Source organism: Wolffia australiana, chromosome 7 (assembly GCF_029677425.1).
Source record: "Wolffia australiana isolate 7733 chromosome 7, ASM2967742v1".
Lineage (NCBI taxonomy): Eukaryota > Viridiplantae > Streptophyta > Magnoliopsida > Alismatales > Araceae > Wolffia > Wolffia australiana.
In genome coordinates, this window is record NC_135841.1 from 8656882 (window position 1) to 8728692 (window position 71811).

A 71811-nucleotide genomic window follows, 5' to 3' on the forward strand; every position below is an offset into this window, starting at 1 on the left:
TTAATTATCAGGAAACTCTGATTCTGACAATCTATGGAATGTATGGTTACCAAAATTTCCAACCAAATATAGTGGATATGTGTGGCAAATATTTAACAATCCAAAAATATTTCAAAATAATGTTCTCACTCTAATCATGCAGAAATTGATTTCTACAGGGATGAGTCTTTGAATTTTGATGGCATCAAAGGACCTCTGTCATTGGCATCTAGATTTCCTCTATGTGAGGCTCTGACTCTTGTTTGGTGATGAAGCAAAGACACAATACTAATCACAAAAATTACTGTTGAAATCAGCACCCAGGCCAGAAATGTTTCAAAAGTAGTGTTTGCATGTCCCGATACGGGTACCGGATGCCGGTATCAGGACGAATGTTGTATCAGTATCGGATATCGGTTGCTACAGTGCCAATATTCGATACCGATGTCTGTCTCAATGTCTGCATCCATCTCCGTCTCAGGGGGGAGGATGACGACATCGGATATTGGGTGTGGATAACGGTTTTTGATATCCACATCGAAAGTATACTTAAAAATATTATTAACTTATATGTGTTAGGCGATTAACGTGGGCAAGAGAGTAATTAGGTTTTTTAATTGTTTACACATCTCGTTTAATATATACAACCAAATATTTTTAATTTCTTCCATATGAGATAACATGATTCAGGTTTGGTGTTAAACTCCGAATCCCTTTATCCCATATGGAAGAAAATAGAACTTTTTACTTCTATTTATTGAGGACGACGTATTAAATAATAAACAAATATGATGTCCATTAAATATGGCAAGTTTAGATTAAAATAGAAATTTACCATTTAATGTATAGTCGGACTCATTTAATATATACAGAGAAAGGTTTCTAATTTCTCCCATATGGGATAACGGGATTCTGAGTTCACATTACACTTCAAATCCTCTTATCCCATATGGAAGAAAATAAAAAATTTACACTCTATATATTAACTGTGATTGAAAATATATTAAAACCATTTAATGCTAATCTACGTAAGTGTCACACGGTCAAATCTCGAGCTAGGTTTCTTGACGTAGGACGAATAAGGAAAAGGTGACTAAGGGGATGGACGGATGGATGATGACGGGTAAAGGGTAAAAGACGGGCTTGTAGGGAGGGATAAAACAGCCACAGAAATACACGCGGTCGGATTCGGACTTTAAAACTGATGAAAAACTGGTGGTGCAGCTCCGATCCTCGTCGAGGGCGGGAGTACTGTCTTCACCCACCGCCACGATGCCTAAGCACCGAAATCAATATCCGAATTCGCGTCACGAAGAAACACTCGAAAGAGAGAGAGAAAGTGGGAAACCCAAACCAAATCTAATTCTGACGGCGGTGGAAACTTCTCAAGAAAATACTGGACGGAGAACACTTTCGACACCAAAGAGTTCAGGCGTACTTCGACACCGTAGTGCGTGAAGAGGTTGCGGGGAATTCAGATCGTGATGAGGCTGGGCGAATTCGGGCGTTGAGTGGCCCACTGGACGTGGAAGATTCTGGGCGTTCCGGGCGTTGAACGGCCTTGGTAATGAGTAGATGTCGTTGTTGCAGAGTCAGGCGCTTTGGGCGGTGGCCTGGAACGTGGCCTGGGTGGCCTGGCTGGGGCGGCCTGGGCGGCCTTGGGTGGCCATGGCAGGGGCGGCCTTGGGCGGCCAAGGCAGGCGCGGCCCTGGGCGGGCCTGGGCAGCCTGGCTGGGGCGGCCTGGGCAGCCTTGGGCAGCCCTAGCAAGGGCGGCCTTGGGCGTGGCCTGGGCAGCCTTGGGCGGTCCTGGCTAGGGCGGCCTTAGGCGTGGCCTGGGTGGCCTGGCTAGGCCGGCCTGGGCGGCCTTGGGTGGTCCTGGCAGGGGCGGCCCTAGGCGGGCCTGGGCGGCTTGGTTGGGGCGGCTTGGGCAGCCTTGGGTGGCCCTGGCAAGGGGCGACCTTGGGCGTGGCCTGGGCGGCCTGACTAGGGCAGCCTGGGCAGCCTTGCGCGGCCCTGGCAAGGGGCGGCCTTGGGCGTGGCCTAGGCGGCCTGACTGGGGCGGCCGGGGCAGCCTTGGGCGGCCCTAGCAGGGGCAGCCTTGGGCGGAGCCTAGGCGGCTTGGTTGTGGCGGCCTGGGCAGCCTGGGGAGGCCTGAGGTGGCAGCCTTGGGCGGCCTTGGGCGGCAGCCCTAGGCGTCCTGGGAGGCTGCCTTGGGCGGCCTTGGAAGGGCGCCTGAGGCAGACGAGAGAGAGAAAGAGAGAGAGGGTGGGAGAAAGGTGGAAGAGAAGAAGATGGATGGGGAGAGGTGGTGGCCAGCGACACGACGGCGGCGGCGGCGGCGACGGCTAGGGTTTAAAGGTAGAGGGAGGCTGGGCAGTCCTCCAAGAAGAGTTTAACTGAGACTCAATTCTTGAAATTATGATTGCCTAATGTTTCTTGAAAACAATGGCCTATATATAGGCCTTGGAGGAAAGAGAAAATGACGAGTAATTAGAGACGAGAAAGTAAAGATGTGCGCCGTGTCACGCCAAAGGGCAGTTGTGGAGCAGCCTCTAGCGTCGTGTCATGACACGCGTAGGGATGTGCGCGGATGGAGACGTGCTTGTCGACGGCTGCGGCGTGTTGACTTTGGTGTTGACTTCGGTTGACCGTGGCGGGTTGACTTCGATTGACTTCGCTGTTGGGTCCATAGCAGACGTGTTGACTCCAGTTGATCGAGGTGACGCGTTCGACGGTGATGTATTGATGTCCTCGCTATCATTTCTTGCTTGAAAATGGCATGTGCCGGCCTCAATGCTTGGAGCAAAACACTAAGCAGCCTTGATCTCTTGCAATGGAAGCTTTGTAGATTGCTTAAGATCGCATAGAAGGGGTCAGAGTAGATGGTGGTGCTAGGCACCGTTAGGGAATAGGGTCACTGCATTCATATCATAAAGAGTACATCATCATTGGGGATGATTACATGGGGGAAGACGAGGGGTGATGCAACGAACGAGACGAGGCACTTTGCGCCGAGGTAATGTTGCCACATCGCCTCAGGGCCGTCGCTCCGTGCGCGTGCCCGCTCTGCCGCTACACAAGTGCGCCGGGCCGGGTGCCGCGCGCCCGCGGGCCAGGCGATCACACACGCCACCCCTACCTTGATGATCACACACGCCACCAGCACCTGTGTCAACACTCTAGCACGCAGTTTGAGCGACGCCGCCGCACTCGACGCCCCAAAGCTGGGCGGCATGCCGCACTTCCCGCAGGAGCGCTACGCGCCCGTTGTGCCATCTCGGTGCTTTCTGTGCGCCACATGCCTTAGTCTCTTGGCGGGATGTCTCTCAGCCCCGTGCCCCACGCCCCGCACACGCAATGCGCGCGCTACCCGCGCGGCCACTGCGTGGCACTCCGCACAACTCCCCGCTGCAACCGCAGCACGCCGCCCGGCCTGCGCGTCCCGCAGCTGAGCGCAACACTTCCCGCTTCCGCGCGCAACGCTCGGCGCTGGCGGGTAGCGTTGGCGCCCGCGCGTGGCGCTTGGCATTGGCGCTTGGCGCGCACGCACACACACCGTTCAGCCCACGCGCCCAGCACACGCGGACTGTACCTGATCCGTCCCGCCTTGGGCGTGGACGGGCACGTGCACAGTCTGTCGTGAATTAACAGCAACAGTGGCAATGGCTTGAAAGATCAAGTATTTGGGCGTCGCTACCCATAATGACTCAGTCCTTTAATGTCGTGAGCCAAATTACAATGGACACGCCCTCCCAATAAGCACGCAGGCATCTGGGCATGGAATGCCGCCTATTTAGGGGCCTAACAGTAAGTTATACATTGATATGAAAATCGTATTTTTACTGTCAATACCGGTTCCGATATTCGGATATCGAAAACCGATAACCGGCATATGGTATCTGTTGCGTCTCTCTACCTAAGGTATCCGGTACTAATATCCGTCTACCCCGTAGAGACGGATATTGTCCGATATCTGGTACCGTCCCATTTTTTCCCAGATATCGGATATCGATTGTCTGATACCGGATGACGGACGGATATTAATTGGGTGAACCCTATTCAGAAGTAGCATCTTTTCTATCAGCTATAGCTTTCAACGCAATGGTAGGCGCTTGAATCTAATTACCTATTAAGGTTATGATAAGAACCTCAGTCTAGGTTCGAATCGGAAGGAGGGTAGAGGGCGAGGCGAGGTAGACATTCCCGGGTAGGGGAGTCGAAACGGGAATGATAGGAGGGGTCGAACAAATGGGGTAAGGATCAACCAGGGACGAGCTGCCTGATGACGCGGTGAAGGGTTGACGATTGTGGGGACGGGGATCGTCGGAGACTAGAAGAGAACCGAACGGCAAGGGTAGGGATCAGATTGGAGGGAAGCCAGCTAAAGATCTGGTGAGACGATCACGGGGACATGGGATCGCTGGACGGTCAAGGGGACGGGACCAAGATAGGGAGGATCGAGATAGTGAGCCAAGAGGCCGATCTTACCTAAGTCTTGACTGCCCTCCTCAAAGGAGGACTACACATATTTATAAGAAAAGAAAGCAATCTACCCTGAGCATGATATGACTAAAATGCCCCTAATGGACTAAAATGCCTAAGATACCCTTGGGGTTACAGGATCGTATCAGGTTAGTTTCCCTGAGGATGGCAGAATGCATAGCCTAGTTGTCATGGACACGGTGGCAGACAAGCATCTGCACCTGCGACTGCTTTATCTCCCCCATGAAGTTGTAGCGCCTTTGGCAAGGAACTGAGATGGAGCTCATTTGCACCTTTGGCACGAAGAGTGGGAGCTCTGCCCTTATGGGAGAAACTAAGCATCGCTCTGAACGCTATAATTCAAAAGAGGCAAAATGGAAGAACTCACAGAAAAAATGATCTATTCACTGACACATGCCCATGTCCATTTCTGCACATAACTGGTCTCCTCTTATCCTCTGCAACTCCCACAGGGTAACCACCGTCTGCCGATCAAAGGCAGCCAAATCTTGTTCTCCACTTCAATTTCATTAAAGGGTTATAAGCATAGCGATCTGACCCGGATGAAAATTCTGCCAGCATTTATAAAGAGCTTTCTTCAGGAGGCCGAGCACCTGCCCATGAGGGACCCGGAGTTAGGTGCTCAAACCTTTTTTTGGGCAATCCGGCGCTGAAAATTGTATTCTGGGCTTAAATTATTGCGCCCAAAAGAGAGCCCAGAGCTCTTGCTCTACTTACATTGAGCTTCAAACTGGCCACGGCGATGAGGGTGTTTGTTTTCTTCAATATTCCTGCACTCTTTTCTCAAGTTCCAATGGATTTCGTTCTATTGGGCATCATCCCTTTCCTGAGGACCAGTCGGTACACCAACCTGAGATGTCAAATGACAATGCTGTCATAAAAAACAAAATAAATAACCGCATGTTTCATGAAATGGATCATGCACTCACAGCAGAAGATAACTGGTCCCTTATGCAGAACATGGATTTCAGCATTGTTTGCAGAGTTTCCTGCGTAAGTTGGATCTTTACTTCTGAGTCTTTAGATAGAGCCTGACCTCCAGCTTCAAGCTGCAAGATGAATAATTTGCTTTAAAATAGAACAAATTCGACACATTTTACTCATCTCTCTCTCTCTCTTTGCGTTTCAACTGATTGATTTGATATTGGATTGAATGAAACTTAAACAGGGATCACCTTCAGAGTTATTGCCGGAACAGAGCCCCCAGACTCTCCATTCTGATCCAACATGTTCCATGTCACAGCCTTCAATCGAGGAATTGAGACCTGAAGTAAAGAAAGACAGAAAGATTGAGGCCTGAGAAGAAGAAATCTGATCGCCACTTGCTCAAATTAAAGCAATGAACAAGCTTCTCCGAACCTTGTCTTTGCCGGCGTCCTCACGCCACTCGCTCTGAAATCTCTGCAAGAGCAGCGTAAGCAACCTCCGCAACTCCGGCGTTACCTCCTCCGGGAACAGCGTTTGGATCTCGTCTCTGCGTACATCGCCAATTGCGCACTTCCGAATAAGCATCCGGAGGCACAGAAGAAGCTGAGGAAGAAAACCCCAAATCAGTGGATGGCGACGAAGAAGAAGGAAAACCCTTGACGGAGAAATTGAAGGAGAAGCGGGTACGGGATCGAGGGCAGAATCGGACTGAAGCTGAAGCATTTCTCGGAAGATCGCGCGATCGGCGGAATCGAGGCCGGTTGAGCGAGTACGCCACAGAGATTGGAGAATGTACTCGACGGATTCTTTGGAGTCTGCGCGTACCAACAGTTGCAGGTGCCTCCACATAGAACGAGCTCCACCATCGCCGCTACCTTCGTCTCCGCCGCCATCCTTCTCTTGCCCAGGCGGCGGCGACCTCCCGTCCATGGCTGCCCGCCGCCGCCGAGAAACCCCCACCAAGGGTTTATACTTCAACCTCCACCGTCAACCGATAACCGTTATCTACATATCGTCATCGGTTCGTCATCCACCGACGTCCTGGTCAGTCTCATCTCATGTTTTAGCCGTTGACTAGTTAATGTCAAAGTCAGACTAGACAAGTCATGTTCATTGTCAACATACGATAGAGTAGTAAGAAACATGAAAGCATAAGCATGGATGACTTTTAAAGTTTTAATAAAAATATATTAAATAAATATTTAATCATTTATTTCTGGTTCCGGTCCAGTTTAACCCTCAGACCTAATTTACCGGCCTGTCTGTCCGGTCTGAGCTGTCCCTAGACCTAAATGTCCAACCATACCTAAGACGATGGCAGTAGTGGAGATGATGACATTCGGTCCTTTATATGAAGATAATGCCGTTAGCATCACATGTCGAGTTTATAGTGTGTAGTTTGTTTTAAAATGCCATGTTATATTCGCAAGATCATAGAAATTTGAGAAAAATATCTAGTGTCAGGCCGCAGCCGGGTGAATTGGCAGGTGACGAATACTTCGGCAAGGAGGAGAAACGTAGCGACGAGCAACACCAGCATCAAGCAGTGGGCGACCATTGCTCCAGCTAGTGGGGAGTGGGAACCTCTCCAGGCAGGACTGGGAATGGTGGATCAACATACTCGGGTCAGACTCCAAGAGGTGAAGGGCCATGAATTTTAGGAACTCCGCAGACAGACGACATGGAGCTAGACGCATGATGGCAATAGTTAGTCCCCTCAGTTAAAGGTAGTGTTTGCCCCTCCCAACATTGATATTGGGTGACAGTAGCGGGATGGATGCTGGACCAGATCTCGGAAATGGGCTTTCCGATATCTGTCTATACCGATATCCTGATGCCGGAATATGATATCAGATCTCGGTTGCTATAGTACTTCTCCAATACCCTTATCCGTCCCGATATCGGCATCCGACCTCGTTTGAAAGGTTCGATGACAATATCGGATATTGATGTCGGATATCAGTTTCTTTGATATCCAATTTATGAATTCAAAATATATTTTCAATAATTCTGTAATGAAGCTATCGTGAGTCATACATACTGTTTGTTTGAGTATTTTATGATTTTCTTTATGGTTCCAATTTATATTTCAAATTTAAAATCGTACTTATTCTGTCCCAGTACAAAATGGGCCAGTTTGCTCTCACCACATAGCGCATTATTAGCCAATTGGTTTGGCATTTGGTATATAGCACATGAATCTTCTAACAATCTATAGACCACATGTATTTATACTGATGTAAACCTTATACTTTTTCCAGACGGGACACTATTCCTCTATTTTCAAACTGATATCCGGATATCGGATTTGACATCTGGTACTGGCATCTGCCACATCCTGTGATATCCGACCCAATATCAGATGTCGGATGGATATTCAATATCTGTCCGATAACTGATATCAGAAACCGCCTTGATAACCGATATCAGTTGTCCAATATAGGATATCACAGGTAGACATGGTTCTTCGGTTCCTTTTGTGCGAATTTGTGCGAATTGAGTTCGGTTTTCTGAACAGAACAATATCAAATTCGAACAGATAATCGCACAGACCCGTGTGCGGTTCTATTGTGTGCTTTGTGCGAATTTTGTTCTAGTTTTGTTTGAATGTGAGAATTTTGTTCGTTTTTGCAAAAAAAAAGAACAGAACAAAGAACAAGGCCCTGTGCGGTACTTTTGTGCGAATTTTTTGTTCGTTTCAAACGAACAGAACAGAACAACCATGTCTACTGGCATCTGCCACATCCTGTGATATTCAACCCAATATCAGATGTCGGATGGTACTCTGTAAGTGACTAATTGGACGGATGATGATAGGATTTGGGCTTAAGCGGATCGTCAACGTCATCGTTCTTAAACGCTACGAATCGTCATCCGTGACGGCGAATGCTTGAGCCAGCTATAAACAGAGTCTAGGAGAGTAAAGTTTTAATTTTTTTGAAACTGGAGAGTGCGTTCTTCTCCAGAGCAGAGATCGGGGATTGGTGATCGATGCGGGAGGGAGATCGGAGACGAAGAATTCGACGATCTCTGGGAGATGGCGCCGCACGATATTCGAAGGCCATTCAAGCGAGCGGCCGTGTCGGATCAGCAGCGGCGGCGCGAGCAGGCGCTGCTCCGCCAAGCGCAGCACCGCGCCGACGCGCATAACCGCGCGCGGTTTCTCGCGAGCTCTGTGATTGCCCTCCAAGACGAGCCCCGATCGCCGCCGGAAGAGACGGCGGAACCGGCGCTCGACGTGATACAAGCGTCGAAATTAAAGGGCTCCGAGTCAAGGCGGTGGTTTTCCCGCCAACTTATGCTCCCCGAATGGATGATCGACGTCCCTCCTCTCTTAGAAGAAGATTGGTTCGTCACAAATCCTCTTGTTCTTCTCTCAAAATCAGATGGAGAGTTGGCTGATTTGAAAAAGGAGTTTCCAGATTAATTTTAGTCAGCTGTTGCAGAATTTTTTACTTGCCGATTGATATTTTTACTTGCTGAGTGCATGCTGAATCCCTGAATTATATGTATGATTTTACTTTTTTTCAGGTACGTTTTTCCACGGCCGGAAGGGAAACGCTGCTTTGTGGTTTCCTCTAATGGAACAACCATAAGCCGATGCAGAAATGGGTCTATTCTTCATCGATTTCCGTCTAATCTACCCGGCGGTGCGAGGACGAAGGACGGGTCCGGGCCCAGTCAGTCCTACTGCATCCTAGATTGCATTTTTCACGAGGTGACTCGATTTTCGCCTGTTATTTTGGGATTTTAAATCAATATTTTTGTGTTTTACATATTTTTTGTGTTCGTCTTTAACAGGGGGATCAGACTTATTATGCAATTGATGTGTTATGTTGGAGAGGCTACTCGTTGTACGATTGCAGTGCCGAGTTCAGATTTTTCTGGTTGAATTCCAAGCTTTTGGAATCTGGAGCGTGTGAATCTCCGTCTGCCTATCACAAGTATAGGTTTTCCACCTGTCCTGTTTATGATTGTACTCAGAGCGGACTTAGAACCGCTTATTTTGGTCATGTGCCCTATGTTAGAGATGGATTGTTGTTCTACAATAAGTGAGTAATTATCCCTTTTTTGAATTCCATTTATATCGAACTTTATTGCTAAAATCATTTATTTGAGACTAATTTTCGGTTGTTCCGTATAATTCTCAATCATATTTGCGTGGCAGGCATGCTCATTATCAAACAGGTTATACGCCGCTGGCATTGGTATGGAAAGATGCGCATTCTAGTCGATATTTCCTTGATACAGATAGTCAAGGACAAGTTCCTGAGAGACAACTGGTCAGTTCCTACCGAGAGATGAGGTTTTATGTGGTTTCTGTAGAAATAATAGCTTGATTAGAATCCATTTTCTTCGTTTGAAGGTCAAATTGAGGCTTCATGAAAGACGGCATTTAAACGACTAGTTGTGCGATTGAATGGTCGAACCGATTTGTGGAGTGGGCAAAGGGAACTAGCGCTTCCACTTGTCTTTATTTGTTATAATTTGTAAGATATGAAATAAATAATTGTTTTTTAATTTATTGCACGAAGATGAGAATGCTCTCAATTCATCTTTTATCGTTCTTTTCATTTGGGCCATAGCTGCGCTAACATAAAATGAAGACAATAATTCGAAAACTCTAATGTTGGTGTTATCTCTGTGTTTTAAGGGAGAATTGGCGTTTTTTCAGCTGAGGTTTTTTTCATTTGAAAATCTAGATTTATGATGTGTATTGAAGCTGGTACTTTGACGTTGTAGTCAAGCGTGTTGAATGTTTATTTTAGACCTTCATGAATTTTCAAAAAAGAAATTTAAATCTTCATGAAGAGATATCAGGGTCTGAACTTTATATATTTTATATTGTTTGAGAACTGGCCAGGTAGTCTTGGAGTTGCAAGAAGATGGCAAAGTAACGAGTTCTGATGACCCCCCTGTCGTCTTCAGCTGCCTCAATAAAGATTTTATCCAGCAGCAGGTATTTTCCCCTGAATTACCTTGTTCTTTGGGGTCGTCATCCATAGTTGGATGACCGATGGTGATGATGATGAATTATCGTTGGCATCGCCATCCTCTTGCAAATATGATGACAAATTAGGAGGAAATATCAAACCGCTAATTCGGATCTTGTGCTCTATGTCAGAGATGGATTGTTGTTCTAGAAACGGCTAATTTTTTTCCTTTTTTTAATGTCATTTATATCAAAGTTTTTTAGGTTCTTCAGGGTAGTCATCTATGGATTGATGAACAATGACGATGACAAACTATCATCAGCATCATCCTCCTCGATTGATGACGATTCTTCATTACTCCAAGCCTGAACATGGATGATGATGGTGACATTTGAGGATGACGATGGCGAATTCGTTGTGAACCCTAATTTGTTGAGAAGTGGACGTGGACGGTGATGAATCTTCGTCATCATTGTGATTGTCATTCGTCCAAGCCCAAACACGGATGATAATGGCACTAAAAATTTGTTGTGATCCAAAAGATAAAGATGAATTCTCTACCAACCCTAATTCTTGATCATCAGTTCAGAATTTGATTTTTTTTATTTTACCTCTTGTTTCATCTTGCAGTCGAATTTGAGGCCAGGTTCGCTCATACGTTTTGCGATTGGTGATGGTGGTTTGAAGCTATGTGAAGGGAGGCTAGAAATGGCTGATTTAATCTTCATTGAAAAATCCAATTCGAGGCGTGGATTCGCCGATAGTTACTCTAAGGTGAGTTGATGGACGTTCTCATGGAGAATCAAAGCTTTATGTATAATTATTTTATCATCAAAGGACGTGCAAAATAAACTCTTAGCTATGCCAGGTTCTTTGAGAAATATATGCGCCTTTCTCTTCATGCATTCAGATTGAATGAAAATTCCAGGCTACTTTTTATTTATACCCGAAAATTCCTTCTTGTCTCATATATTTACATTGAATTATCATTTTGCGTAGGTATGCATAATTATCTTTATATATAATATATTTTGGTTGTGCAGGTATTGTTCCAATTCACTGCTCGTCAAAGTCCACTTCGGTTTGAAGATCTGGTGGCACTGTCGCAGCCATGCGCTGATCATAGCATGGCTTCTGAAGATATTATTATGACGGGGTAGTTGCTGCTTAATCTACAAAAATTTTGGAGGAAATATGATATCCTGTATCATAAACTAGTTATTTATTTTTTACATGTAATATTTTCCCCATTAACTGCTACCAGAGTAGCTTTTCATGCAGGACCCTGCATCAATTTTTATTCTTCAGCAGAAAGTATGCCCTGTTAACAGATCTTCTGGAATGGAATTTCTTTAATTAACGTGATGGAGACGATCTTCGAAGAAAAAATGCAAAGCATTTAACATATGATTGTGATACCCAACGCGTCTTTTCAAAGGATTACCCAAGAAGGAAAAGAAGGAACAACCCAAAAGGCATGTGAGAAACTGTTTGCATTTATGTGAGGGATGTTCTGTCTTTCCTTTTCGAATGGAGGATTCTTTGCTTGATATGTAAAAACAGAAATCTACATTAAATACAAAGAGGATATAAATACTGTTTGCATTTTCGTATGAATATTTACAATGTTTATATGGGCATAATGGCCGAGAGTAACCCATATTAAGTTTCAAGCCGGAAAACTTTGGGACAAAGAATAATCTATGCGACCCTTATTTTCTAGCTACTGGAGGCTAGAAAATTACCCAAGCCCCATTTGTATATGAGAACCTTTTGATCAAAGTGGAGAGGCCTTGTTAAGCAGAGATTTGTATTCGCGGCTTTTCGACCATTCATCAATCTCCCGGGCTCGTAGAACAGGTAGAGGGTGGGACAGCTGCCTAGTCTGGGCATTTCTGAAATTGGAACAAAAAAAAGAGAGAGAAAAGATTAAAAAATTGCAATTTATTCTTTCGAGAGTTGAATCAAATGGGTTAGGCAGCAGACCTGATGTACCAGCCAACAGGACTGGAAGAAGCTTTATCGTATGACCGGGCTTGTTCCAAGAAGGCGTCGACGTTAAGCTGGTCGGCGAGCGACGGGCACCCGCCAGCGAGCTTCATCAGGACAGAGATGACCACCTCTTGATGAAACAGGAGTCAGTCAAATTCAACTAATATGTTCAAAATCAAGAGGAAACCAGGCGATTACACAAGTTCTTATAAATTTCCAGAATTTAGTTTCTTGGGTGCAGAAATTACGGATTCTTTGTTTGATTATATCCAACTAACGAAGACATGATTTAAGTCAAAGTCATGCAATTTTCGGCTTAATTTATAAGATGAACAAGGTAACTCCTACTTATTCACCAAGGATTAATCGACTGGATCAGCTTACTACTAATAAGCCATCGCCTATTATTTGACAATTTCCGGATGACAATCGATCCGACAAAAATAAACAGAAAAAAGAACGATTGATCTCCGTTTAAATTTTTCATTTTAATCTCGGTAAGGTTGTATATTACCTTGGGGTCCTGAGTAACGAGGAGAGCAGCTCGGTCGCAGGTTAGTTCGGCAGACCGAAGCCACCTGAAAAGTTGCTCTTCTAATCTCTGGGCAATGAACCCGCCAAGACCTGGTATGGTTGAAGAGAAGGCAGAAAAAAGATAGTAAAGATTTTCGGATTTTATATCTGTTTAATGGTGATTTGATAATGGAGGTAACCTTACCAGGTACAGCATAGGCGCCCAGAGTAAGAACGTTTGCAAATGTGAGCCACACTCCGTGGTCACACTTCAGATGGCCCAGTTCATGTGCCAAGACCGCCTGGTTTTGCAGAGGAAGGAATCAGAACGGGATTTCTGGTAAAGGAAAACGTGAAGAAATCATAGGGGTTTTAAGTTAGAATTTTAAGGTTGGTTCTTTTCGTTCACAAAAGATCGTTCTGAATGAGAAATGATGCTCTCAGCACCCACATTGTTAAGAAAGATAATATTATTAAGTTTTATATATTACGTATTTTTCAACCAAGATAGCATTAAAGACATGTCGGAAAATGAAACCCAAGTAAACTTAGCGTTGTCAGAAAGGGATTCATCTCAAAATACCAAAAGAGCTGTCGTGTCACACGTGAGCAATAGGAAAGATACGAAAACTTTTGAGTGAGCCACTTATGTATGTGTGCCCCTTGTGGTTACTAACACCGTAGATGAAAAAGAGAAAAGTGTTAGATTTTGTGCGCTCACCACAGTGATAACAGCTACAGTTGATAGCTAGGGCACAACTAATATTCTTAACATTATGGCAGGAAGTTGATCTTCAACCGAAAGTTTGAACTAAAAATGACGAAAGATTATCGATACAGATATATGACTTATCCGTTCGTTTTCTTAGGTTTTCACAGATTATCAAAGGTTTATAGACTAGAAAATTTTCCATGTCAATCCAACAGAGAGCAAAGATGGATTTTTCTAGTATTCAAGAACGTTGATTAAATTCCTTGATACTGCGACCCTTATTTTAGGAATACATCGGATTCCGCTTCATTGAGTGACAGAATTACATTTAAAACTAACATCTTGGAAAAAACAGGAATAATTCAACGCTCTTTGTTCGCTGAAGAATCAAGTTCCAACATGAACATGCAAAATTCTATTTGAAATCTAGGACCAAATAGGTTATGGTATTTGAAAAAACACATGAAACCGTTGACGTAAGAAGAGATGAGGTGAAGTTTTTATCTTGAAAATAGAAATAGAACATAGTACCTGAAGCTCTTTCCTGGTTAGAAGCTCAACAAGACTTGTATGAACTACAATGAACGGCTTCCTCCCACTAATGGCAAGTGTATATGCATTTGGAACAGGATTTTGACGGATGTACAGATCAGGGGCCTCGATATTCAGTATTTTTGAAGTCTCTATCAATAACTGGTGCAGATCAGAAAGCTGTAGAAAAGAAATGAGACATGAGAAAGCAGAATAACAAGGATATGTGATGAGGATAAATCTAGGCCGAGGAAAATCCAGAACAAAATCAGCTGTTAGATAATGATTTCGACTTTTTTTTGTCCACTACAATTTTAGAGCGCGGGTTCGGAGTGCCTCGAATACATCGTAAATAGAATCCTAAGACTGACCTGATTTTTAGTTACAAGGACAGAAGTTCCGATGTTCTCCAGCAGCATAACTTGCTCAGAAACGGGACCTAAGATGGCAATAACGACAACGAAATCAATCTACGCTTCGATAACCAAAAACAATAAACGAAAACCTCAAAGAACACGGAAACCAACAAATTGAACGCATTGAACTGTCTATATCTAATGAAAAAAAAGAAACGTGAAAAGCTTTCTGCGGAAGAAGCTAAAAATACACTAGTATTTTTATCTGATTGGGAAATTTCAGGACGCCAATGTAAATGGAAAAGTTGAGCTATGCAGCTAACCCTAGATTTGATGGGTAAGCTCCGTGTCCTAGTGGAACTTGAAATTCAACGAGAAAAATAATTTACTTATCATTTCGTGATTAGAAAACGCGATTTTCATCCAATTGGCCAAATAAAGATAAAGCAAAGCTTCCGAAAACATAAACAAGGGACATCATCCTCACCGAGCAAAGCTTTGCCGACTTCTTTCAGTCCAGGAACGGCCCTCAACAGCAGCGTGTTCTACGCAAGGCGATTAAGCAAATGAGTCCGCGGAAGAGCGCGGTGCACATCGACATCTAAACCTCGGTAAAATAAAAAATCCAACGGAATATACAGCTCGACAAGCAGTAGCAAACGGCAAAATTGATATAACAAGACAAGAAGACCGATACGCTTACCTGCTGGTCAAGCGGATGTCTGAAGTCATCCGCCTGTAGATCGCGGAAAACAAGAGTCCTGGAAGAAGACGCGAAAGCCGAAGCCGGAGCAGAAGCTCCGCAAACTACAGAGGGCGATCGAATTCCTCCAATCTTCCCGCTGCTGCGCAATTCGAATCGCAATACCTGGAAACATCGATCGCCGCTCCCCGATCTCGCACCGGATTTGGAAAGCAGATGATTCCCCGCGAGGGTGCAGGAAGGAAGAACAGAAGACCCCATGGAGAAGGTTGAAGGGAAGCTGCCTGTAGTAACAAACGGTTATTCTTCAAGTCTGTTAAAATATAGGACCGTTCTGCCGTATCGCGGCACAGGATTGAAGTTAACGTCTACCTTCAATCTTACGGCTCAGGAGGGCCAACGAGTCTAAGACTCGGAGGAGATTTTTTCGTTAAGCTGCTCTGGCGGTGAGACGTGTGGACGCGCCTCCGTGGCCACAACCACGCCTATTGGCGGCGATTAATATCCAGCGGCGCCACGTTGGCAGTCTAGAGACCGTCAGCTACTGGGCCCGGCTCACCGATGATAGATGGGCCGAAAACACCAACTTAATCTGGCCCAGTAGGCTGCAATCAGACGTGTCACGCGTGGACGATGGACGGGACGAAGATCGTCCCGTCCAAGACCTCCCAACGGGACGATTTTTTCATCCGAGCGGAAGAAAACTGTCCCGTCCGTTCGTCACGTGACGAATTTCCGTCTGGGTTTTCATCTTAACCTCGCAGAGGGGACGAATTTTTTGTCCTGGGACGAAAAAACTGTCCCGTCCGCGTCCCTGCACTACACTGCCCCGTTAGGTTTACATAAAAAAAAACAAACAGCACAACTTTAGAGGCGGGATTAGCACTCCTGCTTCGGGTTCGTCGGCAAAGGGTAACCAGGATACTACTTGTATAGTGAGAGGTGGGTCAGGTATAGTTTCGGATCGTCCGGGACATGGACGATGGACGGGATTGGACAAAGATTGTCACATCTGACGTCCGGAATCAGTGCAGGGACGCAGACGGGACGGTTTTTCCATGCTGAGACAAAAAAACCGTCCCGTTTGCATCCCTGGTCATGTGACTCACACTACCAGGGATCAGCAGTAGTCGTCTGTTGATGTTGTTAGTATTGGATGATGATGACGGTCAACGCCATATCTTACATCAACGGACAATGCAGATGGCTTCCTAGACTATACTGCCGGAGTTTATAATGTGTATTTAGTGGTCAATTTTGTTTTAAAATGCCATGTTTTTATTTACAAGATATTGGAAACACGGGAAAACATCAAGCAGCGGGGCACAACGGACTATGCAGCGCGCAGCGTCGAGGAAGAGAGGAATAGAAAAACGGCAATACTGGCATCGAGTGGGTGACAGTCGGTCCAGCTAGCGGCAAGTGTGACGATCTCCGGGCAGGGTGGGAAATTATGGTAGACTGGCATTGGCGTTGACATCAATGTGAATAACGACGGATTTAAGGGACTCAGCAGACAGATGGACAGACGGAAGACATGAAAGCTTGTTGATGATGATGTTTGACGTGATTTGGCTGACAATCCGAAGACGTCGTCGCCATGTGTTGTCGTTGTCCAGACATGTAGATCCCTAAACATGTTGACAGTAAAATTTGAAGTTTTTATCTTAATTATCTGTTTGCCCAAAAAATTGGATTCTCCATCCCGCTTGGCGAGGTCTACAGTGGGTGAGAAAGGCGCCATTTTGTGCGGGACGTGCCGTACCGGTTGTGATACAAAACCTGCCGGGGAAACAGAAAATCAGAAGCTCGGAGATTACAAAGAGGCCATTCACAATTATTTTCAAGATAAATTTGGGTATTTCCTTTTTCTTTTTCTCTCAGATTTGGGAGGAAACTCACGACTTTCTGATCATCTCCCCCAGTGCAAAGGTATGTGTCGTCGGAAGACACCGCCACCTGTGAAATCCACAGATTTAATTATCTTTTCTTTCACGAAAATAATAAATCAGAGGGAGACAGACAGAATCCTACAGTATTCACACATCTAGTGTGGCTGATGAGGTGCCTGATGCACGGCTGTCCAAGGGCTACGTCCCACATTGCAATGCTACAAAACCCACCAAAAATAAAAGAATTACTTTTTTGGAAGAAAAAGAATAATGTATAATCATTGAATTAGGCTTGAGAAAGCTGCCTCTTATATTGTACCTGCCATCGCCGCTCACGGTGACCAAAACTGGCTCCCTCTGAAGCCACTTGGCATCATTTACACCCTGGTCTCCCTCGTCCACGTGGCTTTAAAAATGCCACAAAAATACCCAATTAGCGAGAAAAGAAAAAGAAAGTCAAACTGTTCACCCTGTACCTCAGGGTTCAACTAACCCCGGAAGCTGGCCGGTGTGCTCAGCCGTTGGCATCTGTTTTCCGTGGCTTAGACAGTGCAAAGGCCGAGTCGGCAGCGCCACGCTGCTTAAATGGTGCCTGGGGCTAATCGGCATCAGCCGCGTGTCCCACACCATGGAGTTATTCTGAGTGCTCGAGGCGTGGAAGTAGGTCCCACATTTGCTGAATCCCACAGACGTGACCTGCACAGTAATTACAAAGTCAACTCTGGCTGTAAAATCTGGACACATTCTACCCAAAGGCTCGTGAACGGATGGAGAAAAGGATGGATCCAATCTGTCATCAGTCATCCATCCTGACCTCGGAACCATAACTGAACAAAATCATCAAATGACACACAATCAGTCTAACTTTTAATTGTTCACACGCCTTAATCTCTACCTCGTAGCCAGGTCCCACGGATAGCTGAGAAATAGTCCCGCATGTTCTGATGTCATACAAGTCAACAGCCCCGTCTCCAGCACCTTGACCAAGAACAGAAGCAGAATTGGAGGTCAGTGGATCGGGGTCGTTGCTTCTAATTTTCCAAAGGAAACTCACCAGTGATCACGATGTTGCTGTCTGGGTTTGTTTTCAGGGAAGTGATATACTGAAAAAAAGTTAAAAAATATAGAGTACAAAAAAAGGCTCCATAGCATGCAGAGTTGAATAAAAAATTAATTAGCTCACTGAGTCATTGGCGGGGAATGATATATAAGACTCTGGAGACTCGATGTCCCATAGTTGTACCATGGCTGAGCCGTCATGTGAAGAGTCACTGCCACAGAGCAGTAAGTTCTGGTTGTAGAAATCCATTGCTTCGATGGACGGAGAGGCCTTGTTCTTAGCTCTAAAAAATAATCGTGATAGAAGTTTAAAAAGTATATTTGGCTATCTTTCATTGTTTACGTCTAAAATCACCTGAAAATAGCGTTGAGGTCACAATTAAGCTCCCCGGTCAACACATTCCACAATAGCAGCTTCTCGTCTCCCATCCCACCACTAGTCACCACGAGACCTAAGAAACAAAGAATGAACTTCGAGTGCATTCAGTTGACCAACCGAGTTCTATCTTTCTGCAGTTCTAAAGAATTATACCCTGAACAACTCTTAAAATGTAGGTCTAAAACGAACGTTAGATTTCATTTTTTATATCAATCTGGACGACTTACATGATTGGTAGCCATTGACGGTCATTGCGCTAATTTTTTTAGTATGTCCAACTGATGACCGTCCTCCATCAGTACTGTTCGGCCCTAGAGTAAAAAGGCAAGAACCGGTGGTCGCATCCCAGACCGGCTCAAACACGATGTAATAAGTAACTGGTACAGAGCATTTGAAACATTTTCGATAAATAAGGGAGCAAAAAATAAGAGGATGCACAAAATCTTGATTAACGCCTTCAGAATTTAGCAACTGTATTATTATCATCAGTGGATTCGATTTGAAACCAATACTAGGGATACGAATTGATATAAATAAACGATGAACAAATGAAAGAGCTCGTCAAATGATGGAAGAACCATATCACGTCCAAATAGGGTCTGCCATTCCTGATGACAATGACGAGTTGTCATCATCCTTGTCATTTGTTGGCGCCAGGATGATGATAACAAAGACAATGAAGAACCCATCAAACATCCCAGTGGCAGATGACTACAAGGACAGTGACGATGCAGGAACAAGTATAGAGAGGGCGCGAGGGATAGAGAGGCGAAATATGATAGAGGATACAAAGAGTGGAGAGAGACGGAGGAATAGAGAGGAGAAAGATGACAGAGGATACCATGAGTGGAGAGAGGAGAGAAAGCGACAAAATATGAAGAGAGAGACGAGAAATCAGGAGAGAGAGAGAGAGAGAGAAAATGAAAAATTATAAAGAGAGACTAGAAATCAGGAGAGGCAGAGAGATATAAATACATATTAGAGATACACACAAAGAGAGGCAGATAGGCAGACACACAGACAGTGAAGGAGATTGAGTGAGAGAGGAGACAGATAAATGGAAGGGAGGAGAGGAGAGTAGATGTCTCTTAAAATTTAATATTTTTTAACGCCCTCTAGTCACAAACCATCATAGCATCATCACTATTATCTATGGGCAGATCATGACTTCGCTGTCATCATCGTCCTTGTCCACTCTCCATCAATGGATGACGATGACGATATGGGCGGATGATGATGAAAAAATCCTCATCATCCGCGAATCCTGCATCTAAATTTCCATTGAACAGCACTCCAGCTCTCACAAAAGGATCAGCCTTACATTGAGCGTAATGAATATTAGGTCATCCAAATAAAATACCTTCATTAAATTGCCACCGCAGGAAACGATACTTGCACCCTGAACAGCGAACTCTACTGCTTGAACCTGTTCCACAGATTAAGACAATCCATGTAAAGGGAGGGTTAAAATAGCTGTAAGCAAGGATTTGAAGATGGGAGAAACTGGAGAAAATGCAAGGTCAAAATCATATTCAGGGGGCAGAAAATGCAGTCTGTCTGCGATATTTTGTCAACCTTTAACAGGCAGAGTAACCCTAACCTTTACATAAAAGCCTCTGAGAAAAAAAACTACCCTGATTTGCAGAAGGATTAATTTCATAGCGACTAGAAATGGTAATTAAGTTAAATTCTTCAGATCGAAACGCAAGTTCCCAAACAAACAGAAACCGTATATGGTGGAATTGTAATTGCTGGTTTCTGCATGAAATTCTCAACAATCTGATGTCTAAAATCCACGTTCTTCCGTATTTTTCCAAAAGCAAGTACAGTAAAGTCTGATCTCCATCAATATCCACCTCAAGAGAGTCTACTCGAAAGACAAACATCTTTTCTCAAGGATTCATTAAAATCAAGAGATTCAAATACATCAAGCTGAGAAAAACTGAAAGAGGCAGAAAATCTAATCCAGCAAATAATTTTGATACAGAAGAACATCGATGCGACTTTAGTTAAATATGCCCAAAAAGGTGAAGCATATAAGACTATTTTTTAAAAAATTAAGGATATAAGACTCTTAGTTATGTCCTGGCAAAAGAATACCTGGCAGTTATGACCTGACAGCTGGATGCTCTTACCGGACAAAAGATTATAGAGAAGCAACTCATTTGGCGCCTGCATTTTAAGAAAATACAAAGGAAAGGTCACGGAGAAAAGCAAGAAAAAAATCAAATTAAATCAATAATTTACTCTTAAGGCCATTTAATCATAGTTCTTTATTTCACAGAACCTGGAAATTTTTTCAAAATATAAAAGGGGTGAACACCCGATGAATTGGTGAACCCCCTGAATCTGGAAGTTGCAATATACAGATCCAAAAAGGCTACTGAATACTGATACGACCCCCACGTATTCTAGGCCTTTTTAATCATTTAGCCCAATAGGGGCATTTAGGTCATTTGGACCTTTTGTAATCTCTTTAAATAGAACAGCCCTCCCTTGAGGAGGGCAGCCAAGAAGTATCAAAAGAATGTGCCTGGCTCCCTCCGGCGACGTCCATTCCACCGGACCCCTCTCGTAGGCGACGTCCACTCCGTCTGCCCCACCTGCCGTAGTCCATCCCGGCACGCCGACTACCAACCCGGCGTCTTCTCCCTCCCTTCCCATCTTCTCACTGATACAAACCAGCAGGTTCGTATCAAATACATAGCCTCATAAAATAGCCATCATATCATCTTAATATCTCTTTCAAAAAATATCATGTTAATATCCAAAATATATTGCCTGAGCCCTGGAAGAAAACTACAGTGAGACTGCTGATACAGAGTGGCATATACGAACAACAACTGCAGCTCAGTTTTAAAAGCATAAGTTGACCCAGCCAAGGCTGGCCAAACAACAGATGCCTCTTAAGCCATCCACCCCAGAGAAGAAGACTTTGACACACCGTGAGAGCAATCTTGCACCCCTCTCGTCCATCGCCACCCTAACTGCTTCCTCTCGCAGACATCCATCCCTGTTTGTGTGGAAAGGCATCCTCCTGACTCAGGAAAATCTGAAGTCATCCTTCCCATCTAGTCCATCAGCATAGTCCCTCCTGCCAAACTTCTCTCTTTCTATCTCCTCTTCTCTCTTGCTCCGTTCGTTGGGAACCTGACATTCAACTGGATTGTGATTGTTTTGGAAGCGTTTGGGATTGCATTGGAGTGAGATTGAATCAACAGATACAGCCTACGGTGTTGCATATTTTTGTAATAGACGTATCATGTGTCAGACACGTCATACGTCCACTAAAATTAAAACTAGCCATTGTACCAGTATCTGTATTTAGATTTCAACCAAGTGCAATAGCAATATGCATTTTCTCTTACATTCAACGTTGTCCTGAGAGTACATACTTCAACCCTTCAATAGTTATTGGTTTTTAAAGACGATAACCCTCACTCACATCAAAACATTGTTGTCGTTTAATTACAACCTCTTTCATGTAAGGTTAAGATGCATATAGCTTAAATTGGATCTGAACCAATTATTCATAAATTGTAAAATATAATGACAAGATATTGATAAAGATGTCTTCGTAAAGCAAAATAAGTCACCAAAATTAACACTAATAAGAGAACTTGCCTCATTAGAGCTGCACACGAGTTGAGCAACCCCTTCCGGATGAAATCTGACATCTAGGACCTTCTGTACACTTTGCTGGAAAGCATTATGATAAATTTCATCACATGCGATGAAAAAACAACCCATGACTTGTTCAGTAAATAGAAAATAGTTGTTTGAAGAAACAAAAGAAAATTACCTAAATTGTTTGTTCAAGAAAATGATTCTTTCATTTATAACTTTATTTCTTTACCGTGCGCTGAACTAACTCCTGATTGACAAAATCGCTTCTCATGAAACTTTTCATTTAGGATAGGTTAAACTTTGAAAGTGCAAAGAAGACGCATTTCTCTTGATCATTTTCCTCATTAGAGCTGCACACGAGTTGAGCAACCCCTTCCGGATGAAATCTGACATCTAGGACTTTCTGTACACTTTGCTGGAAAGCATTATGATAAATTTCATCACATGCGATGAAAAAACAACCCATGACTTGTTCAGTAAATAGAAAATAGTTGTTTGAAGAAACAAAAGAAAATTACCTAAATTGTTTGTTCAAGAAAATGATTCTTTCATTTATAACTTTATTTCTTTACCGTGCGCTGAACTAACTCCTGATTGAAAAAATCGCTTCTCATGAAACTTTTCATTTAGGATAGGTTAAACTTTGAAAGTGCAAAGAAGACACATTTCTCTTGATCAAGGGCCAAAAAGTCCAAATTAGATCCTCATAAAGAGTTACTCAACGTTGTCATAAACAAACAAATTATAGGTGAATAGTCAGCTCAGAATAGAGAGGCTAACATGGTTTCATTGTTTCGACATGTACCATTATAGAGACAGGATTATATTCCTACATAGTGCACCGGGATATAAACATTCAGCCAAATGATTTAAGTAACAGAAGGCTATTGCGCCCCTAGGGAATCTTTCACTAGGAATAAAAAATGTTTGATACCAGATAGTAAATCTCCAGTGGTCAACATTGAATGATCTAACATAACATTTGGCCATAACATTTTTGCGCTAGACTCACATCAGCTCTGCCAAAAGGCTGGGCAACAGCAGCACTCGATGTGTATGCACACCATGTGGGAACCCATGAGGAATAGCTCCTACGTTTGGCCAGCACGGCAGGGCCATCAAATTGACTCCCAAGGGTTTTCCAACCTAAAATATAAATAAATAAATAAGCAACATTAAACAAAGTATCAGTGAACATTCAGCTGGGCCCGCACGGCTATGAGGATAGAAGGAATATAAAAATAGCTGCAGATAGGATTTTTGTTAGGAAAAACACAAGTTGCCATGCCTTCAAGGAATGGAATCCACTTTTCTTTATTTCTTCCAACGTAGGCATCCCTGCTGCAACATGCCCAGCTTGCACCCAATTCTCTCCCTTTCAAGCACCTCACAATGTTTTGGGTAGAGGATGCTGCAGCCTTTCCTGTACATTTAACCCAGATTCATCTGAGTCATCAAGAAACTGACGCATACTTAGGATTAACTTCAACGAGCATTCAAACACACAAGAACTCAGACATATCACATGAAATTACAATGATATGGCTTGGGGATTCACGAATAAATAATTTCTCCAAAAAATGTAAATGATAAGTGATACCCATCATGAAGAAAGATAGATAATGCGCTCGTTCGTTTACATGTTTAGCAAATTAATGTTGATATACACCATTGAAGGGCCCACCTTTCAAGACATGAAACTATACACATCTTTCTAATGTAAATCAATTGCAAAAATTAATTTATGAGAAATAGATTTTTACATCGCTAACATATCTTAGTATTTGGCCATCTGAATGTGGATATCAGGACCAATGCTATACTGGATATTGAAAGGGGACATCTGATATTCGTCGTGACTGACATCCAGATATTGGATGAGATATCAGATATTGGTTGCTACAGTATTGATATCTGCATCCGGTTTCAACTGAGGGGCTGGATGACGATATCGCATAGCATCATGGATATTGGATTCTCTGGTATCGGATTAAATCTTTTATCTTTTTCGTTTGTTATGTGTAGTATAATGTGAAACGACCTAACTAGGAGTACAATTAAGTTAACCAATGAGGACCGTGGATGGAAGAAATCCAAAATAGCCTATGGAGAAGAGGAAACGACTTTGACCAACCCAAACTTAACCATTAACCATGACTAATTACCGACTGCAATCCACGTAGTGACTCTTCATTCAAGATAGGATTCTTATTCAATACTGATTTCACATCAAACAATACATGCGCCATTTTTTTTCATAAGTGACAAAGTTTCCTTACAAAAAATACGATAACCAGATACCGGATCTCAGTGCAGATATCAGATTCCAATATCCAGAACCGTTCTAGTATCTGATATCTGCAAAATATCTAATATCCAATACAATTATCTCATACCGTCCATACTTTCCCAGATATCAGGTATTAGATTGTTTGATATTGAAAGGCAAACACTAACATAATTTCAAAAAGACGCAGAAATGGGCGAGAAAAACAGAAATCCGTTACCGCCCTTTTATTTTCACATCTTTTTCATTCTACCCCACTTGATTACAATCATGTTTCAGCCCTTTGTGGTTATAGGAGTCATGAACCTAAAATGGGCTATCTACACTTGCTGGCAGACTTATGGGATTCTGAACTATTAAATAGGATATTTAGTGGCAACCCGAGGAGGCCTACGGTTCCTGGAGAAATCCTGGAAGACTCCATTAAAGAAATCACATCTAAAACCAACTAAAATAAGTCTATTTATTTGGCGCTCCTGGAATACCTTTTAAAGGCACAATAGAATCAAATAATTAGGATGTGCCAACGAAACAAAAAATTAATTAACATGGCAAGGAAGGGATTGAGAAAGGGGAGCTGATGAGAATACCAGAAAGCACATCACAAAATGACCACGCCGGAGTAAACTCGGCCTTTATCCTCTTTCTTTTCATGACATCATTCAATTTTGATCCCTTCAAAGCATGACAGTTATCCGGAACAGGAGAAAGAGATTCTCCAGCTTTCATGGATCCCCCATTCCCATTTTCTCGATCACACCCTGAAAAATTTTCAGTTTCTGGGGATCTCTTCTTTGGGAGGGAGAACTGTACAGGATTGCAACGGCCCTCAGAGAGAAGATTTTCAAGTTCCCTCTGCAACGCAGTCAAACTATGCAAGCCTCAGGTTAGGAAAGATGATTCTAGGGAGAACCTAGTTTCTCTACTTACAGCTCATATCTGAGGAAGGCCGCATCTTTTCGAAGAGATCGTAGGGCATTGGGTTTAACTGTTGCCCCCGAATTTTCATCTGGAAAAAAATGTCGTCAGAAGATGACAACATTCGAACAGGGCTAACACAAAACAGAGACGAAATAATGCATAATGCTTCAGCAGACTTATTCAAGGAAGATGGGAATAAATAATATTTCAAAGACCAAAAAACAGCTCAATGAAAGGTATGACATGCTTAACGAAATGAGACGGATTCAAAGGAGCGTAAATTTTATCATGCCAAGCAATAAGGAAAAAAGGGAGATCCTCCACACCCCAGCCTGGGTGACTGAAACAATAAATAGAGTCCTGATCTGGTCTGCAGGATTCTATCCCGGTGATACAATAAATACAAAGGGGATAAGACAACAAATTGGACAAGAATATGTATGCATCAGAGAAATTGATAATGATATAATACTTGAGAAAAATTCATTAATTGATTCACATCAATAACAGAAGTAAATCATTGGGCCAAAGAAATGATTGAGAGATAAGTAACGTTAGACAACTTTTCCAACTGCAAAGTCACGAATAAAACTTTAGCGAGGGACGCATACATGGAATTGGAGAACTCCCCATCAATTCTTTCCTACTAGCCTTAACCGCTGTCCTTTTCTTCCTTATTTCCATACCCTGATTTCAAAAGAAAGGTGCTAGGTTCATTTCTTACCGCAGAAGAAATAATTTTTAAAGTAAAATAAAATTTGTACGCTTAACCAGAGAAAAGAACACTAGAATTCCAACATTTATTGGCTACTTTGGCAACTATGAACTCCACCGATGAAGCCCAATTTCACTGCGTTCTGAGAACTTAATGACAGATGTACTTAAGTTTCACTTGCTGGGAACAAAACGAAAGAAAACGCAAAAGTAAGATATTTCTCAGCCCATTTCGAACACCATGCCTTTTGAAAGTTCCCCTTTCTCTTCAAAATCTTCGCGTGAACTTTCTGAATATATTGCATTAAATGGTACCGCGTGCGTCGGGACAGATTTTCCTTGATATCTGGATTTTCCCTGAACCAATCCTTGATCTCTTTATTGCTCACCACCTCCACTGTGTCGAGAGACTCCAGCCAAGAGTACACAGGCAGCCAATGCTCGGCGCGACAAAGACTCCGCCACGAATCGTTCACTCCGCCACTGGACTCGGCAACTCCACCGGTATTTCGCCGATTCACAGCACTTCCCTGGCTCATTGCCGGGAACATCTCTCGGTGCACATCAAGGATCCGATCTCGAATCACAGTGCCATGCGTTGTTTGATCATCCGACAAAAGCGATCGGTGATAGTCGATCCATTCATCGATCTCTTCCGCCGTAGGGATCTTGCCTTCGGGGAGAGAGGAGAGCCACGCCCTCGCCTCCGCTTCCCACTCCGACATCGTCGCTGCCGCGAGCAGAACGACGAAGAACAAGAACGAATAGCCCACGTCCGCCTCAGTTTCGGTTTTCCCGCTTCCAACTTCATCTCTTAACTAGCCGCGACGACGATGACGATCATGAGTCGTCATCTTCCCTCTTTAGTCATGGTCAATTAAAGTACAGTGACGCGGACGGGACGGTTTTTCGCCTCAGGACGGAAAAAACGTCCCGTCTGCAAGGTTGGATGAAAAACGGGACGGAAAAACCGTCAGTCCTTACAGGACGATCTTAGTCCCGTCCCGTCCATCGTCCACATCCGGGACGATCCACAACTACAGTCGCGGAAAGGGTGCTAGTATCATTATCCATATCCAATTATCTGTTATGGGATATCAACAATATCAGTTAACCCAAGTATCGGGAACCGTGTAGGAATATTGTAATTGATACTCAAAATAATGCCTATTTCAAATTTTGATGAATAATTTTGATTGAGCTGTTTTTTAGATCCTTTTAAAATGATTTTTGGTGTGCATTATGAGCTTAATGTGTAATTATGTATGTTACATGGAGGTACTAATTATAGGCGAACTCCGTGAGATATCCATTTGTCATGGTTGGCTAGCTGTAGATTTGATATACGATAAGATTAGCAAAAAAGTCCCAAATTGGAAGATCCATGAAATCATAAGGTATGGCTAATCATAAGATTAGCAAAAAAGGTCCCAAAATGCTCCAACAGATGTGATCATGTCATATGTTGGAGCATGTACTATGGCTAATCATAAGGTATGGCTTGGTTGTGGGGTCAACTGGAGTAAGACAAAGGTTTGCAAAGATTTTTTTGGCTACCCAAAGTCAATTTTATTTTCTCCGATGAGAATGGAAGAGCATTGTATGTGCGAACATCATAAATTGATTCTTCTCAACAATTTTGTCATCCTCGGATGTAAAGTATGAATTAATGATGTGCACACCCGAGTCTTATATTTGCTTGGCCAGATGGTGTTGGAGGAGTCACACACTCAAGCATGGTATGCATCGAGGTTGGGCTTACGCTTCCACAGGTGGTTGGGCGTTACGACTGTCTATAGTGTACTTCAGGGGTACATGTAAGATTCGACATCCCATTTTTTATGTAGGATTTTGACAAAAAGACAAGTAATAACATTTTTGTGTCACCAAAATATCCAACATATTCCATCTTTAAACAGTAACATATATTATTGAACAATGAAATTAACAAATGAGAATGTTATGAGGCATCCTAGAGGTAATTGGCATCACAATTTGGAAATTTTGTTGCATCACCAACACGAGGCTTTGTGGACTAATATTGGAATATGGTGCCTTGATTGAAGGGTAGAAAACTCTTTTCTATGCAACAGAAGTAGTGAATGATCATAAATCGATCTCTCAAATATTTCCTTGGAGAACTTGTTCCAAGGAAATATTTGAAGAACTTGTTCCACCCTTGACTTATTTCCTTGGAGATTGTTCTGAAGTTGTTAACATGTCCAATCTCTAGAAGTATCCACTCGATCAAGTTTCTCTTGGATCTCCACTTCCTTCTTCTCCAAATATTCTCAAAGTTCTTGTAGATCTTCTCACCATGAAGACTATCTTCATGGATGAGTGGAGAAAATTGAGAAGGAAGAAAAGAGGGGGGTAGCTCTGGCTGGCCTATGCGCCTAAATTAGGGTGCTCCTCCCCTAGTTATATTTTACTTAATATTTTTTATTACAACCCACTAATTAAAATATGTTCACTAATGCCCCTATGGTCTTATGTGTGCGACCCTCTAGACCCATATACCATTCTGGTTAGTAACTTTAGTGGCCTAATAAAAATTAACCAACCAACCTTATTCCATAACTATGTCAACCTATAGATTTATTAACTGATGGGGGACCATCCAGCCTTACAGGCGTATCTTTTGTGTTTTTTTTCGCACGCACAGCGTGTATTTGTTGGTTTTCCCTAACTAGGCCGTCCCTCTTACAGTTTTGGGTCTTCTTCCCTTTTTTCTAAGGGGGAAGGCCCATATTCCCCCTATAAGAGGGGAGGGGTGTCCATCGTAGGAAAGAGAGAGCCAAGTGAAAAAGAAAGTTCTGAAAATGTAGTCCTTTGTGCTTTTTTGGTTTTATTTTTGGTATTTTTTTATTAGGTTTAAAGTTCGAGTTACTTATGAAATTGCCCCTGTGACAGAGAGATGGGTTAGGGCATCCATCATTACTTCGCCGGAGCACCGCCGCCGCCGGGCCAGAGTGTACCCGTCGTCACCAGACCAGGTCGCAGCACAGCGGCCTCAGCCGTTAGAGCAAGAACAGCCGCCAGAGCAACCGCAGCCGCCAGGGTGACCGCAGCTGCTGGAGCAGGCTGCGGCCGCCAGAGCAACCGCAGTCGCACGCAGCAGCTACAGCCGTCAAAGCAGCCGTAGTCGGCGGAACGACCGCAACCGCGGCCAGAACGACCGCAGCCGCCCGCAGCGACCGCCTTGGGCGACCCCGGCGGCCTCAGCCAACCCCAACCGCCTCAGCCACCCTTGTTACCTGCCTTCGGCTGCCTTTGGCCGCCTCTGCCGCTTCAGGCCGCCTTGTCCACCCTTGTCAGCCGCCTCGCCTACCTCGGGCCACCACGGCCGCCTCGGTCGCATCCGGTTGCCTCAGGTTGCCTCGTCCACCCTTATAAGCTGCCTCAACTACCTCGGGCCACCACAGCCGCCACGGCTGCCTCGGCCGCATCCAGCCACCTCGGGCACCTCCGGCTGCCTCAACCGCCTCAGGTCGCCTTGTCCGTCCTCGTTAGCCACCTCGACCGCCTCGGGCCGCCTTGGCTGCCTCCGGCCACCTTGGCCGACCTTAGCCGCCCTCGGCCACCCTCGACCTACATGTGCCATTGCCGTCCGTGGCACCACATTTGCCTCCGAGCCTAACACCGCGCCAAGCTGCACCGCCACCATCCTCGACACTACGCTCGCCTCCAAGCCCGTCACCGTGCCCAGTTGCGCCACCGTCCTTGATACCACGCTCGCCTCTGAGCTCGTCACCGCGCATAGCTGCGCCTTCATCGTGCTCACCACCGCACTCGCCTCCGAGCCCGCTGCCGTAGTTACACGCGTCCCACATGCACATAGTGATCCCTAGGGTAGTTTCGAGGAGAGCAATCGTCGGACAACCTGCCGCCGCCGCTTCACTGCCGTGAAGTACATGCCGCCGCATGATGAACTGCCACTGCCATCACCGCCGATGCCTACCTCCGTTCGCCGATAGATAGAATTAGTTTGTCACAACCAACGACATCGTAGCGACGCCTAACGTCATCGTCGTTGAGGTCCAATGTTCACCGGTCATCATTACCAACCCGACAGCCCTCTGTTTCCATGCTACCGATCAGCCCTCCGACCCTTGTGGTGTAACATGAGCCGCTCGATCTCGGCCCGTCGTGTTACATCATTTACTAAGGAAAAATTTAACCCAATCGACAAAGTTTCTAGCAAGTGGGTTTCCAAGCTATACCTTGTGCTCTAGAAGATACATAGTAGTGTTTGAACTCTCTCATGAAATCTTTATTGTCGTCGGTTATCGTATATGTATAATCATTCACTCATGTGAGGCTCCCAACTACTTTGGGTATGGTTAATCGTCAAACCCTAATCTATCATTTGATTAGTACCAACGAGTACTGGTGATCATTGGAGAATGTCTTATCCAATATCTTCATTACACTGGCCAACGATTTAGCTGCATCATCTTCCTTGAGTAAATCTCCTCTTATACCATAGGCGGATGATTATGTTTTGACCACACAATAATCAATGTGGGTTTCTTATTATATTTGGGCTAAAACTTATTTGAATCCCCTGATCAGAGACTCTTAAACAATCCATCCACGAGATATCATTGGTGTCTCAAGTCAATGGATCACTTACACTCTTGTAACATGAATTAACATTATTGACATATAGGTATAATGCCATTTAGGGATTCATACATATAAATTTAATGAACTCTTTCTCCAAAAAACACCCACCATCTGTCCTTAGCGTCTCCACACTAACGGCCACAAGATTAACCATACTTGTCATAAGTAGGATCAAATCCGTATAACTTTATGTCCATGTCAACTATCCATTATGTTGGGTTTTGTGCGTTGGTTCAACCATGAAAACTGGTTTCCATGAAGCAAAAGCGTGTTAATCGATACATAATTGATATTTAAAATCAATATATCAAGTATACCTTGTGGTGAACTTGTTCCACCCTTGACTTTCCAACTCTGAGAGCAATCTGAATCCGTCATGCGTCCGGCCTCTAGAAGTATCCATGCGATCACTTGGGGCTTGGATCTCCACCTCTTCTTCTTTAACTCTCCTTGAAAATATTGAAGATCTTCTCGCCAAGAAGACACTCTCCTTGGTTGAGTGGAGTTAGAGAGTAGAGTGGAGAACGGGAGGGCTCTCAAATCTGGCTGGCATGGGTGCTTAAAATGAGTGCCCCTTCCCTATTTATATTTCACTTAATTTTTTTCTAAAAACTCCACAGAGTAAATATATCCACCATTGCCCTTATGATCTTATGTGTATGACCCTCAAGGCACATGTATCATTCTAGTAAATAACTTTAGTGGCCCAATAACAATTATTGGCTAACCTTATTAATTAACTATATCACCATATAGATTATTTAAATAAGGATTTATTTAACCCAATCGATAGACTAAGTTTCCAGCCCTTGGGGTGCCACGCTACACCTCGTGCTCTAGAAGATACTGAGTAGTTTTTGAACTATCTCATGGAACCATTACAGTCATCGGTTACCGTCTATGTACAATCCATCATCTGTGCGATACTCTCGAATGACTTAGGATATGGTTTATCGTCAAACCCTAATCAATCATTTGATTAGTACTAATGCGTAATGGGGATAATTGGAGAATAGCTTCTCCAATATCCTCATTACTCTGGCCAGGGATTTTCTGCATCATCTTCCTTGAGTAAATCTCCTCTTATACTAAGGGTGGATAATCCTGTCTTGACCACTCAATCATCTCCGTGAGCTTCTTACTACATTGAGCTATGACTTGTCTGAATCACGTGATTAGAAGTTTGTAAGTCAAAGTCAAAATGTATTTTCCCATCCACAAGATGTCTTTGGTGTCTCAGGTCAATGGATCATTTATACAACCGTGACTTAAATCAACCTGATTGATATTTAGGTGTACTACCATTCAAGGATTCATACGGCTCAATTCAGTGAACTCTTTCTCCAAAGAGCACCCATTGTCTATCATTAGTGTCGCCACACTAATAGCCACATGATCAGCTATAGTTATCATATAATTAGGATCAGTTAGTGTATTCTATTCAGATAATTCGATGTACATCTCGAATATCCATCAAATAGGAATATTTTGAATACACGTTTAAAGACTAGTGATCTTATTATAATTCATTATGTCATTGCACTTAGTCATGGACTTCATTATAAACATCATGTTGGAATAATAATGAGTGTAATATTCTATTCAATGAACTTAAATAAACATGGCGGTGTAATTGGCTTGACATCTACATAATATCCATCACATCGAATAGAAATATTTAGAATACATGTTTAAAGACTAGAAATCATAATATTATGATATCATAATAACTCAATAGTTCACTACACGTATTGATTGACTCCATTATAAAAATACATGGTGATACAAATTAAGAAAATTTTCATTCAATGAACTTAAATAAAAAAATGTTGTGATGTGATTGGCTCAATGCCCACATAAAATCCATCACATAAATGATAGTTAATTATGATTAATAGCTGGCATTTCTAGTTTGGCTTAGATGACGATGTCAAGACAAACACCCAGCGGCACCAATATTTTACGCGAACTAGTTTCTTGATACTTAGCCCCACCAGCCAAGATTGCTTGTAGGCAAAACTGCTCTACCGACCAGAAACAACTTTTCTGATGGAGCATATTTTATAGTGAAAATGATAAAAACTCAAGCACAATATTTCCAAGCATTGGGTAGATAAGAAAAACTTTACTATCCCACTTGATGTAATTAGTTTCATTACCTCCTGGTGTGTATTACATAGAAAGTTCTTGAATCCATCTAGAGGAGCTGGCAATCCATTCTAATAGCGATAAAAAAATCTGTATTATGGCATGATCTCCATCTTTAACCACTCATAAAACTTTTTTGTTTTCAGCTTGAAGATTTGTGCAATGGGAGAAGTCACTTCACTATGCATGATATAACATGTCTCCTTCCGCACATTAGTATCAACCTGATGCCACGATAAGTTAGTGCACCATACAAGCCGACTAATTGATGGAAAATTAGGTGGTTGGCAAGCCAAGAACACATTCATATCTCTTTTTTGGTTCATTAATACAATATATTCATAATAGTACACGTGTGATGCTTATAGTGAACTCCGTATGCTTATAATACAAAGCTCATTATTCTTTAAGTATGTGTTCTAAATATTAGTATTCGAATGATACTTGAGAAGAAAATCAAAGTACACGGATACAATAACACTATCTACCGTCACTCTTTTGATGAATATGGACGGTCCCTTAGCCATTAGTATGGATACACAAATGATAGATAGTGGGTGTTCTTCAGTGGAAAGAGTTCACTAATTCCTCTATACGAATCCATGGAGGATATACCAAACTTTAAAGCAGGTTGATTCACATCACGGTTGTGTATTTGGTCCTTAGACATAACATAACAAAGACATCTTGTGGACAAACATTTGTACTTTGATTATGACCAACGAGTATCTAATCATGAGATTCAAATTAGTCTTAGTTCAGGTGCATCAAAAAGTTTATAGAGAGGATTGAGGGGACCGATATGGGATCGTCCACCCTTGGTATAAGAGGAGGAAACTCAAGGAAGATGATAAGATGAAGTCCTTGGAGAAGGTAGTGAAATATTGAAGAAGAGTTCTCTGATGATTTCTGAATGCATTGGTACTAACTCGAATGACCGATTAGGGTTTGATAGTTGATCATCCCTTAAGTCATCCTTGGAGGATAAAGTGCATGAGGTACTATACATACACATTAACCAATGACATAAATATTCCATGAGTGAATATATACACACTCATTTGTATCTACAAGAGCATGAGGTGTAACTTGGCACCCCACATGGTGGCGACTCAACCTATTAATTGGGTTAAAATGGATCTGAAATTGATTAATGTATATGATGATATAGTTAGTTAATTAATTTTTAAGGCCAATATTTTGGTCCATTGGAGTCCTTAACTAGACTAATACATGGGCTTAGAGGGTCACACACAAATGACATTCTGAACATCGGAAAGTATAAATATAGTTTGAGGGTTTTTTATGAAAATAATGACTGAGTATAAATAGGGGAAGACCTTAAAAAAAAATTCACTCATGCCATAATTTTTTGAGGGCCTTCTCCTTCTTCTCCCTTCTTCCCCATAGCTCCAATACATTCCATATGCGATTGGGACAACTTAACAATGACGACGAATGGTGAATGGTGGTTGTTAAGGTGAAGGTGGAGATTCGACATGTCGAGGATTGCATGGATACTTCTAGAGGGTACACACATGAATAGCTCCACACGACTTGTTTAAGGATCAAAGGAAACATGAATATGATTTGTGCAAAGGTGATTCGTTTCATGATTTTGTTGATGTCGTTACGATTCTGTTTAAGTCTTTCGATGTGAGTTATTATTTTTTTTCATCCAGGACAAGGACCTAAAACCCAACACTAATGACATGATTTTTCTCCCCTAGTGTTTGATCTTTTAGGGTTGCCTTCCACTAAAGAGACTCAATGTCTTGTCATCCAAGAGTCCTCTGTATAACCCTACGAACTACTGCTACCCTTCAAAGCATCATGTTCTTCGGATGGACAAATCTGAAGTGGTACCATAAGATGCTTATACTATCATATGTTGGATGCCAATTGACTTTGACGACGTTTGGCATGTTATTGGTGCGACAAATGTCACATTCGTATGTGAAATCCCATAAAAGTGTGATGTATTTGTTTTGTTTGGGGATCGTTTGCCTCAACCACACAATTCAGGTGTGTCACATGTATGCTCTCCTAGTAGCTCCTCATAAGACAATTCCTCCTGTATTTGGGGTAAAGTGTTCACTGCCTTCGCCATGGCAAAGTGGTAGGGGTGAAGATTAAGGTATGTATGTAAAAAAGTTACAAATGCAACAACTTGCATTATCTTCATACTGAAGTAATAGATGTCTCTAACAAACAATAATTCACAACTAGGCGTGACTAGAAAATAAATGCTTCCATGAAAATAGTATACGTACCAATTGAGCTAACATTCAAATAGATGTCTATCGTGTATAACAATATCTTTCAGAAAGGCTACGATGAAGAATTTAATGTAGGTATTATACTAATGGAAGAAAACATATTTTTGGCTTAAGTGCTTCACATGTGTATGACCAAATTTTGTATTTCATTCGAGATGAAAAATAAAAGAAACCCTTGTCTCTAGCTTTTCCTCTAAAAATAAAAATAAAAATACATGGAAAAGTGCTCCAATGCCCTAGAAAATGATGAATAAAAGGTATTGATTTAAGTAAGAGTGAAAATTCATTGGGATTAGCTTCGAGAGATCATCAAAATTTCTATACCAACATCACAACACAATGGAAGCAAGAAAAAATTATAAATTTTAACAAGAAAGTCATAAAATGTCGCAGATTCAAATTCTATATATGGAGGTGATGTTCAGGATCTCCAAATTCTATAATAGTTGGGTCAACCTCATACTCTTACTCTTCCACACTTTCATCTAGAGGTTCATTTTCCATTGACAAATCATTTTCCTCGAGAAGTAATGCTGGTGTAGGACAATTTGGAAAAATATGACCTGGTTTCCCACACTTATAGCATGTTTTTCTATTGTTCATCAGAAGATTTTATGTGTTCCCTTTCCTATTTGGAGGTACATATGGAGGTGTTCTTGAAGGTAGAGGACGAGAAGATTGTAGATCACTACTTGAGCATGGATATGTGATGGGGGAAGATTATTTATAGGTCTATGGAGATTTGAGGAGCCTTGGGGGTAGATGATTCTCTTAGGATACACAGATGAGGATGAAGAAAAGAATCTAAATCAGTGGATGCTCGATATACTTCTTCTAATGTTCTAACATTATGTAAGATAACTTCTTGTCATATGTCATCTCATAGTCTGGTTCTAAATCTTGGCAAGGTGAGGTGCAAATCTTCTGTTAAGCCACAAGTCATCATCAGTTCATCAAATTCAGTCACATATTCTAAAGCACTACGATTGCCTTGTTGAATTCGTTGCCATTGATCAACGAGACTATCTTTGTAATTAGAAGGGTAATATTTTTCTCATAACTTAGTTTTCATTTCCTCCCAAGTATAGATGGGTTCCTGAAATCTACTATCTAAGAGGCACTCCAGATTGTTCCATAATGTTTTAGCTGGACCTACTAACTTCAAGTCCACAAGCCTAACCTTACGAGCCTCCATATCTACCCATGAGAAATAACTATTCGTTTGAGATTCCCAATTCAGATATTCCTCTTGGCTAGTAGAACCTTCAGAAGTGAGAATATCTATTTTCACGTGCATATAATCATTATCAGAGTGTTGGATTTGAATCCTCCCAGAAACATATCTTTGATCGTCTAGGTTCGGATTCTGACCCTGTAAATGTTTCTAGGAAAATCATGGTTGGAATTCCTGGGATGTTATATGGGTGGAGGAGTCTTAGTTCTACTATTTTCTAAAGGGGTTAAACGCCGTGTTACATCTTTGAGGCCATCCATAATCACTTTTGCCCAAGGAGGGATATACTCTTCTACAGGAGTATTAGAATCTTTATCCTTTTGAGAATAATCTACACCCTATCAATTCATCATAATGAGATAAAACGTACAAACAAGTACAATCAAATGTTTTTTTTTAACTAAAGAAACAACAAAGTAAATAAAATATTTATATATATATATAGAAAAAAGACAATCAAACAAGCATGCAAGACCTTTCGGCTCTGCTACCACTTGTCGTAGTGTCACTCACCTGTCACACCACTGTCTAAGTCACACCTCGATCAGCAATTCGCCATTGCACCTCCATCTCCAACTCACCTTTGCACCTCCATCTTCTACTCGCCTATGCACCTTGGTTGCAGTACCGTCTCAACCACACTTTCTTTGCCAACTCACCTTTGCACCTCCATCACACCAGCATTTCAGTCACACCTCCATCATCGACTCGGTGTCACACTTCTGTCACCGACTTGCCTTTGGAACTATCTAACTCCTCCGTCACTAATTTGCCTTCATACCTCCGTCGTTGACTCATTGTGGTACCTCCGTCGCTGACTCATCGTCGTCGTTGCTCTACCTCATCGCCAGGTTCATTGATTTGTTGATACCCTAACTCCAACCATTCAGGCATTTTATGTCTATTGGCCCAACACTTATTTGACCGAAAATAATTATTCATGCCCAATAACTAATGTAATCTACAATTAATAGACTTGCAACGAGAGAGACTATGATGATAACAATGGACGGGACGATTACTGTTCTAGATAGAGATGGCAATCACAACTATCATCGATGATAGGTATGATAATCGTCGCGGAGAGGGATGACAAATATTGTGGATGGAGACCATCATAGATGGAGGCGTGGACCAGTGTTGTCAGGAACGAGGATGGTAATGGACATGGATGAAGACTATTGTTGATCAGGATGATGATTGTCATTGTTGTCTGGGATGAGCATCATCATGGATTGGACTGTAGGTCATGGAAGGCGATGAGGACTGTCATCATTGACAGGGACCAGAACTGTCATGGATTGGACTGGAGGTCATGGAAGGCGGTGAGGACTATCGTCATTGACAGGGACTGCAACTGTCATGGATGGGGGCAAGGATCATTATAAACAGGAAGAAGACTTTTGTGGATGGAGAAGAGGACCGTGGTGGATGGGGATGACAACTATTGTCCATAGGGACGATGACCACCATAGTTAACATGGATGATAACTGTCATTTATCGGGATAATGACCATTAGAGAACATGACAGTGACTGCTGTTGACTGGGAAGACTATGAGGATGATGAATGTCATCAATGGTAGGGACAACGACCCAACCCATGACGACTGATGGTCAACGATGGCCCTGTTTGACCGAGATGATGATGTTCTTGGCTGGGACGTTGACCGTCAACGATGAGGACCATGATTTTCATCAATGATGATGCCAATGTCTGTTGTCGACTGGGAGGACGACTGTTGTTGATGGAGCCGGCAACCGTCATCCAAGGGGACGATGATGACTACTGTCGTCGACATCAGTCTCACTCTATCTCTCGTAGGCTCTCTCTCTGTCTCTCTAATTTTCTCTGCGTCCATGTCATCCATTTTGTCATCTATCGGTCCATCGTTGGTTCTATTTTTCATCACAAATAAAAATATGGGCTGGGAGCCTGGGAGTGATGGCGACACCCAATACGGACAGATGCCGATCTGTACAAAATCACAGATGGTCGTTCAGTTCAAAATGGACATCGGTTATTCCTCCGACAAGCAAAATTATTTTCATCCGCAAAATTTGGGAAAAAGTTAAAATTTGCATTAAAATTGCTGATTTTCTCGTATCGTTGGGCTAACAACCAGATTAAATATAGTCGTCGATGTCGACGATAGGGAATATCAACGGCTCACGCCCACCTTCGTATCCAATAAAAATTATCCGCCTCTATAAATTCGACTGGTTAGTTCCGGCAACGGACCAGCTTTCCAGAGAAGAAGATAGAAGAAGACGAAGAAGAAGAAGAGATCCTCCCGGGGCTACGTCGCAGAAGCAATCTTCTGGCGGAGGTTGAACTTGCTGGCGATCAGAGGGCGGACGTCTTCCACACCGACCAAGCTCTCCAGGAACGGAAGCAGGTAGAGCAGCTCACGATCCGATCGGTCGTCGAACCAGCTCTCGATCGGGATCCCGTTGTCCACCTGAAATCCAAACGCCTGCGGGGCAAACAAATCGCAAATTACTCGATTCAATTTCCAGATCGACGGACGACAGAAAATCGGAGATCGGAAGGATCGGCAAACCTGAGGGGAATTATCGACGATGATGACTCGAGCCAGATCCCGGCCGAGAACGGTGAGGTCCTTCACGTAGTTGCCTTCCACGTAGAGACAAGATTCGCGGAAGACGCGATGGCGGAACAGCTTCCTCTTCGGATCGAGAACATTGAGGAGCTGCTCCGCGTAGATTCCCTGGCTCGCCGTGAAGACGATGATCTCGAACAGAGTCGATACTCTCTCAAGAAATTCCCGGAGATGAGGCCGGCACCGAACGTAGATCGTGTGCTCTCTCAGGTTGAATTTCACCGGGAACGTGAAATCCACGTCGCCGCAGGGCTCCAGCGATGAATGCACCAGCGTTTCTGCGACCTCGAATCGAGCAAGAAGAAGCCATCAAGATCGGATCGCCATGAACACCGTATGGATATGTTGCACTCGTCAACCATGATCGTTGAGGAATCAACTATGATGACGATTTCGAAAAATGGGAAAATGACGTTTTCAAATTATGATACGATATTAATTGGAGGGAAAATATATCATTAAAATTGATAATCTAATTGTATATTACATAAAAGACGACTGGGTAGGAGCAAGAGGGCCACAAATATAGTGCAGGGACGCGGACTGGACGATTTTTTCGTCCCGGGATGAAAAAATCGTCCCGTCCGAGGATACGGACAAATTTCGGGACGAAAATTCATCCCGGGGACCACCAGACGGGACAGTTTTCATCTCGTGGGACGAAAAAACTGTCAGTCCGGAGATCTCGGGCGATGGACGGATGAATCTGACAGTTGAGATGTTGCCACGTGGCCTCGCAATGACAATTTGCATCAAAGTCCATGTATTTTTACATGGGTGCAAATGGACGTCACTCAGAAATAATTGTAGATATGTCCATTTGCGTTCTATCTCCTCAGTAATTCCCTAAAAAACTTGAAAAAATCCATATTAATATATTAAAAATATAAAATGGGTAATTTTCATCCGGGACAAATTTCGGGACGAAAATTCGTCACGGAGGACTGGACGGGACAAAAAACCGTCCCGAGATTATCGGAAGGGACAGCTTTTTTGTCGATGGAGGAAAAACCGTCCCGTCCTTTGTCCACGTCCTGGACGATCCAGAACTATGGCCACAAATGCAACTTGTGTGAGTTGAGCTTGCATTTTTTGCAAGATGGACAAAAATTTAAAAGTTACATTAAAATATATTATATTGTACATGATGGGCGTTGACATCATCAATTACCGTCATCTTTGAAATAACAATGAGTATAGATGTAATTCAATGGAAAGAAAGTTAATTCATGGACGCATGCCAACACGGTTGACGATGACGGTCAATGATGTTCTCTGTCACGTTGATTCCATCATCGTCACGTCTTCGCCATGCTCTGGCTTGCCAAACTCTATCAAGAAGGAATCTTAAAGAGGAGAGATCGGTACCGTCGAGATCTAGCACGAGCGTGACAGACGGGCAACTCCGAGTCTGCTTTGGGAGGAGCATTGGCCGGAATGAAGGGACGACGTCGGACAGATTGGGGAGATTCTTGATGAAAACATATGGATTGAAATCATCATACTCATCGCACTCATCGGCGTCCATGCCGTCTGTGGCCATCGGATCATGTGACTGTTCGTCGTGACACTCCAGCTTGGAGTGCTGCATTGCCAGGTAAATCGCTGAAACCTCCGGAGATAGTGTTGCCGGAGTTCGTCCATGATCTTCCTCGTTTGTTACCATCGCTCCAGACCCATTTGCCGGCTGATCTACACAGTCCATCTGATCATCCTTGCTGTCGAGACCTATAGAATTTCGTGAAGCAGAAATGTGAAAATTCATTGAGATTAAAGAAGATATTCCCCAAAGTTGATCTAACCTTGTTCATCAGATATTGCTCCACAGAAATCGTGAGGAAGATGGTATTTTGGGGAAAATAGAGTGTCCAGGACACACTGTGGGTCACTCTCATCGAATCTCTGCAGATTTTGGGAAAAAATAACGAAATATGAATAACCATGGGCAAGATATTTTACAGATCTGAGTGGAAACAAGATATGTTTTCAAAAAGCATCGTCACCTTGGCATCAATGGAACCGTTGCTGGAGAGATGCTCCTGAGGGTCACCTTTCATGGGCAAAGAACCAGAGATTTTGCATTTCTCAGGTGCCAAATCCTCTGTTGCATTTTTCGAATTCAGATCTGTCACAGTCGTAACGATGGGTCAATTTTCCAGAGAAATGTAAATCATATTACTACACATTCTTTTTCTAGAAAACCATATTATTACACATAATAATTACCAGGTATTTGCTTCCTTGCAGAAGAGGTGATTAGCTCTGAAACAGTCTTCTTTTCCGCCTGAAGGGTCGCTTTCTTTTGCTGTCTGGCTGGTTTAGAGCCGACATTCTCTCCTCCAACGTATTTTGCAGAAATTTTCTTTCTCGTTTGCATCTTTTAAAATTTTTCACTTGTCAAAAAGAAATCCGACTGACCATACCATCCAGATACCTCCACTTTCTGTATATACTAGATAATTGCTGTCGCCAGGCGTAATCTGAAAATGAGTACCAAAAAGAACGAACCAATTTCCTCGTGATAAATGTTACATTCCAATGAAACATTTATCGTAGAAGAAAGTAATTGTGTAAAAATCATAATTATACTAGAGCACTCAACGAACAAGCAAAACTTTGATAAAGTTTCGATTACAACTAGACACTCTTTCCACTTGATTTTCAAACTAAAATATTTATCAGAAGCGAGTTCCAATTCGGTTCGATCCATCCACCTGCTGAATTATAACTAGATAAAAAACTCAAGAACAACGAAACATTTTCGTAGGCTAGGGTTTCGAAACAAATGGAAGGCGAGGTCTTGAACATAAATTGTAAACCGAACCTCCATCAGCCACGAAATCTGAGGAACTTAATGAGAAATTGAAGCTAAATGAATTATTATAAAGCACAGAGCGACATGACCCACTCTACTTTGAGAATGGGAACAATGAGTCTACATAGAATGCCAAAATCAGGAGGGGCAAATATCGGCGGGACCGGTGGCTGACACCAAAAGCAGGAAAAAAAAATCGCCGAAAATGCATCTGGGCGGACCAGAAGAAAATGCAACCTCGAAGGACGACTCATTATCGACATTGGATCGGGATAACGAGGCATCAGTCTCGGGAAAATCACGGAAACGATGAGAAAATAGGAGAATCGAGCAGTCTTTCTCAAGAGACTTCCCCCCCCTCCCCCCCCCCCTCCCGACGAACACATCAAACGAAGCAATCCAGTGAGAAACAGTCGAGCACCGATATGCAAGAGAAATAATTACCTGGAGTCGACCTAGGGTTTTGTCCACGAATCAAACCGCAAAGAAGCTCCTCCGCCGGCGGCTGCCCAGACACGAACCTAGTAAGAATACAAGATCCAGAGAGAAGAAGAAGAAGAAGACGATGAACAGTAGGAAAATTACCTCTTTCCGCGATGTTTGAAGCGTCGGCGAGCAAAACTTTTTATTTATCTATTCTTTCTCGTGTTCTTATCCCTCATCTCCTTTCTCAACAACTCACAGTTTCATCTTAACAGTAAAGTCTCTCACTCTAAAGTCTAAACTAGTAAAATTTTATATATGTATCTCTCTGATGACGTCAGAAGACGGTTTTTAAGGCGCGGTAGAAGGGTGTTTGAAATTTGGTCGAGCGGACGAGACAAAAGAAGATTCGAACTCGGCGACGAATCGAGGTTTGAACGACGCTGACGTGGAGAGAACAGGTGGAAACGTGGGCTGTAGCTAGTTGGGGGGTAAATTGATTACCAATATCAGGGAAATATTTCCCTTTGGCCGGCCCATTTTCATAAGTTCCATTTTTCGGCGTAAGTAAGAGAACATTAGATGATGATGAAAGTTCTTGTGAAAAATACTTCAAGCGATAATTGTGATCCAAATTTTTGTGAGATTCTTGGAGATAATTGTTTTGGATCATTTCATTCCATACGAGGATTAAATTTTTATGGGCTTCTTAAATTTTGTATGGAGCTTTACTCTTAAATGTCGTTCTCGATCATCTCATTCCATATGAGAAATAGATTTTTACGGGATACCTCAATCATGTACAGAGCTTTATTCCTTTTTTTCTACAGCATTTCATCTGAATTTTAATACTTGTATATAAAATTTACTGATTTAATATTGATCTAACATAAAAGGTTATTTTTATGTTGTATTAATAAAGAAATAATCATAAAAAATTACGCATGAAAATGAAGCCTCATATTTTATGAAATTTTCCTAAGGCTATTATGAGTCTAGATTTTAAAGATTTTCCCGAATTTTCTGGTTTTTATTTTTTGCAAGAAAGTTAGAATTTATGTTAAGAGATATAATTTTCCTGTTTTATACTTATTTCAGAAATGTTGAGCTTATTAGATGCCAAAGTGGGCCGCTTAGCAAGCCAAATGGATGCAGGCCTTGGCTTAAAGCTTCATAGGATAAGCCAATGGCAGAGGACAGCAGATTAACATGCCAATATGAGCAGTATTAGTAAGCCAATGAGAGCTTAGGGGCAAGTCAAACGAGACAGTGGACCAATATGTGGAGCACATATCATGAAGATGGATCACAAAGTAGGGGACACAGCCTAAATTGATCACGTTGACTCGAAGCCAACCGAGGTCAACCCAGAAATATCTTAGATTATGGATATGTCACCTACCAATTTCTGCCCACATCAACACATTAAAACGGTTGGTATCATGTTGGTCAATGCACGACAACAACCTTAGAGTGTTGACCCGCTAAGGCCAGCTCTATACGGGCCACAAAAGGACCGCTGGCTCATCTGGTCCGCCGTTGCAGCCGCCACTCCGCCGCCGGCGATCGCCGGAAAAGATATTTTCCTTATTTTATGTATTTTAAAATTCTAAAAAAATAAAAAATCCCTAAAATTAATATAATCAATATTCAGTGTTTTTAACATCTACAAAAATTAAAAAAATATTTACCTCTCGGTTTTAATATTTCTAGTTTTTTGTGTTAATTAAATTAAAGAAAATTCAAAAAATATATATTTCCTATTTCTAATGTTAATAAAAATTGTAAAAATTAGTCTAATATATTTTTAGTACTTTTTATTTATTTATGCTTAAATTTAGATCATAGGATTTTATATAAATTGACTAAATATCCAAAAAAATCTCAAGAATTATATATCTCACTTTTAAACTCACTTCCTTCATTCTAAGCTTGACAAAAGTCTGAAATTAGATTTACGCCTCTCTGTGGATGGACCCCTTACTGTCCCTATATTAATTATAGAGTATTTAAGTGGAACATTTTCATAAAAATATTTTTCCCTTATTTTATGTATTTTAAAATTCTAAAAAAATAAAAAATCCCTAAAATTAATATAATCAATATTCAGTGTTTTTAACATCTACAAAAATTAAAAAAATATTTACCTCTCGGTTTTAATATTTCTAGTTTTTTGTGTTAATTAAATTAAAGAAAATTCAAAAATATATATTTCCTATTTCTAATGTTAATAAAATTGTAAAAATTAGTCTAATATATTTTTAGTACTTTTATTTATTTATGCTTAAATTTAGATCATAGGATTTTATATAAATTGACTAAATATCCAAAAAAATCTCAAGAATTATATATCTCACTTTTAAACTCACTTCCTTCATTCTAAGCTTGACAAAAGTCTGAAATTAGATTTACGCCTCTCTGTGGATGGACCCCTTACTGTCCCTATATTAATTATAGAGTATTTAAGTGGAACATTTTCATAAAAATATTTTTTCCCTTATTTTATGTATTTTAAAATTCTAAAAAAATAAAAAATCCCTAAAATTAATATAATCAATATTCAGTGTTTTTAACATCTACAAAAATTAAAAAAATATTTACCTCTCGGTTTTAATATTTCTAGTTTTTTGTGTTAATTAAATTAAAGAAAATTCAAAAAATATATATTTCCTATTTCTAATATATTTTTAGTACTTTTTATTTATTTATGCTTAAATTTAGATCATAGGATTTTATATAAATTGACTAAATATCCAAAAAAATCTCAAGAATTATATATCTCACTTTTAAACTCACTTCCTTCATTCTAAGCTTGACAAAAGTCTGAAATTAGATTTATGCCTCTCTGTGGATGGACCCCTTACTGTCCCTATATTAATTATAGAGTATTTAAGTGGAACATTTTCATAAAAATATTTTTTCCCTTATTTTATGTATTTTAAAATTCTAAAAATAAAAATCCCTAAAATTAATATAATCAATATTCAGTGTTTTTAACATCTACAAAAATTAAAAAAATATTTACCTCTCGGTTTTAATATTTCTAGTTTTTTGTGTTAATTAAATTAAAGAAAATTCAAAAAATATATATTTCCTATTTCTAATGGTAATAAAAATTGTAAAAATTAGTCTAATATATTTTTAGTACTTTTTATTTATTTATGCTTAAATTTAGATCATAGGATTTTATATAAATTGACTAAATATCCAAAAAAATCTCAAGAATTATATATCTCACTTTTAAACTCACTTCCTTCATTCTAAGCTTGACAAAAGTCTGAAATTAGATTTACGCCTCTCTGTGGATGGACCCCTTACTGTCCCTATATTAATTATAGAGTATTTAAGTGGAACATTTTCATAAAAATATTTTTTCCCTTATTTTATGTATTTTAAAATTCTAAAAAAATAAAAAATCCCTAAAATTAATATAATCAATATTCAGTGTTTTTAACATCTACAAAAATTAAAAAAATATTTACCTCTCGGTTTTAATATTTCTAGTTTTTTGTGTTAATTAAATTAAAGAAAATTCAAAAAATATATATTTCCTATTTCTAATGTTAATAAAAATTGTAAAAATTAGTCTAATATATTTTTAGTACTTTTATTTATTTATGCTTAAATTTAGATCATAGGATTTTATATAAATTGACTAAATATCCAAAAAAATCTCAAGAATTATATATCTCACTTTTAAACTCACTTCCTTCATTCTAAGCTTGACAAAAGTCTGAAATTAGATTTACGCCTCTCTGTGGATGGACCCCTTACTGTCCCTATATTAATTATAGAGTATTTAAGTGGAACATTTTCATAAAAATATTTTTCCCTTATTTTATGTATTTTAAAATTCTAAAAATAAAAATCCTAAAATTAATATAATCAATATTCAGTGTTTTTAACATCTACAAAAATTAAAAATATTTACCTCTCGGTTTTAATATTTCTAGTTTTTTGTGTTAATTAAATTAAAGAAAATTCAAAAAATATATATTTCCTATTTCTAATGTTAATAAAAATTGTAAAAATTAGTCTAATATATTTTTAGTACTTTTTATTTATTTATGCTTAAATTTAGATCATAGGATTTTATATAAATTGACTAAATATCCAAAAAAATCTCAAGAATTATATATCTCACTTTTAAACTCACTTCCTTCATTCTAAGCTTGACAAAAGTCTGAAATTAGATTTATGCCTCTCTGTGGATGGACCCCTTACTGTCCCTATATTAATTATAGAGTATTTAAGTGGAACATTTTCATAAAAATATTTTTTCCCTTATTTTATGTATTTTAAAATTCTAAAAAAATAAAAAATCCCTAAAATTAATATAATCAATATTCAGTGTTTTTAACATCTACAAAAATTAAAAAAATATTTACCTCTCGGTTTTAATATTTCTAGTTTTTTGTGTTAATTAAATTAAAGAAAATTCAAAAAATATATATTTCCTATTTCTAATGTTAATAAAAATTGTAAAAATTAGTCTAATATATTTTTAGTACTTTTTATTTATTTATGCTTAAATTTAGATCATAGGATTTTATATAAATTGACTAAATATCCAAAAAAATCTCAAGAATTATATATCTCACTTTTAAACTCACTTCCTTCATTCTAAGCTTGACAAAAGTCTGAAATTAGATTTATGCCTCTCTGTGGATGGACCCCTTACTGTCCCTATATTAATTATAGAGTATTTAAGTGGAACATTTTCATAAAAATATATTTTCCCTTATCTTATGTATTTTAAAATTCTAAAAAAATAAAAAATCCCTAAAATTAATATAATCAATATTCAGTGTTTTTAACATCTACAAAAATTAAAAATATTTACCTCTCGGTTTTAATATTTCTAGTTTTTGTGTTAATTAAATTAAAGAAAATTCAAAAATATATATTTCCTATTTCTAATGGTAATAAAAATTGTAAAAATTAGTCTAATATATTTTTAGTACTTTTTATTTATTTATGCTTAAATTTAGATCATAGGATTTTATATAAATTGACTAAATATCCAAAAAAATCTCAAGAATTATATATCTCACTTTTAAACTCACTTCCTTCATTCTAAGCTTGACAAAAGTCTGAAATTAGATTTATGCCTCTCTGTGGATGGACCCCTTACTGTCCCTATATTAATTATAGAGTATTTAAGTGGAACATTTTCATAAAATATTTTTTCCCTTATTTTATGTATTTTAAAATTCTAAAAAATAAAAATCCCTAAAATTAATATAATCAATATTCAGTGTTTTTAACATCTACAAAAATTAAAAATATTTACCTCTCGGTTTTAATATTTCTAGTTTTTGTGTTAATTAAATTAAAGAAAATTCAAAAATATATATTTCCTATTTCTAATGTTAATAAAAATTGTAAAAATTAGTCTAATATATTTTTAGTACTTTTATTTATTTATGCTTAAATTTAGATCATAGGATTTTATATAAATTGACTAAATATCCAAAAAATCTCAAGAATTATATATCGCACTTTTAAACTCACTTCCTTCATTCTAAGCTTGACAAAAGTCTGAAATTAGATTTATGCCTCTCTGTGGATGGACCCCTTACTGTCCCTATATTAATTATAGAGTATTTAAGTGGAACATTTTCATAAAAATATTTTTTCCCTTATTTTATGTATTTTAAAATTCTAAAAATAAAAATCCCTAAAATTAATATAATCAATATTCAGTGTTTTTAACATCTACAAAAATTAAAAAAATATTTACCTCTCGGTTTTAATATTTCTAGTTTTTTGTGTTAATTAAATTAAAGAAAATTCAAAAAATATATATTTCCTATTTCTAATGTTAATAAAAATTGTAAAAATTAGTCTAATATATTTTTAGTACTTTTTATTTATTTATGCTTAAATTTAGATCATAGGATTTTATATAAATTGACTAAATATCCAAAAAAATCTCAAGAATTATATATCGCACTTTTAAACTCACTTCCTTCATTCTAAGCTTGACAAAAGTCTGAAATTAGATTTATGCCTCTCTGTGGATGGACCCCTTACTGTCCCTATATTAATTATAGAGTATTTAAGTGGAACATTTTCATAAAAATATTTTTTCCCTTATTTTATGTATTTTAAAATTCTAAAAAAATAAAAAATCCCTAAAATTAATATAATCAATATTCAGTGTTTTTAACATCTACAAAAATTAAAAAAATATTTACCTCTCGGTTTTAATATTTCTAGTTTTTTGTGTTAATTAAATTAAAGAAAATTCAAAAAATATATATTTCCTATTTCTAATGTTAATAAAAATTGTAAAAATTAGTCTAATATATTTTTAGTACTTTTTATTTATTTATGCTTAAATTTAGATCATAGGATTTTATATAAATTGACTAAATATCCAAAAAAATCTCAAGAATTATATATCTCACTTTTAAACTCACTTCCTTCATTCTAAGCTTGACAAAAGTCTGAAATTAGATTTACGCCTCTCTGTGGATGGACCCCTTACTGTCCCTATATTAATTATAGAGTATTTAAGTGGAACATTTTCATAAAAATATTTTTTCCCTTATTTTATGTATTTTAAAATTCTAAAAAAATAAAAAATCCCTAAAATTAATATAATCAATATTCAGTGTTTTTAACATCTACAAAAATTAAAAAAATATTTACCTCTCGGTTTTAATATTTCTAGTTTTTTGTGTTAATTAAATTAAAGAAAATTCAAAAAATATATATTTCCTATTTCTAATGTTAATAAAAATTGTAAAAATTAGTCTAATATATTTTTAGTACTTTTTATTTATTTATGCTTAAATTTAGATCATAGGATTTTATATAAATTGACTAAATATCCAAAAAAATCTCAAGAATTATATATCTCACTTTTAAACTCACTTCCTTCATTCTAAGCTTGACAAAAGTCTGAAATTAGATTTACGCCTCTCTGTGGATGGACCCTTACTGTCCCTATATTAATTATAGAGTATTTAAGTGGAACATTTTCATAAAATATTTTTTCCCTTATTTTATGTATTTTAAAATTCTAAAAAAATAAAAAATCCCTAAAATTAATATAATCAATATTCAGTGTTTTTAACATCTACAAAAATTAAAAAAATATTTACCTCTCGGTTTTAATATTTCTAGTTTTTTGTGTTAATTAAATTAAAGAAAATTCAAAAAATATATATTTCCTATTTCTAATGTTAATAAAAATTGTAAAAATTAGTCTAATATATTTTTAGTACTTTTTATTTATTTATGCTTAAATTTAGATCATAGGATTTTATATAAATTGACTAAATATCCAAAAAAATCTCAAGAATTATATATCACTTTTAAACTCACTTCCTTCATTCTAAGCTTGACAAAAGTCTGAAATTAGATTTATGCCTCTCTGTGGATGGACCCCTTACTGTCCCTATATTAATTATAGAGTATTTAAGTGGAACATTTTCATAAAAATATTTTTTCCCTTATTTTATGTATTTTAAAATTCTAAAAAAATAAAAATCCTAAAATTAATATAATCAATATTCAGTGTTTTTAACATCTACAAAAATTAAAAATATTTACCTCTCGGTTTTAATATTTCTAGTTTTTGTGTTAATTAAATTAAAGAAAATTCAAAAAATATATATTTCCTATTTCTAATGGTAATAAAAATTGTAAAAATTAGTCTAATATATTTTTAGTACTTTTATTTATTTATGCTTAAATTTAGATCATAGGATTTTATATAAATTGACTAAATATCCAAAAAATCTCAAGAATTATATATCTCACTTTTAAACTCACTTCCTTCATTCTAAGCTTGACAAAAGTCTGAAATTAGATTTATGCCTCTGTGGATGGACCCTTACTGTCCCTATATTAATTATAGAGTATTTAAGTGGAACATTTTCATAAAAATATTTTTCCCTTATTTTATGTATTTTAAAATTCTAAAAAATAAAAATCCCTAAAATTAATATAATCAATATTCAGTGTTTTTAACATCTACAAAAATTAAAAATATTTACCTCTCGGTTTTAATATTTCTAGTTTTTGTGTTAATTAAATTAAAGAAAATTCAAAAATATATATTTCCTATTTCTAATGTTAATAAAAATTGTAAAAATTAGTCTAATATATTTTTAGTACTTTTTATTTATTTATGTAAATTTAGATCATAGGATTTTATATAAATTGACTAAATATCCAAAAAAATCTCAAGAATTATATATCTCACTTTTAAACTCACTTCCTTCATTCTAAGCTTGACAAAAGTCTGAAATTAGATTTACGCCTCTCTGTGGATGGACCCCTTACTGTCCCTATATTAATTATAGAGTATTTAAGTGGAACATTTTCATAAAAATATTTTTGCCTTATTTTATGTATTTTAAAATTCTAAAAAAATAAAAAATCCCTAAAATTAATATAATCAATATTCAGTGTTTTTAACATCTACAAAAATTAAAAAAATATTTACCTCTCGGTTTTAATATTTCTAGTTTTTTGTGTTAATTAAATTAAAGAAAATTCAAAAAATATATATTTCCTATTTCTAATGTTAATAAAAATTGTAAAAATTAGTCTAATATATTTTTAGTACTTTTTATTTATTTATGCTTAAATTTAGATCATAGGATTTTATATAAATTGACTAAATATCCAAAAAAATCTCAAGAATTATATATCTCACTTTTAAACTCACTTCCTTCATTCTAAGCTTGACAAAAGTCTGAAATTAGATTTATGCCTCTGTGGATGGACCCTTACTGTCCCTATATTAATTATAGAGTATTCAAGTGGAACATTTTCATAAAAATATCTTTTCCCTTATTTTATGTATTTTAAAATTCTAAAAAAATAAAAAATCCCTAAAATTAATATAATCAATATTCAGTGTTTTTAACATCTACAAAAATTAAAAAAATATTTACCTCTCGGTTTTAATATTTCTAGTTTTTTGTGTTAATTAAATTAAAGAAAATTCAAAAAATATATATTTCCTATTTCTAATGTTAATAAAAATTGTAAAAATTAGTCTAATATATTTTTAGTACTTTTTATTTATTTATGCTTAAATTTAGATCATAGGATTTTATATAAATTGACTAAATATCCAAAAAAATCTCAAGAATTATATATCGCACTTTTAAACTCACTTCCTTCATTCTAAGCTTGACAAAAGTCTGAAATTAGATTTATGCCTCTCTGTGGATGGACCCCTTACTGTCCCTATATTAATTATAGAGTATTTAAGTGGAACATTTTCATAAAAATATTTTTTCCCTTATTTTATGTATTTTAAAATTCTAAAAAAATAAAAAATCCCTAAAATTAATATAATCAATATTCAGTGTTTTTAACATCTACAAAAATTAAAAAAATATTTACCTCTCGGTTTTAATATTTCTAGTTTTTTGTGTTAATTAAATTAAAGAAAATTCAAAAAATATATATTTCCTATTTCTAATGTTAATAAAAATTGTAAAAATTAGTCTAATATATTTTTAGTACTTTTTATTTATTTATGCTTAAATTTAGATCATAGGATTTTATATAAATTGACTAAATATCCAAAAAAATCTCAAGAATTATATATCTCACTTTTAAACTCACTTCCTTCATTCTAAGCTTGACAAAAGTCTGAAATTAGATTTACGCCTCTCTGTGGATGGACCCCTTACTGTCCCTATATTAATTATAGAGTATTTAAGTGGAACATTTTCATAAAAATATTTTTTCCCTTATTTTATGTATTTTAAAATTCTAAAAAAATAAAAAATCCCTAAAATTAATATAATCAATATTCAGTGTTTTTAACATCTACAAAAATTAAAAAAATATTTACCTCTCGGTTTTAATATTTCTAGTTTTTTGTGTTAATTAAATTAAAGAAAATTCAAAAAATATATATTTCCTATTTCTAATGTTAATAAAAATTGTAAAAATTAGTCTAATATATTTTTAGTACTTTTTATTTATTTATGCTTAAATTTAGATCATAGGATTTTATATAAATTGACTAAATATCCAAAAAAATCTCAAGAATTATATATCGCACTTTTAAACTCACTTCCTTCATTCTAAGCTTGACAAAAGTCTGAAATTAGATTTATGCCTCTCTGTGGATGGACCCCTTACTGTCCCTATATTAATTATAGAGTATTTAAGTGGAACATTTTCATAAAAATATTTTTTCCCTTATTTTATGTATTTTAAAATTCTAAAAAAATAAAAAATCCCTAAAATTAATATAATCAATATTCAGTGTTTTTAACATCTACAAAAATTAAAAAAATATTTACCTCTCGGTTTTAATATTTCTAGTTTTTTGTGTTAATTAAATTAAAGAAAATTCAAAAAATATATATTTCCTATTTCTAATGTTAATAAAAATTGTAAAAATTAGTCTAATATATTTTTAGTACTTTTTATTTATTTATGCTTAAATTTAGATCATAGGATTTTATATAAATTGACTAAATATCCAAAAAAATCTCAAGAATTATATATCTCACTTTTAAACTCACTTCCTTCATTCTAAGCTTGACAAAAGTCTGAAATTAGATTTACGCCTCTCTGTGGATGGACCCCTTACTTTCCCTATATTAATTATAGAGTATTTAAGTGGAACATTTTCATAAAAATTGTTGGTTGAGTCTAAATCAAAACTACGATAAAAAAACCTTAAATTTTGACTTATCACTGAGTCATGTCATTAAGTCAAAGATTTTTATGTTTTCTGAAAAAGGATAATTTAAGGATTATTATAAGTATTTTTTGTAATCGTTTTTAAATTAAAAAGAAAATTAATATCATTTAAAAATGTTGAATTTGATCTCCCATTGTCTTTAGGTGACTTGAGGGTAGAAATAGTAAAATAAATTTATGAAAGTTATATCTTTAGAAAGAGAGATATGGGATAAATATCATATAAGTAAGGAAATATTAATAAATAAGGTGGAGTTAATATCAATTTTCAAGGTCCATGCTTTGGCAGTGACCCGATTTATTACATCCGGTTAAAGTCAAGAGATTGATCAGATGCTTTGACATATTAATTATAAAAATGAGGTATGGATAGAGAATTACGTAAAATAGGATTATAAAAATACAAAAATCATAAAATATGGATATTCTAATACATAGATATTGATTTGGAAAAATAACGCCCAAAAATTATGACTCACTTGAAGATGACGGAGGTCAAATTAAGATTTTGGAGGCCGAATATACACATAATTATTATTATTACATATCAATAGAAAGATGAATCAAATAAATCATCTACTGCCACAAAATCATAAGCTTTTCTTGAGCAAGGAATTAGAAATCTTTCACTGAAGGTACGAAAGAAATTAAGGTAAATTTGAGGAGAGACGGTGATCATTCAATCAAAATCTCCATGTTTTGTAATATAAATTCAAATTTAGGCCATTCTAAATTAGAATAAACAAATAGTACATCTTTCCAATCTAGAAACCCCAAAAAATTAGGTCTTATATCAGTTTCAAAGCTCGTTAATCACTATTCTGCTGATGTATTGATCAGATTTTTGCACCAAGATGCACCATTGAGTCAACAATCCAAATCACCGTATTCTTGACCAAATAAGAATCACTACATAATTTATCAATCATGGATTTATCAGGTATTTTTTGTAGTGAAGGGAGAAAGACCTTAAGTAGATTCACATGAATGTGAAAGATCTCGGTCGTCCATTTTTTTAATGAAACCAAAAAGTTGAGATGATGTCATGTGGCACACGGGAGAGGCTACATCTTGCTACATCTTGCATGTCATGGGTTCCGTAGTGATTGCCTCCTCAAATAAATACGTATTGTGAGATCTTGGTCCAATGATTCACATTCTTCTACATGTATGTGCATACAACTTCAAAATAATAATCTCATATGGAAATATTTTAATTCTTGGAAGAGTATAAAAGGGTGATATTGAATATTGATGAGACATGACCCCTCTTGACCATCTATGAGTCCCCATGGCCCAGGAAGACAATACATTGGGCCCATGTAGCTGCACTTGCTGGTGGAACACCTCCACATAGGTGCACCACAACACTTTCTGCCATGGGCTCATGCCTACACACTTTTTTGGCCCTAAAAATTAAAATTCTGAAATAATGAATGTAATTTTTAAATGCATATATTGTAATTTATAAGGCCTTTTTCATTGTCTTACATGAATCACTAGTTGAGCTTGAAAAGTCAAACTAGGGAAACTTTAAAAGATGACTTTGATTCCTCTAATTGTCTTCTTCCTTTTCCTTCGTTGTTTATCACTTAATTCCTAAAGAACTAAGCTCGATAAATAAGGTTAATTTCCAACAGTTTGACCTTGAAAAAGGCCAAACATGAATAAATGATAGTATTACATTCTAAATAATTTTTAAATTAAAATTAGTAAAATGGCATGGCAATGGCAAAAACATCATAAAATAATGATAACATGTATCATTATCATGATATTTAGGGATTAAAAATAGTTTGACCTTGAAAAAGGCCAAACATGAATAAATGATAGTATTACATTCTAAATAATTTTTAAATTAAAATTAGTAAAATGGCATGGCAATGGCAAAAACATCATAAAATAATGATAACATGTATCATTATCATGATATTTAGGGATTAAAAATAGTGAGGGACCTCAACTTGTGAGGTATTATGGATCTATATTTTATTTTGAGAGTAGTTTTTCTCCCACTATATATGTCTTCCTAGAAGAAGTACTTCTGGCAACAAGAAACTTGAAATATGGAGGCTCCATTTTCTATCCCTCGAGGGTCTCATCTAACTGATACACCACCTCTTGAGCATTCCACTATACACTCAACTGGTAAATTCATTTTTGGGAAATTTAGGACCTCAATCGACAAGGATCTAAGCTCAATTATGTAGAGGAATATTAAATTGAAAATAGATCTAAAAACCAATAACATAGAAACACCAAAAACCTCATCTTTTCATAGATTAGAGCTGTGATTTCTTAGTTCCTCAAGTGAGAATCTTTAAATTGTCAGATGTGTTGTCTCTTGACGTATCCAAGCGATCATCAAAGGATTGGATCTCTACGTCTTTCCATGAACTCTTTCACTGGAAATATGATATCCTCTCCATCTAGTCCCCCATTGAATGCGCCACTTCGGGAAGAAGAATAGAAGAAAGAGGGGAGGACTCAAATTGATTTGAATGGGTATCAAATGAGGTGTGTGCCCCCTCTATTTATACTGCATGAGGAAAATTTTCTTAAAGTCCATAGTTTGAGAACAATTAAAGTCCCTAAAATTGGAGTATATCCACCAGCCTCCAAACACCTTGTATGTGTGACCCTCTAGGCCCGCGTATTAGTCTAGTCAATACCTTTAATGGCCCAATAACCTTTATTGGGCCGACCTTATTACTTAACTACATCTCAAACATTAATCAAGGAATGATCTAACCCAATGGGTTAGATCTATTGTCTGGCCCATGGGTGCCAATCTATTGGTTTGTGAGGCTATGGTTTTGATGCATGAAACTAACTTTCAGCAGTGAGAGCATGAGATCATTTCATAAATAATTTTTAAAACATGCTATGTATCAAGTACCTTTTGGGTAATCTTTTCCACCATTGACTTGCTTCTTGGGAGAGTTTCTTCAAGCCCGTCAAATGCTCGGTGATAACACACAAATAAGGAGTTTATTTCTATGATATTTACATGTTTTATGCATTAAAATAATTAAATCAGTGTATTATCAAGGTTAAGAGACTTAAAACTAATTTAAGATTTATATTCTGATTTTTTGGTTTTTAAATGAATTTTCAAGGATTTTTGTGACATCATTTTTCTAGAAGAAATTAATTTTAAAATGCAAAATATATTTTTAGAATTTTTTTGGACTTATATCCAAAGAGATCAGTTTTCTAATTTTAAATATATATTTATTGTATTTTATGAATTAAAATTTATTTAACATAATTTATGATTTTTTTTAGATTTAAAATGTGACTGCCACGTTTTGCCATTTGGTTCGTCAAATGTCGACCAATCCCACACTTCCAAAATGATTAACTGTGTTAATAACTATGGGAAGGCACCATTATCGCATCGTGGATTGTGATGCCATAATGCGCCAATTGTTATCTGACATGCTGACATTTTTTTGGAGGTGGTGATGTGAACCAATGGAAAAAGGAACCATTTTTATCACAATAAGTGCAATCAAGAATCTAGAAAATAAGAATATAATAAAGAAGAAAAAGAAAATTCAAAAGTTGTGACAGTATACGTGGCACACACATGTACTATGGCAAATCATTATAGAAAAAGAATAAAAATAAAAAGTGTTGACGTGGCCACGTCATGGAAAATTGATTAATAAAGGAAGAGTGGCTTTTATCCTTTTCCCTTGCAGGTACACATGGTGGTTTCGAAAAGCATGAAAATAGAAGATGAGGCGACATATTATATATGCATGTTATTAAGCCTAAAAATCAAATATTTTTTAGAATAATAATTCAAATTTATGCATTGTTAAATATTTTTAATGTTTTCCTGATGTGATGTTATAAAATAATATGATTGTTTGAGTCAGAATATGATTTTTCTTGAGTCGTTTGGCATTATATGCAATGATATCATTTCAGGTTCAAACCAAATATATTTTGAACATTTTGATATTATTAATAATTTTTGGACTATTTAAAATGAATCTTTGAACTTTTCTAAATAAACCAATGGGCTCAAAATAATCAAAGTTTAAATCATGATATTTGACAATCCAAAAAGATTTTATGGCTAAAATTTTGAGGTTAACATTCTCTTTTCTACATATTTTTATCCTTAAATTTGGAGCTATAAAAAGAGCCTCAGATGTTTGCAAAACTTATCTCTTAACTGTCTTTCTCTTAGAGAGGCTCACTGAAAGAGAGTGAGAAATTTGAAGGTCCATCAAAGTGTTTTTTTTTGTTTTGTGTGATTGGGAAGATCAATTGAGAAGTAGAGAGGCTGATCTGCACTACGAAAATCCCATGATCCTAACAAAATATTGTGATCCAAAGTTAGTCTCTTAGTTTACATTGGTTTCTTTCATACCCAGACATTTAGTTATATCTATATTATTATTTTCATCATCTCATTCTCATCACAATCTTCTATCATATCACTCTACCATGACCATCTCCAATCTTGATATCAATATTGTCGCCTTCCTCTCATATAAAAACCCTAAATCATCTACTCCATCACCATGTTCTCCACCTATCTATTCTTCCATCTATCAATTAGTTAGATCACTATTTTTACGTCTTCCATCATTCTATTTAACCATTATCCATCCACCTACACTCACATCCCTTCACCCGTTTCATCATCATATCTTCATATTCATTGTTTACCTCCATCATCAATTCACTTCTTCATCTATCTCACTATTCCCTTTCCATTTGACCTATCCACATTCTCCTACCCCATTACTGAAATTATTATACAAATCATATTTAGTAGATAATTCATTCTTATTTCATATGTATGATCACAATCCTCCTACCCTACTATTCCTCTTGTATGATCATTTAGAGAGGAGTTAAACGTTAATATCCATTCTATGTGGAGACGACTCTTTCTCATCACTAAATATTAAAATTATTTTATAAGGAAAGGTTGTTGAATTATTATTGACTGACTTCAATGCTAATGACACATGAACACCCTAAATGTGAGTTCATCGAATACATCGAGTATTAATTAAGGCCACAGTTGCAATTTGATGGCAGATGGAACTCATTTTGAAGACAGATCTAGACTAGGGGAAAATATCTCTATTTATAGCCCTGGTCATTTTCCTCCTCAATCAGAAGGATAGTTTCCAGCCATGGGGAAGTACTGATGAAAATATATGTGGTCGTCAAGACAATCACACATTCCACATTTTGTTCCATGTTCATTAATAGAACATATTCATTATAGTGCACGTGTGATACTTATAATGAAGTCCATGAATACATGATCGGACTTAATGAATTATGATGAGATCGTAATACGGATCTCACTAGTCTTTAAGCATGTGGTCTAAATATTCCTATTCAAAGGATACGCGAGACGGACATTGAAGTATCCAAATAGAATAACGCAATCTAGTCTCACTCATATGACGAGTATTGCCGATCCCATAACCATTAGTGTGGAGACACCAAGGATAGATAGTGGGTGCTCTTTAGTGGAAAGAGTTCATTGAATTGATCCCTACAAATCCCTGAATGGTATTATACCAAACTGTCAACCAGGTTGATTCACGTCACGGTTGTGTAAGTGGTCCTTAGACTTGAGACTCCAAAGATGCCTTGTAGAAGGATGGTTGTACTTTGACTATGGCCAACAAGTCTCTAATCATGGAATTCTAAACGACTTAGTTCAGGTACATCAAGGAGTTCACGAACATGATTGAGCAGTCAAGATGGGATCGTCCACCCGCGATATAAGAGGTGACACCTCAAGGAAGACGATGTGATGAAGTCCTTGGCCAAGGTAGTGAAATATCGGAGAAGAGTTCTCTGTTGATTTCTAAATGCATTAGTACTAACTCAAATGACTGATTAGGGTTTGACAGATAATACCCTAAGTCATCCAAGGAGCGTCAACTGTATGACGAAAAATACATACAAGGTAATCGATGACGAACATATTCCATGAGGAGTCCATACACACTCCTTTGTATCTTCTAGAGCACGCCATGTGTTGGAGACTCAACCTATCGATTGGGCTAAAATCGATCCGATGTTAATTAATCTATATGATGATATAGTTAATTGATTTGGCAGGTTACTAAAGGTAATTGGGTCATTGGAATCATTAACTAGACTGATACATGGGCTTAGAGGGTCACACACAAAAGGTTTTTTGGACGTCGAAAGATATACTTAGGTTTTGGGGGGTTTTATGAAAAATACCCACTAAGTATAAATAGGGGAAGGCCCTGAATGAAATTCACCCATGCCAGAATTGTTTAGGGCCTTCCCCTTCTTCTCCCTTCTGCCCATGACTTCTCTCCACTCCTGATGCGATCGAGATGGCGTAACAACGCCAATGCAGATTGAACGGGGCTCATAAACGAGAAGGAAGAGATCTGACGCACTGATGATTGCGTGGATACATCTAGAGGCTGCACGCTTGAGCATCTCAACTCATCTCACTATGGGATCTAAAAAATAAGGATGTGATCCGTGCAAAGGTACGTTGTTCCAATAATTTTATCGATGCCATTCCATTTTGTTTAAGTCTTTTGCTGTGGATCATTTTAAAATCTTCATCTAGATCTAGGCCTCTGGAACCCAAGAAGTACCATAGACAATTTAATGCCCTAAAGGGACCTAAGGGCACAGACAATCCAATGCCCTAAGAGGATCCCTAAGCAGTTTCACACAATTTATAGCACAATAAAATCATTATGTGGCCTTAAATAGGGGTCTTCAACCCCAACTTCACAATCTTACGAGAAAAGTTCATAGTGGTAGTAGGAGACTTCTTCGGGGCTCGCTCGTCCAAATTGGAGCCCATCATAGCTCGATGGAGGCACGTCTGTTTGGAAAAAGGTGCCATAGGAGGTCATGAATGCCAGGAAACAAACCAGCATATAGGAGGATGAGTCAAGTCGTATACCAAAGTGAGCTGACAATGATCGGCACCCCCACCATAAGCTTGCCTTCATCATGATGATTCTATTGAGTTTCTAAACTCGATCTAATCGACATTACTTTCACTAACATCTCCAAATCTATTGATTTAGATTAAATGCAGTTTGAAGTTGGATTTCATTGAATATGAGTAGATCCGCCCCTTGAGGCATTTTGACTAAAAGTTATGATGCATAACCATTTTATCCAATTTTCCTTTGCTTTTCTCTTATTAAAGACATTAAAAATTAAATATTAATTATATAAAAATTTATAGACCACTTGCTTAATTATTAGTTACCCCCAACCATATCATAATAAAACCTCTTAATTACTCCTATTCTACCTATTATCTTATTATTCCTCCCTCTCTGCCTAACTTCTTATATTCAGGATAATAAATATAAAAATTAAGTCTCTAATTTCACTTAATCTTAAATGCTTGTCATATATCAATCTTTAATTTGATTAATTTATATATAAATGAAGAACCTCCTCTTACATGGTTAGATCCATTAATGCTTATCCCCTTCTTCATCTTTCTTGTTATCTTGTACTATTGATTACTTCCTAAACTTTGATATTCCTTTAATGAAAATATCTCTATCTCCTATCTCACAAAACCTTAAATTAATAAAACAAATCATCACACTAAAAATACCTCCTACTAAGAATAGTGTCCGAACTAATATCCCTCTAGCTTATTTCTTTTATATTTTAATCCAAATATATAAACAATTATTCCACTACCTAACTTACTCTCTCCATTTATTACAATCGCCTATATCAACTTTATAATTCTACTCACTTACTATCTCCAATATATATAAAAATATTACTCCTGATAATAATATAAATAGTATTTTTCTTATAAATAGATAGCATTTCCTTGTTCTTAATTCTCTTAAAACAATTATTACCCATAATTACATATTATCTGAAATTGTATCTTCCTACTTATTAATGAGTATTATACATAATCCTAGTTTCTTCATTACCTTAACTACTACTTTCAACTTGCTACTTATCTTCCACCCTTTCACTTACTCCATTACAACATTTATCTTTAAAGGTCATGTCTTGTGGAGATGACCTCGCTCCCATTATATATATTTGAGTGAGTTTCTATAACTACAAAGGTGACTTAAATTTATAATGCCATTAAAAACAACACACTAATTGCCTCCATCCAGTAACCGGCGATGCACAAGACAGAAACAAACAAAAGAGAGTAAAAATAAATGAACAACCCCCCTCAGTACGTGAGAGATTATTTGTAATCAGAGATAGGTTCAGCTTAGCATTAACCAGCATGCATATTTAACCTACTTGCAAAAAGATAGTTTTGTAATTTTGGTGTGCCAACTCAATTATGGCATCAACTACACGTCACTGAACATCCTATGGTTATTCTATGTAAATAATAATTTAAGGAAAAAGAGAACAAAAGAGAAATTTTGTTCGCTGTGAGCAGAAGAACTGTTTTTTCCATCCGCTCCATAAATCGAGATGTACTCTTACATTGAAGATAATTATTCAGCCAATGTTGGGTGCAACGTCCTTCAAAAGTTTGTTCTGGATCAAAATAATGAATTGGTTATCTGTTCTCAATAGCAGAGAGAAAAAAGGACGCGATACCTAGGTTTGGATGACCATTTGACTTCATGCGACGTATTCAACTTTCATGCATATAAAAATATTGATTCACGGACAAAGAGATTCAATGTTTTCTATTTCCGTGTTTATCTCTAGTCCACTCAGAGCCACCGGAAAGAAAATCAACGGTACATGTCGCTAACTTGATTGGTCTGTTATCATATAATAAGTCGGGTTAAATAATTTATTGAAACTAATTTGAAGACATAACGATATCTTCCTTCCTTCAGCATAATATATTTCGGAAAAGTAAGATGCAAACATGACATCGGTTTTAAACACGGTGAAACCATCTTCCGAATAAACACGCGTCTAAGACAAAAAAGGGCTGTAGGAAACTGACCTTTAGTGACTTTATCTTTATTAACTCTCTAATGATTTCCTCCTCCAAATTACTGAGGTCGCTCACACTTTGGTCTAAGAATTCATGTTTTAGGTGCCTGGAAAACTTGGCGGGTTAAAGAATTTGAAAATGATATCATGTGATGTCTGCGTCCTAGATTGTCTTACCCATTTTCTGATCTCAACCCGTTGTGACTTTAAGAACATGAACACCGAGTAGGCATATGCTGTACAGGAAAAAGAAAACCCATATCATCATTTCAGAAACAAATAAAACTCCCACGAAGTCTAAGAATGATAATCAAATGGTCAAGTCCTTTCCGAAAAATGAAAGCTACCATACTACGAAAAAAACTCTACTTTATGTCAGCTATAGAAATACTCTTTTGCCAATGGAGCTTTTGATGCAGGACACAAAATAGATTCGTGAATCTTAATAAAATAACACAAATATGTTGGTAATTATGATTCCTTGAGGGTGATCCGAAGTCGGGTATAATCTTATAGGAATGGATTACGTAAATGGAGCGGTGGCTCTACAAGGCACTTTGGTAATACAATAACGTGATAACTAATGGGAATATAGTATTTGAAATGGTCGTCTAAAGCGTAACACAGAAATTCTAAGAAACTCTCACTTGAGCAAATTAATAATTATCATGAACCATATATATCTCAAAAGTTAAGGTGTCTCAAGGTACCTGAGAGATGGGAGCCAATAGCTTGAGTATCTTGATGTTGAATGGCCTTGAGTTACATTGAACTGAAGCTCCACGAGTGATGCAAACGGAGAGAAGGGAAGGTGTGGGAATACGGATAAAAAGAAAATGTGAGAATCGATCGGCACAAGAGAAGGTTGATGGGTAAGGTGCAAGGGGTGGAGGTGAAGTGTGAGGTTGGAGGAGTTGGATGGGACACGGTGTGGGAATTGGTGAAATGAATAAGTATGATTGAACTAGGTGAAGATGGTGGGTTAATTTGAAGGAAAGTGTTCAATGATGGGGAATGGTGGGGATAAGTGAATGGGTAAGTTATGGATAGGGAAGTATGGAGAAAGAGGAAGAAGAAACCCAAGAGGAGTTGACAATGTTGAAGTAGACAAGCTACGAGCTCATTTCGTTGTCGATCCGTTGCCCGTTGTCATTATCGCCAAAGGAAATCACCAAGAATCACTCTTTTCTCACAAAATAACTTCACAATAGTTCTTCAACAAAAGATGTCCATACAAGCAGGCTCATGGCCCTTTTAAAGGGAAGGAAACATGCAGTTACAAGGAAAATAAACTGTCCAATTCGGAAAGGCGGTTGAAGAGAAATGGTATGGAGAAGGGTGGTTCCATGTAGAGAAAGTTGTGGAGAAAGGTGAGAGGGAGAGGTTATGAGAAAAGTCAAATTGGGAGCTACGAGAGAAAAGAGAAAGAGAGAAAATTAGAGAGGAAAAGAAAGGCGGAATAGTCAATAGTTGTAGGCGGTTAAAAAGGATGAGTGAACACAGAAGAAAGAGAATGAGAGGAGAAGAAAAGTCAAATAAATGAGTTGAGTGAGGAGAGAGAAAAAAGAACGTGAGAGAGATGGGAAGAAAAGTCAAAGAATAGAGAGGAGAGAGAGAAAAAGAACGGTTAACCATTTCCCATCAGCTTCTGTGTATTAATTTTAAATTAAGTGGGTAACACGTATATTTGTCTAACAGATACTGACACAGACGTGCAATTAAAGTAAAGGTCAATAGTTTGTATGTGTTGTACAGGACAGCAGTTCCTTGCGTTCCTTTTCGACTCTATAAATCTTTTGTAGCGGTCAAATGTCTCCTTCGGGCTGAAATTAAATAGAAGAGGTTTCAGTTCCCATTCGGTAGAATAAATTAAACAAAGCAAACTAGAGCATTACGCAACGAAATAGTCGTAAGTCACTACTCTAGTTGGAAATAATTCTATGACTAATTTAATTCTCAAGGGATAGATATAGCTGCTTCATTGCCCAACAAATATTCCGCTTGGCTTGACTCGATAAGTCCTAGTTTATCCAATAGAGTTATTTTGTCTTTTATCCGATGAAAACAACCCTCCGATTACCAAGGGATTATAAAGCGATTCATTATAATCATTTCTAATAGTGAATCATCAAGAGGCAGATCGGATACCATTCCCAGACGTTGTGAGATCAAGGATATACCTGGACTGACTGGAGTAGGAGTAACGGTTGCCGTTGGGTGAGAAGCCTACCGCCGCGACTTCAACATTGCAAAGGTGGGCAAGCTCGCTAGCCTTCTTAAGCAAATTATTCCGACGCTTTGAGAAGCAGATCATCCGTTGTCCCTGGTCATCGATGCGCTCGAGCTTCACTTTTCCACGACCCATGATTTGGAAACCCCGATGAACACTACGAAGACGAAAGATGATAAGGCGACACTCGAGCTGTCATGGCCTCTCGATCTTCATCTTCCATGGACTTTCCTCCGTCATCTTCACCAATAAAAAATTATCTGACTAAACACCCAAATTTTTGGATAAAGATGCACTCCTATGAAGGTAAAGTTGACGGGCAGTTCACGGCTGGCTCGGTTGGTAACTGCTTCGTCGTGCCCGCGAGATAACTGAATATCCCTCAAAAATAGATTTTATTTGTATTATATTTGGTTACTACTTTCCGTGGCAGCAAGAGAAATATTCATTCGTATTATGCACAAAGAAAAATTCAACCGGGATCCTTTGAGGTCATGTTTCAATTACTTACTTTATAAAATATTGACATTCTGCAAAAGCTTTCATTAATCAGTCATTAGAAAGTTTGGGCAAATTATTTCCAAATAGCTGATGGACCCTCTACAACATTTGAATGGCAACAAGAATCTAGATCTCCCAAGTTAAACGCTATATCCTTGGAAGGTCACCATTCTGGCATTCTGATGTGTTTTTGAAAAATAGATTCCCCTTGAATACTTCAGAGTGTTTACCCCAAAAAAAGTCCAAGAGATTTACACCAAAACTATACAAAGGTCGATAAAATTAGCAATGAGCTAAGCTATGAATTCCATACCGTAAATATAGCAGAAAAGTGTTTTTTGCGTGAAATGATTAAATTTCAGTTTCAATGCAAATTTAATGGTTTTCTGCATCATTCAATATAACTTCTGTTTCAGTATTTCTTGGTCTTTATCGAAGACCCCTAATACATTCAGCAACTCTCATAGATCAAATAATATCGTAAGATCTTACCGAAAAGTTTCCAAAAAGTTTCATGCAACTACTGATCCATGGCGAATACTAGATGGTGTTACATGGAAAGTTCTTCCCTCCTGTTACACAGTTTAAAAATTTTAAAGTATTAGGATATTTATTTCATTCCATTAGAGTTAATTTATCCTTGTTTAGCTTTATGTTAGGCCCCTGCGTAATTCTTGTTTCCTGATCATTAGGCACCTTTGTAATGCAATGTATCATTCTCCTGCAAAGATTCAAAGACAGGGCCTGATAGATGATACAAAGTATCAAATTAAGTTGGGAAAATCGTTGAACGTGAAGGTAATCCTCATTAGATAATCCATAACCTTTATCAGTCACTTTTTGAATTGATCGTCTCTTGATCTGGTGGATTGACCTGCAATTAAATGTTCTCTGAACGTAAACATAGGGTGGTCTTAATCTATGATGAGCAGTTACATTAATACCAAATAAAGTTTATCTACGGTTTGACATTACTCTTTATGGGTACCTTTAGGAAGAATGATTCTTGTTTTCTGAATTCCAGGCAGTTTGTATGTTTTTAACGAGTTCAGCCATTCATCGTAAAGACATGATGTATTTTTAGTTTATGGATGCGCTAACAGACCAATTGTATCTTTGTAAGACGGCACAAATTTTGATTGAAGCGAGATGGACCAGTCACATCAATATAAATTTTTTTAATCTGGGCCTCATGATTACATATAGATAACATGCCAAAATTTTCATTCGAGGATCTTTATAATGTTTATGCTTTATTTTATTCAAGATAACGCGACAGATCTTCAATTCATTTTACATGTGATCCTTAATCTCGTTAAGTATAAGCTTCATACGGCCTACCCAATTGCCATCTAGAGTTACCTTAATGAAACTTTCATGCGAGCTGCTATAAAAATCATCCATTTTTAAAGGAACATTGCCTTTTTTCTCCATTTACGGATACCAATAAAAAATTTTTTCGTACAAATCCTCTGCATTATTTCGTGAAAATCTGGGGAAGGACAAGGGATAAAATATACTTCACTTAATCAGGTGCGGAATTGGTTGACAATAGATTAAGGGCACTCTTTCAAAGCAAAATTAATATAACACACAATCTTAGGAAACACCGAGCACCACGAAATATGACCCAGAAATGTTTTTGCATTACCCAGCCATCGCTTCGATGTTTTTCTATTCTGACTACTCTTGAACTGTATATTTTTGCTAGTTCTTATACCTCAATGGAGAACAATGAAAGTGTCAATGATTCCTGCTATGGTTGGGATGAAATATTTGTAGTTTGGCCGACCACAGCAAGTCGACACTTAAAATCATATTTAGGCACAAATGACCGACTAATTTAACTAGATAATAGATTTGAACGCTGAAATTGTGGTGTATCGTTCAGCGTTGAAGTGAATGTACTGTTCAAAGAAGGTCTAGTGGTGCTTAACCCTAAAGCATATCGTGCATCAAAACCAATCATTGGTTAACAATTCAGAAGAACTGGCGGTACCAACAGAGGATATATTCAGCTATGCAAGACCGTTAAACTTGTACCGACGTTTTCAAAATTTCTGCCAAACGACTTGTGGGCAAAGCGATCAAGTGATCTCTATAGGTGTATTTGTCAGTGATCTGGCGCGACACAAAAAGGAAGTAATGTACTAACAATTGTGATGAAATTCCCAATACTAATCAACATCAGCCATACATGACTGTGCAAGAGAGAGGTCGTGATGGCATAACGGAAAGAATGTTCTAGCGACATTAGCATTGAACCATCTGCTATATTCATGAGGGTTGGGTAGCTTTGGGTATATTGGAGTTACGACCAGTTAGAATGGGCATAACGGGGAACCCCAGTCCGACATTATAAGGTGGACCAGCCTGTATAAGCAGTCTACTCGGTTCGTCAGCCCCATCATCTCTGATCTCCACCAAGCAGCCTCACGATAAGTCTCAATCATTCATCATCGACCACGTAACTCTACAGCTGAGGGGTCTGATCATTGGATATGCACAGTTCATAGTTAGCATAAATGGTAACATAAATCAACTTAAAGTTTGAGGATATTGTTACACATTCGAAGGCACATGATGCTCAGTTAGCATACCAACAGGGCATCAATGGACAAGGCTTTACCCAACTAGCAAATAACACCCATTTCCAGCCAGCCGACTGTCATTATTAAAATGATGGACAAGAACATGACATAACAAAATGATTTCAACCACGTTGCCAAATCTGCTGTCAATCTAGTCAAGGAGCTAAAGAGTGCTATGATAGATTCTGCGGAAATGATCAAAGTTGGAGAGCTACGGGAAAACAACTTGGACTTCCATCCCAACCACAGCCTCGCGCATATCTGGTCAACTCTCTCGATCCTACAGCGAAATCATGGTACCCTGGCAGTAATTCTACACACCATGTCACCGCAGGTCAATGTATGCTCTATTCCTCCACTAATACCAATGCACCAATCAACTACAATTCTGCAATGGATCAGGTTTCAACATTGTCTCAAAATGATATATACAAATTTCAACTTCTGATAGACCAATATATCTAAATTATAGTCTGCAGATTCTTCAAATCACTAAAAACCTGCTATATGTCCATACATTAACCTTAGATAACTTTATAGCGAGTTTCATCCCTCATCGTGCTTTGCGAAGGACTAGAACACCAACCAGATCCTTCTTCAAGGGACCATTAAGGACATCCACTATTGCCTTCCAATATCCTCATGGAACCCCAAAGCATGGCAGGGAGAACACACCTCGACTGAAGTGTGGCTTGCACATGTTGGACATCCACACTTATGCATCCTCCATCATTCAATTAAGAAATTTGGTCTTCCTCCTTATGTCAGAAAACATATCTTATGTAATGCTTCCCGTATTTCAGAATCTCATAACGTTCAGTTCTCACTCACATATCATAGATCACAACACCCACTTGAAGTCATCTTTCCTGATTTATGGAGTCCTTCCCTTATTTTATATCCTTCCACTTCTAATGAGCATGTATTATTTATTGATGATTTTATCAAATTCACTTGGTTTTATCCTCTAAAATTTAAAACTTACTTTCTGCTTTCTCTGAATTCCACATACGGATAGAAAATCAGTTCTCCACGAAACTTAAATATTTCCAATCTGATTGGGGAGAGGAATATCAACCTCTTCACACATGTTTTAAAATCCATTTTACCAGTCATTGTATTTCTCACCTTTATACTCATGAACAAAATGGCACCGTATAACAAAAACAAGATATCTCCTTGAAATTGCATTAGCGCTTTGACATGAAGCAACTATGCCTATGAAATTCTGTGACCAAACTGTAGCCAATGCAGCTCATCTTATAAGTTATATGATTACCCCTTGCTTCACCACAAATCCCCCTGTAAAGTTTTAATTAAATCTCCACCTGACTACACCCTTTTAAAATCTTTTGGTTATCTTTAAGATCCCTAGCGCAGCATAAACTTGATGATTGGTCCAAACTATATGTTTTCTTGGGATCTAGGTTGCTCAATTTGGGCTCTCGCTATCTCTCCAATCAGGTAAAATTTACATTTATCAACATGTTCTTATCAGTGAACTGACATTTCCCTTTTCTCATCAAAACACAGTTAGTGACCTCCCAAGGGTACTGGGTCCAAGTCCCAATTTGCCAACAAGGGCTCTGACTCACTTATATACCGTATTACAACACTAATTGGATCACATCCTGCCCTGAATCTGCTCATCCTATAAATGCCTCTATCCTAATCACTAAGTTCCTTCTCCTCTCAACACTGTCTTCTCCAACCATCTATAAACTAGAAATGTAGTCGGGAAATTCATGAGAAACAAGGCACCCTTGCTGCCACACGGTAGAACCTACAATAGGCCTTTAACTTTTATGAAACATTCAGCCATTTTATCAAGAATACGCCGATCAGCCTTCTTCTCTCCATTATGTCAGTAACAAAAAGCCCATCCACTTGTTAGATGTCTCTAACGCCTTTCTCCAAACTTCATGAATTTCCATTTCCTGATCGTCTCTATCAATTTAACTTTACGATCTGGATTCCACAACTTGTGTCCTGCCTATCTAGTCTTGGTTTCCGTAGTTCTAAATGCAATACCTCTCTTTTATACAAGCCTGATTCCACCTCTCCAATGTTTATCTTAATCAACTTTGATGCTATCTCACTTATTGGTCCTCATCTCTGTGGCATTAAAACCCTTCTTCGTCTTGTTCATACTCAATTTGCCATGAAAGACCTTGGTCATGCTCACTAGTTCTTGGGCATTTAATTTCTCACTCATCAAAAAGGTTATCTTCTCTCTATGTCTACATATCTCTCCACCATTGCACAAAGTACTGGCATGCTTAGTCATAAACCTGTTCCCACTCATCTCTCCCTCTTATCCACCTCCTCCTCGTGAGGTCATCTGGTTGACGCTTCACAATATCGCGGCATCATGGGGTTACTACAACGCGTCACTCTCGCTCGTGCTAACATAGCCTATGACGTCAACCAGGCCTGCTAGCACATGCAAAATTCCATACCCACTGATTGGAAGGATTTATAATATTTACTATGTTAATTATAAGCTACCATTTTACATGGCCTTCTCACTCTCCATGCTTATAGATATGTTGACTAGGCCGCTGTCACTTGGACAATTGCTCTATTGGTGGTTATCTTGGGTACATGAGACTCCATCTGATTTCGTGGAACTCCAAGATAAAATGTACTGTCTCCCGCTCTAGCACCGAAGCTGAGTTTAAGTCTCTCACTAATGGTGCCTCTAAAATCTTCAACACCCACTCACTTGCATGCGAATCTTGAGCAACTTATCTTGCTGCAAATCTTGTCTTCCATGCGAGCATGAAACACATCGCGATTGAGATTCATTTTGTTTGTGGAAAAGTTGCTTCCAAGGCATTGCATATTAGTTTCATCAGGAAAGACAACCAAATTGCTGAAATTTGTACAAAGTCTTTTCCCAATGCCCGACTTCTCTGAACTTAGGATTAGGCTCAATGTTGTAAGTGATGTTGTTGAGCGTGAGGCCGGGGTTAAAAACAGTCTTCTTGGTTCTTTAGTCATGTCATCTCTGATCTCCACCAATCAGTCTTGAGTAGTTTTAATAAAAGTTGTGGACGTGGAAGAGATAGGAGCAACATATTTCAGCCGAGGTGTCAGATATGATCACAATTTGGTGCATTCTTTAATCGGAAGTATCAAAGAATAAAGAGACAAAGAAGGGTAGTTATTGACACATACGCCGCCGCAGGTGAGAAAATGCCTTAAAATCCAAATCTAGCGGGAAAATCAGGGGACGGTTTTATTTTCAAGAAGGAGCAATCGAGTGATCGGATGCTAGAGCAGTGGGAGCCCCGTGGCCGGAGGGGGGCAGAACAAGTCGGGGACAATTTTCTTCTTCATTCTATCTTCTTGAATTCTCTTCTAAATTTGATTCTGTTTAGAACCTGCAACGCTGGTGTTGAGTCATAATAATATGCTCTATATTGAAGATATTCTATTTCCATAATTATTTTCAAGAGCTGATACAAGTGATTGTATCAATTTGGTATCAAATCCAGGTTTCGATCCAGGGGGGTTGGCATTCAAGAAAAGGCAAGAAGTGCAAGATCTAGGGAAGAGAGTGTTACGCCCCTGACTGTAGTAGTAGCCTATAAGAGGAAACTCGTAACAAGAACAGTGCAGAAGTAGTCCAAACTCGCAACGCAAAATTCAACAGCGTTTGCTGAAGAGAAGAGTAGAGGGAAGATAACTCGACCTAGAAGCCGGGTCGTTCATGGTCTTGAAGGAAAGGGTATCCCCTTCCAGCCTCGATCAGATGGAGAGCCGCCACTCCTTACCCAAGAACTTCCTCTCTTCCTTAGTCTCTTCGAATCCTCTCTATTCTTCATTTTCGTGTCTATTCATCTCTGCCGTCCAGCTCTGCATGTGGGAAATGGTTGTGCTTCCTCATTCACACGTACGTGTGTGGGAGGGTCATATCAATGCTTCCCTCCTTGAGAACCAAACTGTCCTCAATTTGGAAATTTGGAAACTGGCTTTGCAACATCAGAACATCTTCCCAAGTTTCTTCATAATTGGGTGGATTCTTCCATTTAACAAGAACTTGCATGCCCTCCTTGTTAGATCCGGAGGACAAAACAGCCATTACCAATCAGAAGAGAGATGAGGGGCTAGAGGTGTAATATGTTGGGGATCGCCAACTTCTGGTCTTTGTTGGGAAACATGAAAAAGTGGGTGGATAGAAGAGGATTAAAATAGATCTAGTTTGTAGGCCACTGATCCAATTCGTTGAGATATTGTAAAAGGACCAAAAAATTTAGGTGACATTTTCTCAAAACTTCTTCTTGCCAAGGTCTTCATGCGGTAGGGAGGAATCTTTAGATAGACTTTGTCTCCTTCTTGATACTGAACATCTCTGCGGTGTTTATAAGCTTGTGACTTAGCCAGATGTCTTAAGTTTGTCCAATGTAATATCTCGCTCTTGAAGCATTTGGTCTAGAGAATCAATTGGGGATGGTTGAGACCCATAGAGGATTGAGGTTGGTGGATCACGTCCATAAACCAATTTAAAAGGTGACATCTTGATAGCAGAATGATACGACATGTTATAATTGTATTCCGCCCAAGGGAGCCATCTGATCCAAAGCTTTGGACACTCGCAAGAGAAACATCGGAGGTAACATTCGAGGCTTCTGTTAGTGACTTCTGTTAAGCCGTCAGTT

General features: G+C 38.4%; 5 protein-coding genes across 6 annotated transcripts; 1 reads left to right on the forward strand and 4 right to left on the reverse strand.

The window, feature by feature from the left end:
* Positions 1–4821: 4821 nt before the first annotated feature.
* Positions 4822–6370, reverse strand: LOC144705946 (uncharacterized). Of its 2 annotated transcripts, XR_013582152.1 has the most exons (6): positions 6098–6370; positions 5843–6013; positions 5659–5748; positions 5413–5532; positions 5201–5333; positions 4822–5076 (listed from the first exon to the last, which is right to left on the reverse strand). XR_013582152.1 is itself a non-coding variant. In XM_078578813.1 (5 exons), the coding sequence occupies exons 1-5, from the start codon at positions 6338–6340 to the stop codon at positions 5289–5291; spliced, it is 669 nt and encodes a 222-aa protein (XP_078434939.1). In that variant the 5' UTR covers positions 6341–6370; the 3' UTR covers positions 4822–5288. The 2 variants fall into 2 exon arrangements, 1 of the variants encoding a protein (XP_078434939.1); XM_078578813.1 differs by having other exon boundaries at positions 4822–5333.
* Positions 6371–8342: 1972 nt separating this feature from the next.
* On the forward strand, positions 8343–11658 carry LOC144705306 (snurportin-1 protein). The gene is made up of 7 exons (XM_078577912.1): positions 8343–8758; positions 8942–9128; positions 9212–9462; positions 9579–9693; positions 10275–10370; positions 10975–11118; positions 11388–11658. Exons 1-7 carry the CDS (start codon positions 8448–8450, stop codon positions 11502–11504), a joined length of 1221 nt encoding a protein of 406 aa, XP_078434038.1. The 5' UTR covers positions 8343–8447; the 3' UTR covers positions 11505–11658.
* A 238-nt stretch (positions 11659–11896) lies between these two features.
* LOC144705307 (Peptidase family M48 family protein) lies at positions 11897–15451 on the reverse strand. Its single transcript, XM_078577913.1, has 8 exons — positions 15152–15451; positions 14936–14993; positions 14464–14531; positions 14093–14272; positions 13055–13151; positions 12851–12960; positions 12331–12464; positions 11897–12239 (listed from the first exon to the last, which is right to left on the reverse strand). The coding sequence occupies exons 1-8, from the start codon at positions 15410–15412 to the stop codon at positions 12122–12124; spliced, it is 1026 nt and encodes a 341-aa protein (XP_078434039.1). The 5' UTR covers positions 15413–15451; the 3' UTR covers positions 11897–12121.
* Positions 15452–16791: 1340 nt separating this feature from the next.
* On the reverse strand, positions 16792–26826 carry LOC144705602 (ribonucleoside-diphosphate reductase subunit beta). The gene is made up of 19 exons (XM_078578368.1): positions 26276–26826; positions 25928–26003; positions 25326–25404; positions 24986–25266; positions 23397–23531; positions 23121–23254; positions 22106–22180; positions 20582–20653; positions 19842–19907; positions 18709–18835; positions 18458–18554; positions 18227–18386; positions 18098–18146; positions 17939–18021; positions 17537–17739; positions 17363–17449; positions 17186–17261; positions 17054–17110; positions 16792–16933 (listed from the first exon to the last, which is right to left on the reverse strand). The coding sequence occupies exons 1-19, from the start codon at positions 26753–26755 to the stop codon at positions 16871–16873; spliced, it is 2400 nt and encodes a 799-aa protein (XP_078434494.1). The 5' UTR covers positions 26756–26826; the 3' UTR covers positions 16792–16870.
* Positions 26827–38479: 11653 nt separating this feature from the next.
* Positions 38480–42467, reverse strand: LOC144705722 (uncharacterized). The gene is made up of 8 exons (XM_078578511.1): positions 42344–42467; positions 42203–42263; positions 41170–41423; positions 40947–41068; positions 40746–40845; positions 40312–40671; positions 38884–39221; positions 38480–38796 (listed from the first exon to the last, which is right to left on the reverse strand). Exons 3-8 carry the CDS (start codon positions 41318–41320, stop codon positions 38620–38622), a joined length of 1248 nt encoding a protein of 415 aa, XP_078434637.1. The 5' UTR covers positions 41321–41423; positions 42203–42263; positions 42344–42467; the 3' UTR covers positions 38480–38619.
* Positions 42468–71811: the final 29344 nt, after the last annotated feature.

Coding starts and splice junctions, on each gene's coding strand:
- LOC144705946 (XM_078578813.1), bottom strand. CDS start 6,340: ATGGACGGGAGGTCGCCGCCGCCTGGGCAAGAGAAGGATGGCGGCGGA. Junction 6,014..6,097: donor CCGATTCTGCCCTCGATCCC/GTACCCGCTTCT, acceptor TTTCTTCCTCAG/CTTCTTCTGTGCCTCCGGAT. Junction 5,334..5,412: donor GGGACCAGTTATCTTCTGCT/GTGAGTGCATGA, acceptor TTGACATCTCAG/GTTGGTGTACCGACTGGTCC.
- LOC144705306 (XM_078577912.1), top strand. CDS start 8,448: ATGGCGCCGCACGATATTCGAAGGCCATTCAAGCGAGCGGCCGTGTCG. Junction 9,129..9,211: donor TAGATTGCATTTTTCACGAG/GTGACTCGATTT, acceptor CGTCTTTAACAG/GGGGATCAGACTTATTATGC. Junction 11,119..11,387: donor TCGCCGATAGTTACTCTAAG/GTGAGTTGATGG, acceptor TTGGTTGTGCAG/GTATTGTTCCAATTCACTGC.
- LOC144705307 (XM_078577913.1), bottom strand. CDS start 15,412: ATGGGGTCTTCTGTTCTTCCTTCCTGCACCCTCGCGGGGAATCATCTG. Junction 14,273..14,463: donor TCCTTGTAACTAAAAATCAG/GTCAGTCTTAGG, acceptor TCTTTTCTACAG/CTTTCTGATCTGCACCAGTT. Junction 13,152..14,092: donor TAACCAGGAAAGAGCTTCAG/GTACTATGTTCT, acceptor CTGCAAAACCAG/GCGGTCTTGGCACATGAACT.
- LOC144705602 (XM_078578368.1), bottom strand. CDS start 26,755: ATGTCGGAGTGGGAAGCGGAGGCGAGGGCGTGGCTCTCCTCTCTCCCC. Junction 22,181..23,120: donor AGCCTTTTGGCAGAGCTGAT/GTGAGTCTAGCG, acceptor AATGCTTTCCAG/CAAAGTGTACAGAAGGTCCT. Junction 18,836..19,841: donor GCGGTGGCAATTTAATGAAG/GTATTTTATTTG, acceptor ATCGTGTTTGAG/CCGGTCTGGGATGCGACCAC.
- LOC144705722 (XM_078578511.1), bottom strand. CDS start 41,320: ATGCAAACGAGAAAGAAAATTTCTGCAAAATACGTTGGAGGAGAGAAT. Junction 40,846..40,946: donor ACGGTTCCATTGATGCCAAG/GTGACGATGCTT, acceptor CAAAATCTGCAG/AGATTCGATGAGAGTGACCC. Junction 38,797..38,883: donor TCGTCGATAATTCCCCTCAG/GTTTGCCGATCC, acceptor TTTGCCCCGCAG/GCGTTTGGATTTCAGGTGGA.